This window comes from Sylvia atricapilla, chromosome 30 (assembly GCF_009819655.1).
Source record: "Sylvia atricapilla isolate bSylAtr1 chromosome 30, bSylAtr1.pri, whole genome shotgun sequence".
Classification (NCBI taxonomy): domain Eukaryota; kingdom Metazoa; phylum Chordata; class Aves; order Passeriformes; family Sylviidae; genus Sylvia; species Sylvia atricapilla.
The window spans coordinates 1286540-1339800 of NC_089169.1; the positions used below are offsets into that span (position 1 = coordinate 1286540).

At 56.7% G+C, this 53261-nt stretch overlaps 2 protein-coding genes, 1 long non-coding RNA gene and 1 other non-coding gene across 6 annotated transcripts; 1 reads left to right on the top strand and 3 right to left on the bottom strand.

Annotated features, from left to right (window-relative positions):
• Window positions 1–493: 493 nt before the first annotated feature.
• Window positions 494–1023, bottom strand: LOC136372979 (uncharacterized). Its single transcript, XR_010745557.1, has 2 exons — window positions 571–1023; window positions 494–527 (listed from the first exon to the last, which is right to left on the bottom strand). It is a non-coding gene; the product is annotated as an uncharacterized lncRNA (long non-coding RNA).
• Window positions 1024–1893: 870 nt separating this feature from the next.
• Window positions 1894–19725, top strand: LOC136372994 (induced myeloid leukemia cell differentiation protein Mcl-1 homolog). Of its 3 annotated transcripts, XR_010745564.1 has the most exons (5): window positions 1894–2495; window positions 4550–4797; window positions 5793–6028; window positions 16933–17038; window positions 19626–19725. XR_010745564.1 is itself a non-coding variant. In XM_066337908.1 (3 exons), the coding sequence occupies exons 1-3, from the start codon at window positions 1961–1963 to the stop codon at window positions 5907–5909; spliced, it is 900 nt and encodes a 299-aa protein (XP_066194005.1). In that variant the 5' UTR covers window positions 1894–1960; the 3' UTR covers window positions 5910–7310. The 3 variants fall into 3 exon arrangements, 1 of the variants encoding a protein (XP_066194005.1); XR_010745565.1 differs by lacking the exon at window positions 16933–17038; XM_066337908.1 differs by lacking the exons at window positions 16933–17038; window positions 19626–19725 and having other exon boundaries at window positions 5793–7310.
• A 1322-nt stretch (window positions 19726–21047) lies between these two features.
• GLMP (glycosylated lysosomal membrane protein) lies at window positions 21048–26036 on the bottom strand. Its single transcript, XM_066338019.1, has 6 exons — window positions 25892–26036; window positions 24713–24970; window positions 24342–24524; window positions 24016–24234; window positions 22914–23191; window positions 21048–21934 (listed from the first exon to the last, which is right to left on the bottom strand). The coding sequence occupies exons 1-6, from the start codon at window positions 25961–25963 to the stop codon at window positions 21766–21768; spliced, it is 1179 nt and encodes a 392-aa protein (XP_066194116.1). The 5' UTR covers window positions 25964–26036; the 3' UTR covers window positions 21048–21765.
• Window positions 26037–30811: 4775 nt separating this feature from the next.
• Window positions 30812–30885, bottom strand: TRNAR-UCU (transfer RNA arginine (anticodon UCU)). The gene has a single exon. It is a non-coding gene; the product is annotated as a tRNA-Arg (tRNA).
• Between the last annotated feature and the right edge of the window lie 22376 nt (window positions 30886–53261).

Sequence of the window (53261 nt, forward strand, 5' to 3'; positions counted from 1 at the left end):
AAGGGTCCCCCAGGGGGATACACATCCCTGGTTTTGCTGGATCTGGGACATGAGGGCTCCAGGGCACTGGGATGGGGCCCTGTGCTCACCACAGCCTCCTCCACTGCTCCAGACAGAGCACAGGGATGCTCAGTATGGGCACAGATTCATCAGTTGGTCCCCAAAAATGCTGACCAGGGAGGTGGCAGCTCAGCATGCCTCCTTGGAGAGAAAAGACCCCCACGGGAGGAGCTGTGCTCTCCCAACATCTGGCTTTTCATCCCCACCTCTGGGGTTCTCCCCGCTGCCTGAACCCTGAGGCACTGGGATCTCCTGTCCCCAGGATCTCACTGCTGGGAAGGGCAGGACTTTCCTGGGTCCCTTTTGGTGCTTGGGGTTCAGCACAGAGCCCACCCTGTCCTGTGGTCCCTGTCCCAGCATCTCACTCTCATCACATCCCAGTCTGGTGACACCACCAAGTCACGGGGGCTGGGGGCTGGTGTCACTTCCCATGTGATGGCCACAGCTCCACTGTGCACTTTGGTGACCTTTGGTGGCACAGAGAGGCCCCAGCACACGTCCCTGAGAAACCCTTTTGGGGTAACTGTGATTTCAGGGGCTCCAGATCTCAATTTCCAGTGTCTTGGGAGGCATCAAAAGGCATCTGTTGAGGTGCACTGGTCACTGGCTCTCGGGTAGGAATGGCCCCAGCCCTGCAGGACAGCAGAGCCTTTGTCCCCACACCACCTCTCCATCCTGGACTTCCAGGGAGGTGGGGATGGAGCAGAGCCTTGGACAGGGGTCCAACAAAGGGGTTTTGGAGACCTCCCATCCTTCCTCAGGGCAAACCCACAGCATTTCCCTGTTCTTGGAGGCTCTGATCCACCTGCACTAACCCCTGAGGCTTCTTCCCTGGCCAAATTTTGACAAAACCGGCAGATTTTGAAGGCATCTTGCTCAGTCCCAGGGGTGAAGGAGGGGCCTGTGGCCAGGGAAGATAAAAATTGATACCCAGTGCCCCAAGGGTGCTGAGAGTGACCTGGGTGACCCACCCTGGCGATGGGTGCTGCCCTGTGACCTCCCAGGGCCGGTGGGTGCAGGGGGAGTCCAGTCCTGGGCGAGATGGGGGACACCAAGGGCTGGAAGGAATGGGGCAGCTCCCCACAAACCTCCAGATAAGGGAGCCAAGGTCAGAACCGGCTTGAACCAGACGTAATCCACGTGGGATTCCTTAGAATCACGGAATAATTTGGGTTGGAAGTTTCTTTTAAAGGCCATCTACTCCAACCCCCTGCACTGAGCAGGGACATCATTACTAGATCATTACTGTCCCTCCTGACTTGGAATGTTTCAAGGCATCTCCCATCTCCCTGGGCAACCTATTCCAGCGTCTTATTACCCTCAAAATAATAATAAGAATAAAAAAATCTTCCCTTTATCCACGCACACTCACAGTCTCTATCTACCTGCTTTTAGTTTAAAACCATCACCCCTGGCGCTGCTGCAGTCTCAGGAGGCTGGATCCCACTCCCTGTTTTCCAGGCCCTTTTTGCGCTGCCCAGGGGATGCTCGGCGCCGCAGAACCGTGAGTGACCGCGGGGCCCGAGGCAGGGAGGGGACACATGTGCCATGAGGACGGTCCCCGGTGCCTGCGGGAGCTTTTCCTCGGGGGCTCCATCCCTGAGGGATGAGGGAGATGAACCCAGCACGGCACCGCCCTGGGAACAGCGGCGACACCGACAACGAGCCACCGGGCTCAGCAGGCGGGAAGGGGGCGGTCTCATTTTATATTTTTTTTTGAAAGAGCGCTTTTTTTTTTTTTTTTTTTTTTCACTCCCGAAAGAACGGAAGCGGAGGTGAAAAAAAGAGGCCTACCCGCGGCCCGCCCTTCTCCCCGCCCTCTGCGGCGTCACCGCGCCGCTTATATAACCCGGCCGCGCCGGTCCCGCCCGCACGCCGCCGGCCGCTCGTACCGGGCGCCATGTTCGCCGTGAAGCCGAAAGCCGTTATCGGCTTCAATCTGTACTGCGGCGGCTCCCCGGCGCTGAGCCCCGGCGGGCCCGGGGAGCGCCCGGAGCCCGCGGCCGCCGCCGCCTCAGAGGCGCCGCGCGAGCGCTCCGGGCCCGCCGCCGGCCGCGCCGAGCCTCCCCGCGCGCTGATTGGCTGCGGCGCGCCGCCTCGCTCGCTGATTGGCTGCGGCGCGACTCTCTGGCGCCCCGAGGAGGAGCTGGACGGCTGCGAGCCTGAGGGCGAGCGCGGCCCCGCCGCAGACTCGCTGCCGGGGACCCCCCCGGGACCCCCCGACGGCCTCCGGCAGGACTCGCTGGAGCTCATCAGCCGCTACCTGCGAGAAGTGACCGGCGAGGCAGAACCCGCTTCCAAGAAACTTTTCCCGGGGCTCCTAGGCGGTCCCGGTCGGCCCGGCTCGGCGGGAGATGCGGTGATGGAGAAAGCTTTGGAGACGCTGCGGAGAGTCGGCGACGGCGTGATGAGGAAACACGAGCTCGCTTTTCAAGGTGTGTGTGTGTTCTCAGCCGGACACTCCGGGGAGGAGGCTGCGACCCTCGTTCTCTGCCGTGGGCCGAGTTCCTGACGCCGGAGGGGTTTGGGGAGGGGGCGATGCTCCCGGGATGTGCCCTTGGCTCGGAGGGGGTTAAATAAAGCAGCTGCCAAGTGATCAAAAACGAAACTGAACTTTGTTCCATTGGGAGCAGGAAAAGGCGCTGTTGGTGTGTGCAGAGGAGATAATTTAGTTATAGATTAGCCCCGGTTCCTCCTCGTTGTCCCCCCCCTTGGCTCGGGGTGACTGTGCAAATAATCCCAAGCGGCCAAAGATTAGTTCGCTCGGGAGTTTCAAATCCTCGCCCCTAGTTTAGGTCCACGGGGATTTTTGGTGGGGGAATTCTCCTGGGCAGTGTGTTCATAGAACCGTGGAATGGTTTGGGTCTAAATAGACATTAAAATTAGTCCAATCCCATGGGCAGGGACATCTTCCACTATCTCAGGGTGTCCTAAGCCTTTTCCAACCTGCCCTTGGGATCCAGGGGCAGCCACGGCTTCCCTGGGCAATCTAGTTTAAAGTATTTTATATATTTCCTGAAGCAGCCATAGGAAGCTGACCCCCCAGTGCCTGGCCTGGTGTCCTGGGGATGAACTGAAAATGAGAAGTGACCGATTTGACCTGGTTTGGAGTGGCTCAGGCTGGTTTGGGGGCAGCTCCCAGGTCAGGATGGAGCCCAGCAGAGCAGAGCAGTGTCTGCCTTTCCTCCTGAGCTGCTGCGTGGGCAAACACCTTCCTCCTCGCAGGAGGATGTGCCAGTTTCTTTTCAGCTTGTCGGCTTTTTTTTTTTTAATTTTTTTTTTTTTTTGGCTGAGTTTCTTTTTTGCTTGTTTGTTGAACACAAAGAGCTTCGGTTTCATCCTTAGCTGTGCTGCTGGGAAAGGCCGTGGCATCAGTTCCTCTGTCCCAATTCCCGGACGTGCTTGTTGAATGACTCTTGAGAGGAATGGCCAAAGCTGAGCTGTGGAGTTTTGTTTTTTTTTTTCCTCATTCCTGAGGTTTTTTCCCCCATATTTTTCACTCTTCCGATGCCATTTTTCTCCCCTCGCGGGGTTAAAATTAACGATTGAAAATCTCCATTCCTGATTGATGTAGAGAGGGAAAAACCAGGAGTAATTAAAGAGGGAATGAGGATGAATTTTCGAGAATTTCTGGGAATGTGGTATCAGGGAAAAAAAAAAATCCCTGGGAAAATCCTGTATTCCAGCCCAGGAAAATAAATAAAAGACCGGAAATTCTACCTTTAAAAAGGCATTAGGAAAAAGGGGAGGTTTGGAGCCAGGGAAAAAAAATAGGAATAAAGAGGAAAACTCCAGGAAAAACCGGGAAAAGAGACCTGGGAATGGGGGGAAAAAAATATCCCAAAATCATGGGATTTATGGGAATTTTTGGATGCTGGGCGGAGGGGAGGATTTTGAAAATTCCCAGTGCTATCCCAGCGTTTTCCCTGGTGTTTTCTCTGGGATTCCCAGTGAGCTGTAGGGAATTGGTGATTTCTTGGTTTCTGTGGGGATGGTGATTTCCTGGCTGCTGAGGAGGAACTGCCTCGCTCAGGTTTCCTGCAAATTTGAGCAACACCAAGCAGCCAACGCCTTTCGGTTTCGCAAAGGCTTGTCTGGTTTGCTCCTGGCAGGCTCGAGCTGGGGAATTCTGCTCTTCCAGACACTGACCCTGTGTCCATGAACTGGGGACGTGTTTGAGGAGCTGCTCTTGGGCTCTGCTCAGCCCCCAGGCTGTGTTTTTGACCTGTTGGGGTTTGGAGACCTTGAGACGTGCTCAGACACCACAGCTGTCCCCCAGACAGGGGGAGGAAGGAACTAAAAGTGTGTCAGAGGCTGGGTTTTGTCTGGCCCAGGTGTGAGGAGGGCAGCAGAGCCTTCTGAGGAGGCAGGAATCTCTCTCCATCACTGACACTTTAGAGACCCCAGTGGGGTGTGGGGAGGTCACAGATCCTCTCCCTGCTCCTCGTGGGGCTGTTTGGCGCCCTGGCCCTAAACCAGAATCTTGCAGGAATGCTGCGGAAGCTGGAGATCCAGCAAGAGGAAGATCTGCAGTCGGTGGTGGAGGTGGCTGCCCACGTCTTCAGCGACGGGGTGACCAACTGGGGCCGTGTGGTGACACTCATCTCCTTCGGAGCCTTCGTGGCCAAGCACCTGAAGAGCATCAAGCAGGAGCAGAGCATCAGCTCCTTGGCCGGGATCATCACCGACGCCCTGGTCTCCTCCAAGAGGGAGTGGCTCGAGAGCCAGAGGGGCTGGGTGAGTCACTGCCCGCCCAGAATTCCTCGGCTTTTCCCAACATTCCAGCCTTTTCCTGTGTCAGTGACCCGGCCACTGTGTGTCACTGCTGACTCACTGCTTCCTGGCTGGAGTCAAGGGGGAGGGTTGTGGGGCTTCAGGGTCAACTCACCATGAGCTGCCTGGAGTGGTTTGAACAAAAAAGGAATTCCTGTCCAGCCTGGGGGTAACATTCCCAAAGCCAGGGCAATCCTGGGAGCACTGAGCTCACTTGGAGCTGCTGGGGTGGCTGAAAATGGGGCTGGGGGAGCACAGTCTGACATAGTGGGCTGAAAATGGGGCTGGGGGAGGCACAGGGGGGGTTTGAGGCTGAATTGGGGCTGGGGGAAGGAAGCACAGGGGGTGTTTGAGGCTGGGGGAAGCACAGGGGATGTTTGAGCCTAAAAATGGGGCTGGGGAAGGAAGCACAGGGGATGTTTGAGGCTGAATTGGGGCTGGGGGAGCCCAGGGGATGATGTGCAGGCTGAATTTGGGCTGGGGGAAGGAAGCACAGGGGATGATGTGCAGGATGAAATGGGGCTGGGGGAATTACAGGGGATGATGTGCAGGATGAACTGAGGATGGAGGAAGGAAGCACAGGGGATGTTTGAAGCTGAATTGGGGCTGGGGAAGGAAGCACAGGGGATGATGTTTTGGGCTGAATTGAGGCTGGGGGAGCCCATGGGATGATGTGCAGGCTGAATTTGGGCTGGGGGAATTACAGGGGATGTTTGGGGCTGAATTTGGGCTGGGGGAGCCCAGGGGATGATGTGCAGGATGAATTTGGGCTGAAGGAAGGAAGCACAGGGGATGTTTGAGGCTGAATTGGGGCTGGGGGAGCCCAGGGGATGATGTGCAGGATGAATTAAGGCTAGAGGAGCCCAGAGGATGTGCCAGGCAGGCTGTTCCCCTCCTCCCCACCAGGGATGCCTGGCAGGGCACTGACCATCCCTTCTCTCTCTCTCTCTCTCTCTCAGGAGGGCTTTGTGGACTTCTTCCGAGTGGAGGACCTGGAGGGCAGCATCCGGAACGTGCTGATGGCCTTTGCAGGAGTGGCTGGCCTGGGGGCTGGCTTGGCCTACATGATCCGGTGAGGCTGGAGCTGCCCAGGACCAGGACTTGGGGAGGAGTGACTCCTGGGCCTGCAGAGCTGCCCGTTCCCTCAGCGAGTGCTGCTGAAGCTGGACTTGAGCGACCCGAGGAGGAGATGGAGGTATCCTGGGAGCAGCTCATTCCTGAGCCACAGGAAGGTGTGAGCCGAGGTTGTGGGTGCTGATGGAGGATTTATTGCTTTGGGAACGGAGCGTGGGACAGTTGTTAACTCTGCTGCCTTGGAGAGGATGGTGCTGGGCAGCTCAAGTGGACTGGCTTCACTTTGATCCTTGGAGAGAACCATCTGGGAGCTCCAGCAGCTCCTGCCTGGACTGAGGTCTTCTCCTGGGCTGGGCGAGGCAGCTGAGCCTGGAGCAGATGTTTTTGAGGGTTGTGGTTGTGGGTTTGGTTTTTTTTTTTTTTTTTTTTTTTTTTTTTTCCTGGAAATAGCACCTTCTGCTGCCGCTGCCCTGCCTAAACTTGCAGCTCTGTTGCTGCAGCAGAAGCACTGGATGCTGGAAATGTTGTGCCACCTGTCCCCAGGTGCTGCTTGGGAGTGGCAGAGCTGGGACCTTCTGCCCTGGAGCTGGAGCCCTGCCCAGCCCCTTCCCTCCTTGTGGGGCAGCTGGGAGGGAAGTCCTGGCCCCAAACAGCCTCTCCTGGCTGCACAAAGACAGTTCAGAAATAGTGTATTTGTAAGTATGTAAAAAAAAAAAAACCTCCCCCCATTGGGCCGGGGATGATGTAGAGAACCTGTAAATGTCTATAAATCTGTAGAATATATACATTTTTACAGACCTGATGATGCAAAAAAGGAGGAATTCATTCTCAAATGTGGGTGCACTGTGCTTCATTCCTCTTGGGAAGTAGCATTTTTGTGGCAAAGCCTCTCCTCCTGCCTTGACTCCACTGGAGCCTTTCCCTCAAGTACTTGAGCAGCACAGCCAGGGAGTGTGACAAGCAGCAGTGGCCTCGTGGGCTCGGTGTGACCACGGCTGGCTGGCAACAGCTGATGTTTCTGTTTGTTTGAAGCTTTTTTGGTGGCTCTTGCCCTCCTGGTGGGGGCAGGGAGCTGTGGAAGTCGATGTGGCCACTTCCTTTTCTTCCCCTCCTCTTTGCTCCTCCAAGCCATGAGCTGGACAAAGCTGATGTTTGAATGTAAAACGTTCTGGGGCTGCCCCTGGGCTCCCCACTCGGTGGCTTTGCTGCCCAGGGGGCTCACAGGGCTGGCCCACCCCTGGCTCCGGGGGGCTGCACTGGTGGGGACCCCGCAGGGACCGTCCTTGTCCCCAGGATGTGACCTGGAGCCTGAGCCATGCCCAGCTCAGCAATGGTGCTACAGCCAGGCCCTGCTTGTGTGCAAAACAAGCTGTAGTTTGGTCAATAAATGTATTTTGTTCTCATTTCTTTTGGTACCAAACTCTCAGTTTGCCCCAAGGAGGGGCTGAGCTCTTGTGCTGCCCCTGGGGCTCCTCACAGCCCCTGGATTGTTGGAAAAGCCTCTGTGGGGTGTGGGAAAAGGGTTTGGGGTGTCTGGTGGCACCTCTGGGGCTCTCCCTGCCCTGGGTGTGGGTGGGGAGAACCCCCAAAGCATCTCCTGCACAACTTGGGCTGTGCCACCCCCCAGGGGACCTGGGGACAGGGACATTGCTGTCTTTGGAATATGCTCCTTGTCCATCCCAGGGATGGGAACGTGGGGCTTTGCTCACAGAACCCCACACTGGCCTTGGAGGGACCTTAAAGCTCCTCTTGTTTCACCTCCTGCCTACCAGGGACACCTCCCAGGTTGCTCCAAACCCCATCCAGCCTTGGCTGGAAACGCTTCCAGAGATGGGGAAGCCACATTTCTCTGGAAAAGCTGTGCCAGGGTCTCACCCAGCACTGCTGGGGGCCTCCTGCATGGGGCTGCAGTTCCCCCCACGTCTTAGGGGATGTGGGGACCTCTTTGTCTCCCTCTTTAAGGGCTCTCTGCACCTCCAGACCTCCCCTGTTTTCCCCAGATTCCCATCCCTGCAGGTTTGGGGTGGATGTGTCCCCTCTCTCAGCTCCCTCCTGCCAGGAGCAGCTCTGTTCAGCTGGAAAATCCCCTCCAAAGAGGCAAAATCCTGCCCCAAAATCCACATCAGGGCTCCTGGGGTGTCCAGGGTCACCTGTGCTGGGGGACAGCAGCAGCTTCCCGAGGTGCTGGCACCAAAAGAAAAAAAACCACCACGGAGTGACTCAGCCCTGCAGTGCTGCTGGTTGGGGCTTTTCTGCTTTTTTTGGGGGTGGTTTTATTTTGGTTTGGGTTTTTTTTTTTCCTGTTTGTTTTTTTGTTTGGGTTTTGTTGTGTTTTTTTTTAAACGCTGTCTCTATGGGGACTATTTTGGGCTTGTTTGGTTCCCCGGGGGTGCGCTGGGGTTTTAATGCAAAACTGGGGCTTTGCCATGGAAATATGCAAAGGGAGGGATGGAGGGGGGCGTTTTAGGGGCTTGTGGGTGGGATTTGGGGTGCAGGTGGGGCTCAGGGTGTGGGGATTCCCTGGGGCGTTGGTGGCTCCCAGATTTGGGTGTGGGTGCCTGGGAGGGGTTGGGGTGCAGGTGAAAGCTGGGGCGTGGGTGCCTCCCAGGGATTTGGGGCGTTGGTGGCTCCTAAATTTAGGGGTGGGTAGTTGTGGGGTGTTGTGGGTGGCTCAGAGAGGTTGGGGTGCTGCTGGAGCTCGAGCTGGATTTGGCTCTTGGGGGAATTTGGGGTGCTGATGGCACAGAGAGGTTGGGGTGCAGGTTGAGGGGTTGGCTGTGGGTACCACAGGGCAGAGGAATTGGGGTGCAGGCGCCTGGAGGAGTTTTGGGGTGCAGGGGAGGAACTGGGGTGTGGACCAATTTTGGGGTGGGGGGGCCTGGATTAGTTTTGGGATGTCTGGGGTGTTAGGGTGCTGGGTTTCTGTAGCAGATTTGGGGTGTCTGGGGGATGTTAGGGTGCTGGGCTCCTGCAGCAGTTTCGGGGCTCCTGCAGCAGTTTTGGGGTGTCTGGGGGATGTTAGGGTTCTGGGGCTCCTGCAGCAGTTTCGGGGTGCCTGAAGCAGTTTTGGGGCTCCTGCAGCAGTTTTGGGGTGTCTGGGGGATGTTAGGGTTTCGAGGCTCCTGCAGCAGTTTTGGGGTGCGGGTGCCTGCAGCAGTTTTGGGGCGCCTGCAGCAGTTTTGGGGTGTCTGGGGTATGTTAGGGTTCTGGGGTGCCTGAAGCAGTTTTGGGGCTCCTGAAGCAGTTTTGGGGTGTCTGGGGGATGGTACGGTGCTGGGTTTCTGTAGCAGATTTGGGGTGTCTGGGGTATGTTAGGGTTTTGGGGCTCCTGCAGCATTTTGGGGCTCCTGCAGCAGTTTCAGGGTGTCTGGGGGATGTTAGGGTTTTGGGGCTCCTGCAGCAGTTTCGGGGCTCCTGCAGCAGTTTCGGGGGGCTCTGGGGCTGTGTTTCCTGGAAGCCGCCTGGCGCTGCCGATAACCCCGAGCTTTCCACTTCCCGTCCCCGCCGGGGCTTTTCGCAGAAGCCGCCGCGACTTCCCCGAAGCGAGCTGTAAATAAGAGCGGGGAGGGGAACGAGGGGGGTTAAAGATTACAGATTAAAAAGCAGCTGCCGGCCCGGGGAGGGTGCAGCAGGTTGTGTCACCTCAGCGCCTGGCCCGGCTGGTTTTTTGGGGTCCCCCAAAAAACTCTGGGCTGGGGGAAGTTTTGGGGCAGCAGCTGCGCCCAGCCCCGAAAGCTCCCGAGCGGCTCATGCAAATGTACAAAATCCCCCAGATGGCCAAAATCCCCCGGTTCGGGCTCGTTTCTGCGTCGCTGCTCCCGGTCACGCCCCGGCGTTTTCCCTCGGGGGGTTCGGGGGCTGCTCCTGGGCTGCCCCTGCAGCTTGTGGGGCTGAGAGTTCCCTTTGGGGGGTCACTGCCCTCTCCCCCCATCTATGGGGCTGAGTTCCCTTTGGGGGTCACTGCCCTCTCCCCCTGTTTATGGGGCTGAGAGTTCCCTTTGGGGGTCACTGCCCTCTCCCCCATCTATGGGGCAGGGAGGGTCCTTTGGGGGGGTCACTGCCCTCTCCCCCATCTATGGGGCTGAGAGTTCCCTTTTGGGGGGGTCACTGCCCTCTCCCCCCATCTATGGGGCTGAGGGTTCCCTTTGGGGGTCACTGCCCTCTCCCCCATCTATGGGGCTGAGTTCCCTTTGGGGGTCACTGCCCTCTCCCCCATCTATGGGGCTGAGAGTTCCCTTTGGGGGTCACTGCCCTCTCCCCCATCTATGGGGCTGAGAGTTCCCTTTGGGGGTCACTGCCCTCTCCCCCGTTTATGGGGCTGAGTTCCCTTTGGGGGTCACTGCCCTCTTCCCCATCTATGGGGCTGAGAGTTCCCTTTGGGGGTCACTGCCCTCTCCCCCCATCTATGGGGCTGAGGGTTCCCTTTGGGGGTCACTGCCCTCTCCCCCATCTATGGGGCTGAGTTCCCTTTGGGGGTCACTGCCCTCTCCCCCATCTATGGGGCTGAGTGTTCCCTTTGGGGGTCACTGCCCTCTCCCCCATCTATGGGGCTGAGAGTTCCCTTTGGGGGTCACTGCCCTCTCCCCCTCTATGGGGCTGAGAGTTCCCTTGGGGGTCACTGCCCTCTCCCCCTGTTTATGGGGCTGAGAGTTCCCTTTGGGGGTCACTGCCCTCTCCCCCCATCTATGGGGCAGGGAGGGTCCTTTGGGGGGTCACTGCCCTCTCCCCCCATCTATGGGGCTGGGAGTTCCCTTTGGGGGGTCACTGCCCTCTCCCCCATCTATGGGGCTGAGTTCCCTTTGGGGGTCACTGCCCTCTCCCCCTCTATGGGGCTGAGAGTTCCCTTTGGGGGTCACTGCCCTCTCCCCCCCTCTATGGGGCAGGGAGGATCCTTTGGGGGTCACTGCCCTCTCCCCCATCTATGGGGCTGAGAGATCCTTTGGGGGGGTCACTGCCCTCTCCCCCTGTTTATGGGGCTGAGAGTTCCCTTTGGGGGTCACTGCCCTCTCCCCCATCTATGGGGCAGGGAGGGTCCTTTGGAAGTCACTGCCCTCTCCCCCCATCTATGGGGCTGAGAGTTCCCTTTGGGGGGGTCACTGCCCTCTCCCCCCATCTATGGGGCTGAGAGTTCCCTTTGGGGGTCACTGCCCTCTCCCCCCATCTATGGGGCAGGGAGGATCCTTTGGGGGGTCACTGCCCTCTCCCCCCATCTATGGGGCTGAGAGTTCCCTTTGGGGGTCACTGCCCTCTCCCCCCATCTATGGGGCAGGGAGGGTTCTTTGGGGGGTCACTGCCCTGTCCCCCATCTATGGGGCTGAGTTCCCTTTGGGGGTCACTGCCCTGTCCCCCATCTATGGGGCTGAGAGTTCCCTTTGGGGGTCACTGCCCTCTCCCCCCATCTATGGGGCTGAGAGTTCCCTTTGGGGGGTCACTGCCCTCTCCCCCATCTATGGGGCAGGGAGGATCCTTTGGGGGTCACTGCCCTCTCCCCCCATCTATGGGGCTGAGAGATCCTTTGGGGGTCACTGCCCTCTCCCCCGTTTATGGGGCTGGGAGGGTCCTTTGGGGGTCACTGCCCTCTCCCCCATCTGTGGGGCTGGGAGTTCCCTTTGGGGGTCACTGCCCTCTCCCCCCATCTATGGGGCTGAGTTCCCTTTGGGGGTCACTGCCCTCTCCCCCATCTATGGGGCTGAGTTCCCTTTGGGGGTCACTGCCCTCTCCCCCTCTATGGGGCTGAGAGTTCCCTTTGGGGGTCACTGCCCTCTCCCCCCCTCTATGGGGCAGGGAGGATCCTTTGGGGGTCACTGCCCTCTCCCCCCATCTATGGGGCTGAGAGATCCTTTGGGGGGGTCACTGCCCTCTCCCCCTGTTTATGGGGCTGAGAGTTCCCTTTGGGGGTCACTGCCCTCTCCCCCATCTATGGGGCAGGGAGGGTCCTTTGGAAGTCACTGCCCTCTCCCCCCATCTATGGGGCTGAGAGTTCCCTTTGGGGGGGTCACTGCCCTCTCCCCCGTTTATGGGGCTGAGGGTTCCCTTTGGGGGTCACTGCCCTCTCCCCCATCTATGGGGCTGAGTTCCCTTTGGGGGTCACTGCCCTCTCCCCCCATCTATGGGGCTGAGTTCCCTTTGGGGGGTCACTGCCCTGTCCCCCATCTATGGGGCTGAGAGTTCCCTTTGGGGGTCACTGCCCTCTCCCCCCATCTATGGGGCTGAGTTCCCTTTGGGGGGTCACTGCCCTGTCCCCCATCTATGGGGCTGAGAGTTCCCTTTGGGGGTCACTGCCCTGTCCCCCATCTATGGGGCTGAGAGTTCCCTTTGGGGGTCACTGCCCTCTCCCCCATCTATGGGGCTGAGAGGATCCTTTGGGGGGTCACTGCCTTCTCCCCCATCTATGGGGCAGGGAGAGTCCTTTGGGGGTCACTGCCCTCTCCCCCATCTATGGGGCAGGGAGAGTTCCCTTTGGGGGTCACTGCCCTCTCCCCCGTTTATGGGGCTGAGAGTTCCCTTTGGGGGTCACTGCCCTCTCCCCCTGTTTATGGGGCTGAGAGTTCCCTTTGGGGGTCACTGCCCTCTCCCCCCATCTATGGGGCAGGGAGGGTCCTTTGGGGGGTCACTGCCCTCTCCCCCCATCTATGGGGCTGAGAGTTCCCTTTGGGGGTCACTGCCCTCTCCCCCATCTATGGGGCTGAGAGTTCCCTTTGGGGGTCACTGCCCTCTCCCCCATCTATGGGGCTGAGAGTTCCCTTTGGGGGTCACTGCCCTCTCCCCCATCTATGGGGCTGAGAGTTCCCTTTGGGGGGTCACTGCCCTCTCCCCCCATCTATGGGGCTGAGAGTTCCCTTTGGGGGGTCACTGCCCTCTCCCCCATCTATGGGGCTGAGAGTTCCCTTTGGGGGGTCACTGCCCTCTCCCCCCATCTATGGGGCAGGGAGGTCCTTTGGGGGGTCACTGCCCTCTCCCCCCATCTATGGGGCTGAGAGTTCCCTTTGGGGGTCACTGCCCTCTCCCCCCATCTATGGGGCTGAGAGTTCCCTTTGGGGGTCACTGCCCTCTCCCCCCATCTATGGGGCTGAGAGTTCCCTTTGGGGGGTCACTGCCCTCTCCCCCCATCTATGGGGCTGAGTTCCCTTTGGGGGTCACTGTCCTCTCCCCCATCTATGGGGCTGAGAGATCCTTTGGGGGTCACTGCCCTCTCCCCCTGTTTATGGGGCTGAGAGATCCTTTGGGGGGGTCACTGCCCTCTCCCCCATCTATGGGGCTGAGAGTTCCCTTTGGGGGTCACTGCCCTCTCCCTCATCTATGGGGCTGAGAGTTCCCTTTGGGGGTCACTGCCCTCTCCCCCTGTTTATGGGGCTGAGAGATCCTTTGGGGGGGTCACTGCCCTCTCCCCCGTTTATGGGGCTGAGAGTTCCCTTTGGGGGTCACTGCCCTCTCCCCCCATCTATGGGGCTGAGAGTTCCCTTTGGGGGTCACTGCCCTCTCCCCCATCTATGGGGCTGAGAGATCCTTTGGGGGTCACTGCCCTCTCCCCCGTTTATGGGGCTGAGAGTTCCCTTTGGGGGGTCACTGCCCTCTCCCCCCATGTATGGGGCTGAGTGTTCCCTTTGGGGGGTCACTGCCCTCTCCCCCATCTATGGGGCAGGGAGGATCCTTTGGGGGGTCACTGCCCTCTCCCCCGTCACTCCCCGGGATTGTCCCTGCCGCGGAGGCGGGTGACTCACTTGGGGTGAGATGACGAATTTTGGGGACACTTGGCGCTGGGTTTGGGGCAGTGGGCGGGTGTCACCGCGCTGCTGTCATGAGCCTCAGCGCCCCTTCCCCCGGCTCCCGGTGCGGGCTGTGGGGCTGGGCTCCCCTCCTGAGCCCCCCGAGTGCCGGGCTGTGCCCTGGAGAGTTGGGGTCCCGCTGTCCCCCGCCTCTGCCCGGGTGTGGGGTGTGTGGGGTGCTCTGGGGTTGTGACCCCCAGCACAGTCCCCTCCCTAGGGACCCCGAACCCCCGTTCGCAGCCTGGCCACGGGCACTGGGCTGCTCCATGGAGGCTTCACCCTCCTTATCCTCATCCTCTTCTCTTCCTCCTCCTCTCCCGGCCCCCAGCCCGCCCTGGCCCGAGGGTTATGGGGGCTGTGGAGGATGTGGTTGGGGGGGTTTAGGGGTTATGGGGGCACAGGGGGTGCTGAGGATGTGTTTGGGGCATATTTGGGGGGTTAGGCTCTCGGGGGGCACAGGGGGTGTGGAGGATGTGTTGGGGGGATTTAGGGGTTATGGGGGCACAAGGGGTGTTGAGGATGTGTTTGGGGGGATTTAGGGGTTATGGGGGGACACCGAGGACACGGTTGGGGGGGGGTTAGGCTCTCGGGGGGCACAGGGGGTGTGGAGGATGTGTTTGGGGGGATTTAGGGATTATGGGGGGCACAGGGGGGTGTGGAGGATGTGTTGGGGGGATTTAGGGGTTATGGGGGCACAGGGGGTGCTGAGGACACGGTTTGGGGGATTTAGGGGTTATGGGGGACACCGAGGACACGGTTTGGGGGGATTTAGGGGTTATGGGGGACACCGAGGACACGGTTTGGGGGGATTTAGGGGTTATGGGGGGCACCGAGGACACTGTTTGGGGGGGGTTTAGGCTCTCGGGGGGCACGGGGGCTGTGCGGGCAGGGGTCGGTGGGTGCGGGCCCGGAGCTGCCCGGGCAGGAGGAGCGGTGACTCAGGCAGGAATGTGCTGGCAGGACACGGCGTTCCTGTCCCAGCGCCACGGCCCCGCCACCGCCCCGGGCACTGCCCCGGAGCCCGCGGGGCCGGGCTGTCCCGAGCGCCCCAGGGAGCTCCAGTGTGCCCCAGTGAGGTCCCAGTGAGTTCCTGTGGGTTCCAGTGTATCCCAGTGAGCTCCCAGTGTGCCCCAGTGTACTCCAGTGAGCTCCTAGTGAGTTCCTGTGTGCCCCAGTGAGCTTCCAGTGTATCCCAGTGTGCCCCAGTGAGCTCCAGGGCACCCCAGTGTGCCCCAGTGAGCTTCCAGGGTATCCCAGTGTATTCCAGTGAGCTCCAGTGAGCTTCCAGGGTACCCCAGTGAGGTCCCAGTGAGTTCCTGTGTGCCCCAGTGTATCCCAGTGAGCTCCTAGTGAGGTTCCAGTGTATCCCAGTGAGTTCCAGTGAGCTTCCAGTGAGCTCCCAGTGAGGTTCCAGTGTATCCCAGTGAGCTCCCAGTGAGTTCCAGTGTGCCCCAGTGTGCCCCATTGAGCTCCCAGTGTATCTCAGTGAGTTCCAGTGTGCCCCAGTGAGGTCCCAGTGTGCTCCAGTGTGCCCCAGTTCCAATATCTGAGGGCACATCCCAGTGTATCCCAGTTTCCCCAGTGTCCCAGCCAGGTCCTGGGGGTGCCCAGGAGCAGTGCAGGGAACAGGGGGGACACTGGGATGTCCCTGAGCGGGGACAGGCCATGAAATGGCACAGCTCTGCTGTGAGTGATCCGTGGCACATCCTCAGGTCCCTCTGGAAAGCGCTGGGACACCAAATCGATCTGTCCCCCGGGGTGTCCTCCAGGGTGGGAGCTAAGCCCAGACCTCGGCCAGGCTGGGGATGTGTCACTGTCACTGCCCAGGGAAACTGAGGCCACCAGCCCCCTCCCACCCTCTGCCAAGCCCCAGGGTTTGGAGATGGGGGGACACAGAGGGTGCCGAGGGTCTCTGTGGAGCTCAGACACTGCATCTCTCCTGCCTGGGTGCCTTTGGGACGTCTGGGAGCACCCTGGGGTGGGGTAATGGAATAATTTGGGATGTGTGGGGCTGGGGCCACAGGGATGGCCAGGGATGCACGGGGGACGGTGACAGGGACACCCACAGCCAAGGATGGGGACTGAGGACACCCCATGGCCACGTGTGGCCACTCGGGGGTGGTCCAGGCTGTGATGAGAGGTGTGGGGCTGCCCCAGGGTCCTGCTCTGCTGTCCCCAGCACTGTCCCCTTGGCTGGGGGGGGACACCAGCTCAAATCCAACCCCCAATCCTAACCCCCCATCCCACCCTGACCCCCCCAGCCCGGGCATTGACAAATCCCGGTTCCGCGGAACCGAGGAGCCCCCGCTCAGCCGGGTTTGTTCCTTTGTGTCATCACCACAAGCACGTCAGAGCCATTTCCTTCCCCTTCCCGCCCCCGTGTCATCCCTGGCCGCCCACGGGAACATCTCCGAGGACCCCCGGGGCTGGGACCTGACCCCCCGTTTGAGCCCCTCTTTGGGGCGTATCTGGGGTTTTTTCTGTGCCCAGAGAAATTTTCTTTCTCCGGCCAGGCGGAGGAGTTGGGGAAGATGGAACAGGAGTTGTCCCTGTCCCCAGAGCAGACTCAGAGCTTCCTCCTTGCGGTGCTCTGAGGAGGAGGAGGAGGAGGAGGAAGGAAGCTGGTCCGGTGGGAGTGGGGAGATGCTGGGGCTCTCGCCAACCTCCCAGCAGAGGAGGACTCGTGCCAGGCCAGGATCACTGCTCCCTGTGCCAGGGACACTGCAGGACACCTGTCACCCCCAGTGCTGGGGACAGTTCTGGGACTTTCATCCCCCCCAAAAATAATGGAGGGGCTGGAGCGTGTCCAGAGAAGGGAATGGAGAATTCCTGAGGGAGCTGGGGAAGGGGCTGAGCCTGGAGAAAAGGAGCTCAGGAGGGACCTTGTGGCTCTGCACAAGTCCCCAACAGGAGGGGACAGCCGGGGGTCGGGCTGTGCTCCAGGGAACAGGGACAGGACAAAGTGAGATGGCCTCAAGCTGTGCCGTGGAGGTTTAAATTGGCTATTAGGAATGATTTTTTCATGGAAAGAGTTGTCAGGCATTGGAACGGACTGCCCAGAGTCGCCATCCCCAGAGGTATTAACATTTGTGCGGATGTGGCACTTGGGGACAGGGTTTGGAGCAGCTGTGGCTGGATCCCTGGCAGTGCCAGGGCCAGGCTGGAAGGTGTCCCTGCCATGGCTGCGGTGCGATGAGATCATCTTCAAGGTCCTTTCCCCCCCAGACCATTCCTTGATCCTGTCATTCCATGATTCCAGGGGCTGGCCCAGAGCCGGAGCAGAACCTCCTCGGCAGAGCAGATTTCACCTCCTGCCCCAGAGCCACCCCGGGGCCCCTCGGCACCTCTGACATTTCCCGCTCAAGGTGAGAAATTCCCGGGGCTCATCCCTGGGAGCGGCAGGAGAGCGGCGTGGGCCGCCGGGGGCCCGGGGACACTGACCGGGGGCGGTACCGGGGGCGGTACCGGGAGTCCTGGATCACGGGCGGTACCGGGGGTCCCGAACCAGAGGCGGTACCACGGGCGGTACCGAGTGTCCTGGACCAGAGGAAGTACCACGGGCGGTGCCTTGAGTCCCGGACCACGGGCGCTACCAGGGCGGTACCAGGGGTCCGGTACCACGGGTGGTACCGGGGGTCCCGAACCAGAGGCGGTACCAGGGGCGGTACCGGGAGTCCTGGATCACGGGCGGTACCGGGGCTCTCGGATCACGGGCGGTACCGAGGCTCCTGGATCACGGGCGGTACCATGGGCGGTACCGAGGCTCCCGGATCACGGGCGGTACCACGGGCGGTACCGGGGCTCCCGGATCACGGGCGGTACCACGGGCGGTACCGAGGCTCTCGGATCACGGGCGGTACCGGGGGCGGTACCGGGGCTCCCGGATCACGGGCGGTACCGAGGCTCCGGACCGCGCCGGTCCCGCCCCCCGCACACGCACCGCCCGCAGCGCGCTGCCGCCGCCCGCTGGCCGAGGCCGGTACTGCAGCAGCCCGGGCTCCGCACATGCGCAGTGCCGCTACCGGCCCCGGGCGCTGCCGCCGCCGCCTCCCGGTGAGGAAAGGCCGCCGGTGCTGCCCGGAGCGGAGCGGAGCCCACAGCGAGGAGCGGCGGCCGCTGGTGCTGCCCCAAGCGGACCGGAGCGGAGCGGACCTGAGCCCACAGCACGGAGCGGCGGCCGCCGGTGCCGCCCCCGATCCGCGCCGCCCGCTGCTGCCGCCGCGTGGTGGGAGCGCGGTACTGCAGGGAGTGTCACTGCGGGCAGGGGACAGAGCCCCAGAGCCCAAACCTGTCCCCCCGAGGGTCGTCATCATCCCCCGGTCATCTCCACTTGGCCAGAATCAGGCTAGAATATGCTGAATGGAAAGGATCAGCCAGTCCAGCCCCTGGCCCTGCACAGACCCCAGCAATCCCACCCTGGGCAGCCCTGGCAGAGCTGTCCAAGTTCTCCTGGAGCTCTGGGGCTGTGCCCATTCCCTGGGGAGCCTGGGCAGTGCCCAGCACCTCTGGGGGAAGAGCCTTTCCCTGATATCCACCCCAAACCTCCCTGACACTGCTCCAGCCATTCCCTGGCTCCTGTTACTGTCATCACAGAGAAGAGATGGGGTCTGCTTTTGTGGACTGCAGTGAATTCCTCTCCTCTCCTCTCCTCTCCTCTCCTCTCCTCTCCTCTCCTCTCCTCTCCTCTCCTCTCCTCTCCTCTCCTCTCCTCTCCTCTCCTCTCCTCTCCTCTCCTCTCCTCTCCTCTCCTCTCCTCTCCTCTCCTCTCCTCTCCTCTCCTCTCCTCTCCTCTCTCCTCTCCTCTCCTCTCCTCTCCTCTCCTCTCCTCTCCTCTCCTCTCCTCTCCTCTCCTCTCCTCTCCTCTCCTCTCCTCTCCTCTCCTCTCCTCTCCTCTCCTCTCCTCTCCTCTCCTCTCCTCTCCTCTCCTCTCCTCTCCTCTCCTCTCCTCTCCTCTCCTCTCCTCATCCTCTCCTCTCCTCTCCTCTCCTCTCCTCTCCTCTCCTCTCCTCTCCTCTCCTCTCCTCGATGCTTCTGCTTCTTGCTCAAATTCCTTCCCCGCTGTTGAAGAACCAGTTTTTAAACCCCTCTTTCTCTGGGATCAGGTCTCAGAAGCAAAGCCGCAGTGAGGGTGTGACAACCTGTGAGGAATCGTGGTGGCCATGTGGCCGCTCTCCAGTTTCGCTGTGGGCTCCTGAGTGATGCCAGGAGGCGTTTGGGAAGGAGATCACCGGCCCCGTGTGGGTGGTGCGGGCGACAGGAGCTTGGCAAGGAGAGAGGTTTGTCATTGTCCCCACCCACGGCGGCACCGGGCGCTTTCTGTGCCGGGGGAAGGTTCTGCCACCCTCGCTCACGAGCCCACCTCCAAAACTGGGTTACATCTTCCAAAACGGGGATACCTCCTCCCAAACTGGGTACATCCTCCCAAACTGGGATACATCCTCCCAAACTGGGTATATCCTCCCAAACTAGATACATCCTCCCAAACTGGGTAACCTCCTCCCAAACTGGGTAACCTCCTCCCAAACTGGGATAGCTCCTCCCAAACTGGGATAGCTCCTCCCAAACCGGGTACCTCCTCCCAAACCGGGTACATCCTCCCAAACTGGGTACATCCAGGGAGTGTTCCCACACGGAAAGGGCCACGACTGAAAGCTGTTGCTCATCCTCACCTGCCCTGTGCTTTCCTTCCCCCAGCAGCTGTAAGAGTTCAAGGCCAGGTTGGATGGGGCTTGGAGCAGCCTGGGATAGTAAAAGGTTGTCCCTGTCATAGCAGGGGGTGGCACTGGATGATCCCAAACCAGTCTGGGACTGCTGTGATCACTTCATGTCAGCTGTGTGACAGCAGCTCAAGGGAGCAGGAAATGGGCCAGGAGGGATTTACAGCTCCCTGCACGGGCTGTGGGTGTAAAATCAGGCAGCTTCTGTGGTGGTTTTACTTTTATTTTATTACAGAATCCTCGACACAGCTCAGCCCTCCACAGACCAACCAGAAAGAACAGCAACACCTCAGTTCCTGCTCAAAAAAACACAACAAGGCTTCCCATGGAACCTCTCCTGGTGTCCCTTTGTTCCCTCCTGTGGCTGCGGCTGCAGTTAAAGAGGGGGTCCCTGCTCTGGAGGGTTGACAAGGAAGTTTGGGACTTTCTGCTGGGTTGGTTTGTTCCTCTTTCAGGACACAGACCTCACAGTGTCTGCAGTTTCCTCAGCAGGGGCAGCTCGGGTCACTGCTCCCTGTGACAGTGACAGGACCCCTGGAAACGGCTGGAGCAGTGTCAGGGAGGTTTAGGGTGGATGTCAGGGAAAGGTTCTTCCCCCAGAGGTGCTGGGCACTGCTCAGGCTCCTCAGGGAATGGGCACAGCCCCAGAGCTCCAGGAGAACTTGGACAGCTCTGCCAGGGCTGCCCAGGGTGGGATTGTTGGGGTGTCTGTGCAGGGCCAGGGGCTGGACTGGCTGATCCCTGTGGGTCCCTTCCAACTTGTTGGGGAAGATGAATCAGGGAAACCTTATCAATAGGATTGCTTAGCAAAGATTCTGAAAATACCAAACCTATAATCAGGATAGAAATGAAAGCTGACTTTGAGTTGTAGGATACTGAGTCTTAGTTACTATAGAACCTGAAAACAATGGTCTAAATAGCTGCAGGAGAATCCCTTTGGATTGAACAATCCCTTTCTGCTGGCTGAGGGATCCAAAGGTCAATGCAGCAAAACAGAAGTTTAAAGAGTAGTTTTTAGAGTTTAAAATATAACACAGTATAGTAATATAGTAGTTCTTATAGGCTGTATGTAGATTCTATAGGATTTTGTGTCTTGCATTGGTTGGTCACTGTAAATTAGAATATTCATCACAAAAGGAGATATAATGGATTGTAACAAAGACTTTGCTCTTGTACCTCTTCCTCCTCTCCTTCCTGCTGCTCTTAGCTCGCTCTCAGCCTTCCTCTTCGCTCTTGCTCTCTCCTGCTCCATTCCCCCTGCCCTTTGCTCTCTCACTCCCTTCTCTCTCAGCTCTCACCCTGCTGTTCTCTCTCCCTCTCTCTTTGGGACTCCCCTCCAGCCCAGGCTGGTGGCTGAAGGCAAGGCCCTTTTACCCACGACCCTGGCAATAAAACCACGTGTTCTGGAATACCTCAGGTGGATTCACCTACACAGCTGAGATTCCATGATTCTGCGACTCCTCCACCTCTGAGCAGGGGCACAGCCCAGGCCCTGGACTCTGTGACCCCACAGCTCAAGGGAAGCCCCTGTCCCTCTCCCAGCACCACACCTCAGTGCAGGGCCAGAGGCTCCCATGGCTCATGCTGAGCTCCAGCACCTCCCATTCCTGCCAGGAGCCGCTCTCCTCCCTCCCAGTACAACATTCCCACAGGAAACTGTGTTTAGAAATCCACTTTATTTGGTTGAAGACAAGTCGCTGATGGAGAACTTGGAGCCCAGCACGGCCCCAGGTACCTCTGAGAACCCCGAGCAGCCTCAGGCCATGCTCATCCCAGGGCTCCTGACACCTGGGATCCATCCCTGGGGGGATCCAGGAGCAGCACCCTGGCAGGACCAGCCCTCCACGGCCCACCAGGACACACCTGAGCTTGAGCAGCTGCTGTGACGTGGCACTGGCTGTCCCTCGTGTCCCAGGCCAGCACAGCAGGAACGTGGAGCAGGGAGGAGTCCGTGAGCCCTGGCTGCAGGAGCTGGTCCCCAGCCCAGGCTGGAGCCACTCAAGCATCCCTGGAAGTGGCACTGGAGCCAGTCCCTGGCCTGCAGCCAGGACAGCAGTGGTTGTATCCCTTGGGAGGAGGAGGAGGAGGAGGAGGAGGAGGAGGAGGATTCCCCTGACCAAACTCCCCCCATGTCTTCCCTTAGCTGCATGAGAAATGCAGGAGAAATCCGGGGAGGAAGTGCAACCCAGTGCAGGACATGGCAGTGGCAAGGAGCAGGACACAGGGAGACGTGGTGTGGGCAGCTGTGGGCAGCTGCAAGTGTCCCCCCGGTGTCCCCAGGGCTGGGAGGGGAGGCAGAGGAGGAGCCAATCCCGGGAACGGGGAGGATCCCGGGAACGGGGAGGATCCCGGGGCTCTCCGTGGGGCCGGGCTCCTCAGTTGATGGGCTCGTACTCCGAGTAGCGTCTCCTCTGCGCCAGCAGCACCAGGCAGCTGCCCAGCAGCAGCATGGCCAGGGGGGTGCCCAGCGCCACGGCCGTGATGGAGATCACCAGCGGGGAGAAGGTGTCCCTGGGGGGCTCCCCAAAGCCCAGCAGCACCGACCTGCGGGAGGGGACAGGTCAGGACAGGGATGGGGATGGGCTCTGACCCACGCCTGGGAGTCCCCTGGGGCTTTCCCACCTCACAGGGTCAGGCCAAGATCCCACAGAGGGCAAGATGAGGCTCCTCAAGGAAATGTGAAGCCTTTGCTACAGGATTACAGGGAAACTCAAGACTTTGGAAGGGAGACTGTTACTAAAACAGAGAAACCTTATGACCTGCCAGTCCCCCCAAACTGCCCATCGTTAGTGACCAGGAGCATCCTTTCAGACCTTTCAGACCCCTCTGCCCATCAGCAGTGACCAGGAGCATCCTTTCAGACCCCTCTGCCCATCAGCAGTGACCAGGAGCATCCTTTCAGACCCTTCAGACCCCTCTGCCCATCATTAGTGACCAGGAGCATCCTTTCAGACCCCTCTGCCCATCATTAGTGGCCAGGAGCATCCTTTCAGACCCCTCTGCCCATCAGCAGTGACCAGGAGCATCCTTTCAGACCCCTCTGCCCATCATTAGTGACCAGGAGCATCCTTTCAGACCCCTCTGCCCATCGTTAGTGACCAGGAGCATCCTTTCAGACCCCTCTGCCCATCGTTAGTGACCAGGAGCATCCTTTCAGACCCCTCTGCCCATCGTTAGTGACCAGGAGCATCCTTTCAGACCCTTCAGACCCCTCTGCCCATCATTAGTGACCAGGAGCATCCTTTCAGACCCCTCTGCACATCATTAGTGACCAGGAGCATCCTTTCAGACCCCTCTGCCCATCGTTAGTGACCAGGAGCATCCTTTCAGACCCCTCTGCCCATCATTAGTGACCAGGAGCATCCTTTCAGACCCCTCTGCCCATCGTTAGTGACCAGGAGCATCCTTTCAGACCCCTCTGCACATCATTAGTGGCCAGGAGCATCCTTTCAGACCTTTCAGACCCCTCTGCACATCATTAGTGACCAGGAGCATCCCCTCAAACCCCTGGGACCCCACTCACCAGCTGAGGTATCGTTTCTCCCGGTACACCTCTCCCTCCTCTCCCCCAAAGGACACATTGAGGGCGCTGATGGTGCAGGTGCTGCCCAAACTGTCCCCAAAGTAGGCCTGGACGATGCTGGACGTGGGCAGGCTCCAGTTGGCCGCCTGCAGCCCCTGAGCCCGGCACTGGATCCCGTCCTCACGCCGGGGGCTTGCGGAGCCGTAGGCTGTGGCTTTCCACTGCAGGAAGCCCAGCGTGGAGCTGCCGTTCTGCGGCTCAGCTACCAGGGACAGCACCTGGGGAGGGACAGGGTGAGCAGAGGGAAGGACAGCAGGGTCAACCCCAGCCCGGGGCCACCCTCGCTGTCAGAGTCTGTCCAAGGATGTGACATGCCTCATGACCGTCTCCAGTGACTGAGGACTGAGACCCCAGACTCTGAAAGGAGCCCTGGCCTGGCTGAGACGGAATGTTTGCCAAGTCCCGGAGGATTGGTCTGCATCTCCATGAGAACGGAGTGCCACAACAATGGAACTGGTCACCGTGGACTGAGCCAAGGCTACTTGCCCAAACTGGTCCATCCATACCAGAGCACGGCACGCACGGTGTGCAGCTTGTCCCTGAGCACCCAACCTCAACACAGGTGGCTCCAGTTTTGGCCCTGTGACTATCTTTATCCCAACCTCGATGCAGGTGGCTCTGGTTTTGTCCCAACCTTGACGCAGGTGGCTCCTGCTTTGGCACTGTGCCCCTTGCTTTGCCTCAACACAGGTGGCTCCTGCTTTGGCTCTGTGCCACTTGCTTTGGTCCCTGCCTTGACCAACCTATAAAACCCTGGAGACCCCTGCTCACTTTCCACACCCCACTGGAGAAGATTGCGTCTATGGACATCTCGGCCTCGAGGACTCGGCCCTCTCCGTTGGTAGCTATAATCCCCTTCCCCTCTTTTCTATCTTTCTTACTATTCTTTATTTTCTCTCCCACTATCGCATTTTGGTGGCACTAAATAAAGGTGCATTTTTGTTGTATTGAGTTGTCTCCCGCTGTGTCTTTTGCGCTCTGAGATCCCAAAACGAACCCTCAGGTTCCCCGCAGATGTTTGGGGACCCTGACACTCGCTCACCTCGAAGATGGTGGGCGTGTACTCGTCATCGATGGATCTCTCAGACTGCAGCCTCCTCACCGCCCCCGCCTCCTCCACCGTGGCCACCTCCAGCACAAAGCGGGAGCTGTTCCCTCGCGGGGCCACCCCAGCCAGCAGGAATTCCAGCTGGGAGCTGTTGGCCGTGTGCAGGAGGCTGGGCAGGTGTCCATCGCGGCCACCGGACTCGTAGGCTGTCACCTGTGAAGGACACGGGTGACACAGGCAGCGCCCAGGATGCCGAGGTGCAGCGTTCCCTGGGCAGGAGCTGCTTTGGACAGGACGTTCCCCGTGTTCCCTGCACGTACCCGGAACGCCAGGCTGCCGTTGGAGAAGCCACCACCGGGGTCGGTGGCCGGGACCCCGCGGAGCTCGGCCGTCAGCGCCGTGTGGTTCAGGGTGTGGTTGAGGCTGTCCCAGGAGAACTCAGACAGCTCATAGGTGGGGTAGAAGAGCTTTCCCAAAGGTTTGGCCTCGCTGAACTCGAACAGCTGCAGGGGAGGAAGGGGAGAGGGGCTGGGAACACCGGCGGGACAGGAGCTTGTGCTGTGATCCAGGGAACAGGGCAGAGACAGAACTCAGCCAAGCAGCTCAGCCTGGAGACAGACACTTAGATGGGAATAGTGGAGATTTCCCTGGAGCTGGGAAGCTGCCCAAGGACGCCCTTGGCCAGCAGTACCTTGGTGAAGACCACGGCCGTGGAATAGACCACGCTGTCCGGAGGGTCGATCCAGATGGCTCCAGCAGGGTTGGCTGAGAGCAGCTGTGTCCAGTTGACCCTCAGGTCACTGCTGGGGCTCTGGGTGGCCACCAGGAGCACGGCGGGGGCCCCGATGCTGCTCCACACGTAGTGCAGGCTGTCCCCGGGCCCCGCCGCCCGCACGTGCAGCAGGTTCACGGAGGAGCCGTTCCAGCCGGGGTTGTACTGCATGGACACCTGGGGACAGGGACAGCGCTGGGGACGGCTCTGAGCCCTGCAGGACAAGCCCAGCGTCCCGGGAGCATGGGACATCGGAGCTGCCCGGGCTCCCGTGACTCTGCAGCCCTGCTATTGCTCAACACGCTCGGTCAGCATTTCACAGCCGGACGTTTGGGGACAGCTTAGAGCTGCTTCCCTGCTCACAGCCTCCTCCCATCCCACAGCTCCCACTGCCCCTTCCCTGCCCACAGCCATGCTGGTCCCACGGGATTAAGACAAAGGGGAGATGAGGATCAGAGATGGGTGGCCCTGGGCCATGTCACGGCAGGACAGGGGCTGGCAGGGCAGCGCTCACCGCGGTCCCCGTGTGTCAGGGCAGAGGCAGGGATGGGCTCAGCTCCAGCCCCACGGGGAACGTGCCCCGTGTGAGGCTGCGGCTCCTTCTCCTCCCCAAACCCCGCAAGGCCGGGCCCCGGCGGGACCGAGCGCATCTCGGGGGCTCCAGCCTCCTCCAGACAGGATCCTCCGAGGCCACAACCGAAACCAGAAGTTTCTTTTCAACACGAGCAATAACCCCTTGACTTTGAGGGTGGCAGAGAGCTGGAACAGCTGCTCTGGGCGACCACGGCGTGTCCCGCTCTGGAGACATCCCAAACCCACCTGGATGTCCCTGTGTCACCCGCATTGGGTGACATTGGAGAAGCAGGGGGTTGCACTGAGTGATCCCGGTTCCAAACTGGGATTCTGAGATTCCCGGGAGGAGCGGGAGAAGACGGCGGAGGTCTCAGGCAGCACCGCACGGCGGCGGGAGCGGGACGAGCGCCGAGCAGAGGCCGGAGAGCGCGGGGGAAACTCCGCAGCCCGACTCCGGACCCCCCAGCCCCGGTAACCCCGGTAACCCCGGTAACCCCGGTCCCGGTGCCCCCGAACCCCGCTCACCTTCCGGCCCCGCTCGGCCCCGGCCGCCGCCAGCAGCGCCGCCAGCAGCGCCAGCCCCGCACCGGCGGCCATGGCGAGAGCGGCCCGACCGCGGCCCCGCCCCGGGACCGCCCCGGAACAGCACCGGAACAGCACCGGGACCGCCCCGGGACCGACCGGAGACCGCCCCGGAACAGCCTGGGGACAGCCACGGCACCGCCCCGGAACCGCCCCCGGAACCGACCGGGGACACCCACGGAACTGCCTCGGAACCGCCCGGAACAGCCCCCGAACCGACCGGGGACCGCCCCGGAACCGCCCCGGGACCGATCGGGGACCGTCCCCGGAACCGCCCGGGGATCGCCTGGGGACAGCCCCGGGACCGTCACGGAACCGCCCCCGAACCGACCGGAGACCGCCCCGGAACCGCCCCCGAACCGCCTGGGGACAGCCTCGGAACCGCCCCGGGACCGCCTCGGAACCGCCTGGGGACCGCCCCGGAACCGCCCCCGGAACAGCTTCGGAACCGCCCCGGGACCGACCGGAGACCGCCCCGGAACCGCCCGGGGACAGCCACGGCACCACCCCGGGAACCGCCCCAGGACCGCCCGGAACCGCCCCGGGACCGCCCCCGGAACCGCCCCCGAACCGCCTGGGGACAGCCACGGAACCGCCCCGGAACAGCCTCGGAACCGCCCCGGGACCGACCGGGGACACCCACGGAACCGCCCGGGACCGCCCCGCTCGCTAAGGCCGCCCTTGTGCGCTCCGGTGTGTGCGGGATGCGGATGGAGCCGGGAGCCGCTCACAGTTTTCCGTTCTGCCCCCCGCCCGTTCCGTCCCCGGGCAGCGGAGACCGCCGTGTCCCTCAGCCCACACTGCGGAGAGCCCCGCTGCACTGTCAGCGCACCGAGAGCCGCAGGATCCCCACGGCATTCCCTGGGAATTGCCGCCTGCACTGCTCCGGACCGTGCAGCGCCCCTCCTGCATCATCCATCCAGCAGAGACCCCCGTGTTCATCCCGCAGGACAAAGGGGATCCGCGTTCTCCTCTAGAGTGGAGACCCCAGAACCTCCACCTCCAGGGCAGCAGAGACCCCACCTTCACCGCCCCGTGCAGGGACCCTGCTGTCACCACCTCGCACGCTGCACAAGTCGCCTGGTTTTTGAGGAATTTAATCCTGGTCCTACTCCCCACTCACCTCCTCTCAGAGCCCCCATGGATGTGGATGACGTGAATTGCAGAGTTTCCTTCTGCCTGTGCAAAGGTTCATCAGCAGACCCCCATGTCCCTCCCCAGGGCCCTTGAGACCCCCCACGTCCATCATTCCATGGAGACCCCCCTCCTTCATCATCCCATCGAGCAGAGACCCCCAGGTCAATCCAGCAGGACAATGAGACCCCTGTTCTCCTTCAGAGAGCAGAGACCCCACTGCACCTTGTGGAGCTCCTGGGCCTTTGGGGTCTCTGAAGTCTCACCCCATGCTCCAGAGACCCCTCACTGTCACCACCCCGTACTCTGGAGACCCCCAAGGACAGCAGAGACCCCCCACAACAGAGCTCCCACCTCCATCCCCCAGGAGGGCAGTGGAGACTCTGCTCCTCCATCATCCCACAGAGGGAAAACTCCATCCCCCAGGCCCCAGAGACCCTCCCATGACCACCCCAAGCTCCACAGACTGCCCACCTTCACTGCCCTGTACTTTGGAGACCCCAAAACCCAAGAGAGACCCCACCTCCATCCTCCAGGACACCAAAGAGCCCCACCCTGCCCATGGTTTGGCTGCCCCATGCAGCTGCAGCCCGTGTCCTTGGCTTCCCTGAAGCTCCTGGCAGTGCCCAGCCAGGGGAGGTTCCACACCCTACACCTGGCACAGGAATGAAATGAACAATTGGCCAGAAATGATGTATTTATTTAGAGATAAACCTGAACCCCAAAACCCCTGGGAGCTCCTGGAGGCTCTGTGTCCAGGCTGGACCCAGGGTGGCTCTGGAAAACCATGAGGGGAGAGAGCAGAGAGGAGGATGAGGGGCACAAACTGTCCCCTCGTGTCACAGCCCTGTTTGGGGTGGGTGGTGAACAAGGGGGAAGCAGATGTGTCCAACCTGCTGGGCTTTATTTTATTATTATTATTATTAATTATTATTATTTTTATCCTGTGGGACAGGAGGAACACTCCAGAGCTCATGGGAAAGGAGATTCCAGGGGAGCATTCCATACTTTTTGTTGGTTTTAGGGATGGCAGGGGAACATTCCACAGCTTTTGTTGGTTTTAGGGATAACAGGGGAGCCTGCTGGAGGTTTTGTTGGTTCTAGGGTGGTCAAACAAGCATTCCATTGTTTTTGTTGGGTTTAGGGTTGCTAAAGACCAAGATCATTGTGCCAATTTTTGGTTCCAGGGTTGCCATGGGATCATTTCACTGTTCTGTTGGTTCTGGGGTCGCCAGGGAAATATTTCATTGTTTTTATCAGTTCTAGGGTTGGCAGGGGAGAATTCCACCATTTTGGTCAGCTCTAGGATTTCTGCTTTTGTTGGTTCTAGAGATACCAGAGAAGAATTCCACAATTTTTATCAGTTCTAGGATTTCCAGAGAATTCCACCATTTCTGTGGGTTCTAGGGTCATCGTGGGACCACTCCACCAATTTTGTTGGCTCTAGGGTTGCTGGGAGAGCATTTCACCATTTTTTAAATTCTAGGGTTGCCAGGAGAGAATCACATCATTTTATTGGTTCTAGGACTGCCATGAAAGCATTTTTGTCTGTTCTAGGGGAGAATTCTATTTTATTTATTCATTCTAGGATTTACCAGGGGAACATCCCACTGGTTTTATTTGTTTGTAGGCTTGCCACGGTACAATTCCACCATTTCTGCCAGTTCTAGAGTTGCCAGGAGGGCATCCCACCCTTTATATTGTTTCTAGGATTTCCAGGTGAGCATTCCACCACTTCTGTCAGTTCTAGGGTTGCCATGGCATCATTTCACTGTTTTTGTTGGCCCCACAGGGTAGAGTTTGGGGATCTCAGAGACAAATTCCCTGCCCCTCCAGGTGGGGATTCATTCCTGGGAGCCTGATGCCCACCTGAGGTCTGGAGGGATAAATGTAAGATTCCATGCAAGCTCCTTCTAGAGTTTAGGGCATCCCAAAGATCCTTTTTGTTGGGAGTTTGGAATGTTCTGGGGCAGAGAGCAAAGTCTTCCTGATTCTGATGGGGATAATTAGCAGGGAACTGCTTTGGAACTGTGTTTGCACACATGGTCATTGCAAAAAAACCCAGAAGGATTCCCTCACTGGGAACAACATCCTGCATCCTACAGGACAGGTGTAACTCAGTGTTTGTGTCCTGCAGGGAATGAAAGTAATTTTCCATTTTCCTCACCTTTCCCAGCACATTTGGCTGACTTTTTTTTTTCCTTACCAAATGAGAATTTCTCTTCTTGCAGGGAGAACAGGAATCCTCACATCATGAGCAGTGCTCCTGAGGGTGACCTGGTGAGATAAGAGGGGATAGAACTGATGGAAATTCCAGAAAAGCCAAAAAGAAGCTGCAGGACCTTCTGCAAAAGAAGGCAAGGGAGACCAAAAGTGCAGCTGAGAGAGACTGGAAGCTCCATGTCCTCCTCACACAGATGACATGATGAATAGATCCTGTCCCAAACAAGCAGTGACAACTCTGGTGCCTGAATTTGGGGAATCACAGGGGTCTTCTGCCCTGGCACAGGGCGTCCCTGAACCTGAGGGTGAACCTGAAGGTTGTGGCACTCTGGGCTTCCCAGACACAGCAGCAGGATAAGAACTCTTCCCAGAGGAACCACAGCTAAGCTGGAATCACAGTTTTATTGCTGCTCCTGTCCCAAAATGCAAATGAAGATATTTCATTCTCCATTTGCTGAAGGCAGAAGTGATCTCTGCAGAATCTGCCCTTTTTCCTACCAAGTTTTCCTTTGGGTGTGTCCCACTCACTGCCCACATATTTGCTCTTTTTCAGAATAATCTTCTGGCCTTTTCCCCCAGAATGTGATGGAAATGACAATTTTGCCATGATGAACATGGGGCCAAACCTCCAGCACCACCAGGGCCTGGGTTTCCAAACAGGCTGAGCTCCAGCACTTGTACTGACACCACAAGGAGAAAAACAAAAAAGCCAAGCCCAGAGATGGAGATGGGCTGGTTTTCCACTGGAGACCAGAAATCCAGTCAATGGGAGAGCATCCTGGGATTGGCAAGTGTGCAGAGAGCATGGAGTCATGGAATGGTTTGGGTTGGGAGGGACCCTAAAACCTGTCCTGTCCCACCCTGCCATGGCAGGGACACCTTCCACTATCCCAGGCTGCTCCAAGCCCCATCCAACCTGGCTTTGGACACTTCCAGGGATGGGGCATTCATGGAATAATCTGTGCCAGGGCCTCCCCACCCTCACAAGGAACAGTTTCTTCCCAGTATCCTGTCTAACCCTGCCCTCTGGCAGTTAAAACCCATTTCAGAGTACAAAGGTCCAGGTGGGGAGCACTGAGTTACCCAAATGCACCAAGGTGGACATTCACATCGGAGACCCGCATTTCTTTGGCCACACATGTGAAAAAATGACCCCATTTATCCAGGGAAATGCCACCAGAAGGTTCTGACCTGCTGCCCTCCAGCTGGGCCCTACTGGAGAGCCCAGAACCTCCCTTAGGAAGAAGGTATCACAAATGGGACAGTACTGGGGGGACACGTGGGGTTAAAACACCTGCTTGGAGGAGCTACCAAAGGGAACGAGGGACGGGGGAGATGATGGAGGAGAAATGCCTGAAGAAGGGAGCAAAGGGACGTTACATCCCTCAGCTGTGCCGGGAAAAATCATTCCCTCCCCATGCAAACCCTCGGGGGCGTTCTAAACGTAACGGATCAGGAGCTGGGAGAGAAATGGCACTAAAATAAAAGAGACACCTGCCTGGAGATCATCTCTGCCGGGACTCGAACCCGGAACCTCTGGATTAGAAGTCCAGCGCGCTCGTCCATTGCGCCACAGAGACCTCACCGTGAGGGGAGCGTCGGCTCCAGAACTGAAAAATGCACAGCGCCGCGGGGTCCGGCACCCAGCGGCACCTCCCCGGCCCGGCAGCACCTCCAGCCTCCCCTCCCTGCACAGCAATCACCCCGGGGATCATCCATCTCTTGCTTGGCAGCGGGGATGCAGCAAAAACCTGGATGCAGGCTGGTATCCGCCTCTCTGGCAACCTCTCCGCAGCATCCGCGGCGCTCGGCTGCGGGCACAGCTAAATCCTGGAGTAGAGTTCATTGCTGCATCTCCCTCAGCATCCTCCTCGCTGCAGAAGGCAAGGATAAAGATGAAAGAGGATTTAGCTCGGAGCACTGACAATGGTGAGGGAACCTGAGGTTTGAGCAGAGGAATGAAAGGGAAAGCGGCGACCGTGGGCTTCCTTTCAGCAGGCTGTCAATCAGGGGTTTAATGAAGAAACGTTGTGCCTCTTCTGTTTGGGGGAAAAAATGAAAACGATGTCAAAACAACAAGAAAGGTCCATTTACAGGCACTGACCTATTAACAATTGATCAAACTCTGTGGCAGAGTCCTCGCTGGGAGCAGCGCGTTTGGAATCCCTGAAGGGCGCAAATTTCAGGCTGTTGTTGGCTCCCAAAAACGCCCTCGATTCCCGTGAAAGGGCAGATCTCAAGTGCAATCCAAGAAGAGGAATTCCCTGACACGGGGAGCTTTTGCCTCAAGGTCAATGTGAGCTGAAGGTCACAATCTCAGGACGTGGTGAACAGCCCAGAGCAGGAATCAAACACGAGGACATTCTCCCCCACAGTGGAACCACGGACAGAACCTCAGAATTGAGGATAAACTCCCCCAAACAGCCGTGTTTAGATGATGATCACACCACGTGTGTTCTACCTGCCCAGGACAAGCTCCTGCTGCATCTCTGCTTTCCTCAGTGCCTGTCCTTCCTGCCTCAGGCTGGGGCACCGTGGCTAAAATCCCAAAGAATCAATCCTGTGCCAAATCCCTGCCTCCCTCCTGGGCTGGGATTTTGTGTGGTGTGAAATTGTGTGGTGCCGAAGAGAAGAGGCACAGCACTGACAATCTCAGCACACCTAATGCAAACCCAAAGGATTTGGTTTTCCTTTTACTCACGGAAAGCTTTACGATTGTCTGGAGAAGTAAAATCCACCTTGGAATGGTGGGAAAGAAGGCAGGGGTTGAACTCCTATCAGAAAAACCCTTCCTGCTGCAAAAGATAACTCAGTAAATTGATAATCCTTGAAATAAATCCCTCTGCGAACCAACTGTGATCACACTGGGACCTGGAGAAAATTCAAAGCCTAGAAAACACCCATGTGCAGGGTGACCAAAGGCTGTGCTTAAAAATGTCATAGAAAAAAAAAAAATCTCAGACAAAGGTATAAAGCTGTAAAGGATGAGAAAAATTTCCCACAGCTTGTGAGTGCATTTCCACAGCCTGTGACTGTGTGCTCCTCCTAGGGGATGAAGACACCAGCTTTCAATATCATTTTGGGAGGCTGCACCTCAAAAGCACCTGCTTTGAAGTCACCAGCAAGCAGAAAATCTGGAGATGATTAATGAAATAGCACAAGCTCTCTGAAGAATGACTGTGGCTTTATGGGCAGCCACATCCCTGGAATCAGAGGTTTGAAGGAACCCTCATTCCTCCTGCCTGGAGCTCCCCTCAGCCTTAATTACACCAAAGCCAGGAAAGGACCAGGAGTTGGAGCATGTCCTGATGAAAATGCCACATTTCTGTCAGGGGAAGTGTGGGGAGAAGCAGGGGCTGCAGGGATGTGCCAGAGGAGCAGCAGCACTGCCAGGAGAGCAGCAGAGCTTCATCCTCATCCTCATCTTCATCCTCATCCCAACACAGCTCTGGAGGCCTGGGGGCACCTGCAATGTGTTTTTGTACCTTCAATAACCTCATCAATCTTCCCTGAGGTCCCAACTGTCTCTCTGCTCCCTGGAGAGGTGACAAATTTGGGCAGCAGAGACTGGAGGGAGCAGCACAGGTGTCACAAGGCTGGTTTTGGTGCTGTTCAGTGCATCCCATTCTGTGGGAAGAGCATGTCCTGAGCCAGGAGACCATCCTTTTTGGGACACCAAGGGGCAAGGGACATGTCCCCAACACACAGAAATGTGAAAAAGCTGCCAACTCATCCCTGGCCACCTCCCAGCCTCAAATCATTTCCCGCAGACAGGGAGAACATGAGCCACGGGCAAGGATGCAGTGAACCCAGAGAATTTACCACCTAATAAAGAGCGGGGAAAGGCCTTTGGGAAGACAAAACTCCGAGCAATTTGATGAGTGATGGAGCCTTCAGATCCACCTCACCTAAAGCTGCTCCAGGGCAGCATCACCAGTGCTGAGAGATCCAGAAATCCTTCGCACACCGAAAGAAACAGCAACAAAAAAAATCCCTGCCAGAGCTGAGAGAGCTTTGTGGTATCCAGAGAAAGGTTTTACAGTACAGCTATAAACACAACCACAAGGCTTTATTGCTACAACCACCCAATTCCCTAAAAAAACCTCCTCAGGAGCCACCAAAGAGCCAGAGCCACCAAGCAGAGGGTAAAGCTGTATGACTTGAAGCCAAAAATTCACTAACACGTGTGAAGGTGCAGGCTCTTCCCCAAACCCTTACAATAGGTATATTCTTATTTTTTTCCAAAATTCGTAATGCCTTTTTTCTCCCTTTGCAAACCATTTCAGCGGCAGCCAAGAGGCAGCCAGGTGTTCTTGTTCTTGGTTTGACCATCATATCACACATATTTGCAAATACTCCAGTGCCTGAACCTTGCTTAGTCTATGGGACTGAGCTCACCTAAAAAACACTTATCAGGAACTCCAAAAATTGCATTTTGCTCCCCTGAAATGATCACGTGAGACACAATTTTGGGAGGTTTTACCATTAGTACCATGGGCTGGTGTTAGTGGCCGTGCCAAAACCGGCTAAGTGGCTGATTTTTCACCTTTTTACTACTTTTCTAAGCTTTCAGATAAAATACAGCATGTGCTCTTTTGAAAAGCAGCTCAGGTGCCACATACAAATGATTTGTTGGCTTTTTGCAGGACATCAATCCCCAGAGGGGATATTTCTTTTTGCATCCCAAGTTGAAGCAAAACCCACGAGGCATAAAAGGAGTGGAGAAAGGCTGATTTTCCCGGGCAGAACATTGGATCTCAGCCACAAACTGGAAAATTATAAAAAGACACAGAACTGAGGGATGGTTTGAGTGGGAAGGGAGCCAGGATCACCCATGGATGGCCAGGGACACCTTTCATTATCTCACCAAACTAACCCTGGACACTTCCAGGGATGGCACAGCCATGAAATAACCTGTTCCAGGCCCTCCCCGCCCTCACAGGGAGGATTTTTCCCCAAAAAAATCCCGCCTAAACCTCCCCCTCTGCAGTTAAAAGCCGTCCTCCTTTGTCCCACACTCCTTTGTCCCTTTCCCAAAGTCCCTCTCCAGCGCTTTGGAGCCCCTTCAGGCGCTCAAAAAAAAGTCCCTTCCGACCCCTGCCACCTTCTAACCTCAGCATTTCACCTTTGGCTTGTTTTCCTTCCAAATTTCCCCTCACTTGGGGGGTTTTTTCCTGCGCTCCGCGCTCCTTGTCCCGCGCAGGCCGCGCCTCAGCCCGAGGGCCCGCCGCTGTCCCGGCGCCTTGCCGTCCTTCCCGGGCCGCTTCCCGCTGTTCCCGCCGCTGGAAATGGGAAATCATTTATAACACCCGCTGTTGGAAATGGGAAATAATCATTTATAACACCGGTGTGTGCACGGAGCGCGGCCCCGGGCCCGGCCGTGCCCCTGTCCCGCCCCCGCCGCGCTCCTTTGTGCGGCCGCCCGGCCCTTTCCGCCCGCGGAGGGCGCGGTTCCGCGGGGAGCCGGGAGCGGGATGGGATGGGATGGGATGGGATGGGATGGGAATGGGGATTGGATGGGGAATGGGTATAGGATGGGGATGGGAATGGGGATGGGAGTGGGGATGGGGATGGGGATGGGAATGGGAATGGGAATGGGGATGGGAATGGGATGGGGATGGGGATGGGGAATTGGGATGGGAATGGGATGGGGAATGGGGATGGGGATGGGAATGGGGATGGAAATGGGATGGGGATGGGGATGGGGATGGGGATGGGGATGGGGATGGGGATGGGGATGGGGATGGGAATGGGATGGGGATGGGGATGGGAGTGGGAAAGGGGAAAGGGGGGTGGGAATGGGGATGGGAACGGGAATGGGATGGGGATGGGAATGGGGAATTGGGATGGGAATGGGAATGGGAGTGGGGATGGGAATGGGAATGGGATGGGAATGGGAATGGGAATGGGAGTGGGGATGGGGATGGGAATGGCAATGGGTATAGGGAATGGGATGGGGATGGGATGGGAATGGGGATGGGGATGGGATGGGGATGGGATGGGATGGGGATGGGAATGGGATGGGGATGGGAATGGGATGGGGATGGGATGGGGATGGGGATGGGAATGGGATGGGGATGGGGATGGGGATTGGAATGGGATGGGAATGGGGATGGGAATGGGGATGGGAATGGGGATGGGGAATGGGGAATGGGGATGGGAATGGGAATGGGAGTGGGGATGGGAATGGGATGGGAATGGGAATGGGAATGGGAATGGGAATGGGAATGGGAATGGGAATGGGAGTGGGGATGGGGATGGGAATGGCAATGGGTATAGGGAATGGGATGGGGATGGGATGGGAATGGGGATGGGGATGGGATGGGGATGGGATGGGATGGGGATGGGAATGGGGATGGAGTGAGGATGAGAATGGGGATGGGGAATTGGGATGGGGATGGGGAATGGGAATGGAGTGAGAATGGGGATGGGGATGGGAGTGGGGATGGGAATGGGGATGGGAGTTGGAAAGGGGATGGGAATGGGAGTGGGGATGGGGATGGGAATGGGGATGGGAGTAGGAATGAGGATGGGGATGGGAATGGGGAATGGGAATGGGGCTGAGGAGCGCTGGGAGCCGCGGCGGGGTTCTGGGATCCTCTGGGACATGTTGGGATCTGCTGGGATCTGCTGGGGTCCACTGTGGGGTACTGGGATCTGCTGGGAGATACGAGGATCCATGGGGAGATACTGGGACCCACCGGGAGGTGCTGGGATCCACTGGGATCTGATAGGAGCTGTTGGGATCTGCTGGGACCCCCTGGGATCTTCTGGGACATGCCAAGATCCTCTGGGGCAAGCTGGGATCTGCTGGGATCCATTGGGAGATTCTGGGATGTGCTGGGCCACACTGAGGTGCTCTGGGACCCACCGGGACCTGCTGGGATCCACTGGGGCACACTGGGCTCTGCTGGAACCCACTAGGGTCTGCTGGGATCCATTGGGAGATGCTGGTGTTTTTTGGACCCACCAGGACCTTCTGGGATCCATTGGGGGATCCACTGGGATCTACTGGGACCTGCTGGGATATTCTAGGACTCACTGGGGTGCATTGGGACACACTGGGATCTACTGAGACCTGCTGGGACCTGTTTGGGGTATTCTGAGATCAGCTGGGACCTGCTGGCATCCATTTGGGTCTCCTGGTATCTGTGGGACCTTTGGGGACAGATTGAGCCCCTGTGGGATCCCCCAGGAGCAGCCACAGCCAGTGGAATGAAAGCTGGGGATGAATAGGGAGCAAAAGGCCCAAAGAATTCCCTTGGTTACAGCCCCGGGCTGGGTCTGGGTGTTCATTGATGGGTCTTGCATCATTTCACCTGGTCCTGGGGTGGTTTGGGCTGGAAGGGACTTAAATCCCCCCCAGTGTCACCCCAGCCATGGCAGGGACACGTCCCACTGTCCCAGGCTGCTCCAGGCTCTGTCCAGCCTGGCCTGGGACACTGCCAGGGATCCAGCTTCTGTGGGAATTCCATCCCAGCCCCTCCCTGCCCTCACAGGGAACAATTCCTTCCCAATAGCCAATAAATTCCTGAGGAAGGTGCAGCAGTTTCTGCTTTGTGTGACTCACACCAGATGATGGTGAAGATGAAGAATTGTGTGGGTTTTTTTTTTTACCATAAAGAAATGGTCAAGCAGGCTTCTAGGGCCAAACTGCTTTTTGTCAGCACCTCCAGATCAGTCACATCCAAGACACTACAAACAGTGGTTCAAAAGATGTCAAAAACATGGAAGTTCCACTAATTTCCTGGGACTTTGGAAAGCAAAGCTCCCACAATATTTCAGTCACAACCCTGCCCACACCGCACCTCTCCCATGCAAATTGACTTTATAATTTCTAACTAAGTGAGAATAATTTGCATCCAGGTGTGGGTTTGTAAATGACGGTGATTAACTCCAGGTTTCTCTCTCTCTCTCTCTCTCAGCACACACAGCCCGGCTGGTGCTGAGCAGGAGCAGCAGAATCTCTTCCCCCTGTCCTCCAGGGAAGGTGGGATCCCCGGCATGGGAGTGGAATGACTTCAGGAGAAAGAAGGAGCTGCTCCAGAATGTCTCGTGGATGATTTGTAGGACCAGAGCCCGATGTGATGTCTTGAGAGGCCACCTAGAACAAAGGCTAGGCAGAGTAAAGAAATAAAGGTATTTATTAAAAAGGCCTTCAAAGGATACACCTTGGGCAGTGCAAGAGCCCAGCCGAGGCTACACCCAAGATGGATGATGGGTCATGAGTTTTCACACTTTTATAAGTTTTGGTCCATTTCCATATTGGGGTTAATTGTCCAGTCACAGCTTCAGGTTATGAAGTCCCATCCTCCCAGTTTGCTCCCCTCAATTCCTTGTATTTTACACTTTTTTGGGCCTGAAGCTTCAACAGTGTCTTTGGTTCTGGAAAGGAATTGTTTTGTCTGAACTGTGAGGAGAACTTGGTAATATATAAAATTCAGAGTTATATACCAATGCAGTACAGAATATGGAAAATATGAAAGCTAAACCCTAAGGCATCAGGTGGACAAGTGACCACAAGAGCCTGGGTGGGTGCTGGGTGTCCCCTCTGCCAGGTCCCTGCTCCTTGGGGCTCTGCAGGTGGCAGGAGTCCCTGTGAGAGGGGACAGAGGTGACAGAGGTGACACTGTGCCAGAAGAGGCTGAACTGCTCTCCCACCTCCCCTTTCCAGCTTCACCTGAGCTGTGTTGGAAGAGTCTTTGAAGATCCACACCCCAAAATCCTGTTCAGGGCTGGATTTCCACCAGTGCCAGGGGTGCCCTGACCATCGAGAGCTCTCTGGAAAGTTTTTAATGAATTCCCACATGAATTTCCTCTCCCCTCGTGCTGTGCTCTGGTTGTTCTGTCCCACTCGCCCACTCGGTGCCACTGTTGCTCTGTGGTTCTCATCCCGACCAGGCAGAGCAGGAAATGAAAGGTCTGGGGCAAGGCAAACAGAGCAAAGTTCGGGAAAATAAAATCAGGTTATCACAAGGCCCATGGGGCCAGTTTACCCAGGACCTCACTGGGCTGTTCCTTCAGCCAAAACGGAGCTGTTGGTCCAAAATGTTGTTGGAGAGTCCCCTCTGACCTGCTCAAAGTGGGGTGCGGTAAAAGCAGGGGGCTGAGCAGGCTTTGGGCTCTGGGGCTGGAATTTCGAAGGGAACATCCTGGGAGATTCAGGGGCTGAAGGAGGAGGCTCTGCTCCTCAGCCAGGGACCAGGAGCAGGCTGCTGAAGGAATGGCTCAGCCCAGGGAAAGCTGAATCCTGCCCACAGAGCTAAGCCCTGCAGTGAGAGGGGTCACAGAGAGCGTCTCTGAACCCCTTTTTGGGGCAGTTCATGGAAGATTTCCAAGTGCAGACCGGCCCAGGGACCAAGCAAAGCTCATCCACAAGAAACACGAATTTCCTGAGGTCTTGGAGGACGTGATCCTTTGGAATACCTGGGATTCCCTCGGTCCAGCAGGAGCATCCAGGGGGAATGGGAGTGTGATCTGGACTCAGTGCATCCTGCAGAGATGGCTCCACGCCCCTGTGCTGGGGACAGGCTGAGCCTGGGCTGCCAACACACACAAAGTCACACAGAGCTGCCACCATCAACACGGGCAGAAAGGCCAGCAGCACAGCCAGCCCTGCCAGGCTCCCGCTGTTCCTCCCTCCAGCCGAGCAGGATAAAACACCCCATTAGTGCAGAATAAAACAAACACACAGCTCCCTCCGGCAACTTTTCAAACAAAAGCCTAAAAGAAGCTTGAGGTCCATCACAGTTCCCTTTCTCAGACTCACCAGAGCTGCCTCACAGCAGCAAGGGAAGCTGAGCTCCAATCGTATCCTTGTCATAATTATACACTTAATATTAACGGGTGCTTTTTGTCATCTTGCCTGGCTAATGCTCACATTGGAGGAACAGAAACACCTTAATGGGATGAATAAACACGAGGCAGGGCTGCAGCACGGGGAGGAGCAGGGAGGTTTGGCTCCACAGCTGGGACTGGCGTGGGTTAGTGCAGCCAGACACCACCAAGGAGCCCAAAATCCTCGGGGGGATTGTCCTGAGCAGCAGCTCTGGCCAGGTTTTGCCAGCCCCAGTTCTGTGGGAAGGATCTTCCTACAGCTCCCCTCAACTTAGGGCTCATATTGCTCCTGTTGTGCTTGGAATGTAAGGTGATGTTACCCTGCTTCTCCTAAATTCCCTGACAGGACGAGGAGGAGTGGGTTCAGACTGACAAAAAGCAGGTTTAGACTTGGTATTGGGATAAAATTCTTCACTCAGAAGGTGGGCCCTGGCACAAGGTGCCCAGAGAAGCTGTGGCTCCCCCTGGATCCCTGGAAATGTCCAAGGGCAGGTTGGACAGGGCTTGGAGCAGCCTGGGATGGTGGAAAGTGTCCCTGTCCATGGCAGAGGCGACACTGGATGGGCTTTAAGTCCTCTTCCACCCAAACCAGTCTGGGATCCTTTAATTCTATGACTTCAACCTGTCTGAGCTTTTCCATACCTTTAATGACAGTTTTAGCATCTGCAGTCGGTGAGATTTGCGATGCCACGGCAAGGATTCCTTTCCTTTTAAAATAAATATGTATGTATATGTGTGTACATGTGTGTGTGTATAAAACTCTCGGCACTGCCAGTTCTCCCTGGCTCTGCACAGCTTTTCAGTGGTATTTGAGCTTCCTAAACAGCAACCCATATTTCAGAGCCTATTAATAGCCGCCGCTGTCAAATCCCCCTTCTCCTGTTTGGAAGAATCCACGGATTTTGCTTCCCTTGCAAACCTGTTGGTTCACCTGGACCACTCTCCCCTGAAGCGTGGTGACAATTTGCACAGCTGATAAATCTGGTTTTAGTGGTCCTGAGCTGGCTCTGAGTTAAGGAGATCCGTGGAGGACTGGGACAAGGTGTGACAGCTCCCAGCTGCTGAGTGTGGAGCTGTCCAACCCCACCAGTAAAGGGAATACCAGCCAGGCTGAGACCAAGCTGGTGCATTTAATAACGAGATTTTTCTAAAGGCACTGCAAACACTCCAACCTGCTGACCCCGGAGCTCTGCACCAAGCCAATATTTGCTCCTGGTCTGCAAACTCAGGGACTTTGGGGTGCTCTGGATGTGATCATCAAGCCTCGCTGACAGCTCAATTTATCACTGGGCAGGTTTCAGCGTTTTGACTGGGCACAACGTTCCCCCTCGTCGTTGCCTCTGCGTTTTACACCCGGTGAAAAATCTCCGGCGAGATTCCCGGCGACAGCTCCCTTTGCATTCCTGGCGCACACTCAGGCAGCCAAGCAAGGCTGTAAATAATTGAGCACCCATCATTCCCTTTGCAGTCCCCACCAGAACCAGTCTGCTTTGCTCTCAACGGCAAATATTTAGTGAGGTAATCAATCCAAGAAAAAAAAAAAAAATCTTAATTTGGATAAGAAAATTAAATGTTTTTTCCCCAGATCTTCTATCTGATTATCTCTGGCATCCATCCTGCTGTTCTCAGGGTAGGTGCTGTACCAGGAGATAATTATGAGGATCACAGAAGCAGTTCAATTAACTGCAGCTAATGCTTCTTATTAGCATTTTGCTGGGGCTTGTGGAGTTTTTTCAGCTGAAACAGATAAACAAGCTCAAACATTCGCATAGGAAAGCGCAGACAAAAACAGAAACAAAGGGCCAGGGAGGCTGTCAGGGAAAGCCCAGGGCAGCTCAGGAGAGCAGGGGCTGGTTGCAAACATCACGATCTCACTGCTCTCAGGGCGTGGATGCAGTGTTTGGATTTTGGAGCTTCAGCCCCTGACCAGGAGCACACGTGGGGTGTAACTGGGAGCTGCTGCCAGCTCAGAAATCCAACAGGATGGGACATCCCCAGGGGATAGCCCTCAGCTCACTCACCCCCTGCTCCAGGTCAGGAGCTCTGTCCCTGGGCTCACCTGCCTCAGGTGTGGCCACTGCCGCTCCTGGGCTCCCACAGGAGCCAGCACATTCCCCGTGGAGCTGTCTGTCCAAAGGGTCCTCCTGCATCTTCTGCTCTGGAAGATGGCACCACCTCAGTGACAGGTGGCACCTGGAGGTGCTGTCACCCTCTAAGGGACGTGCTGGCTTGTCCTGGCACATCCCTCGGGGCAGGATGGCAGGAGGACACAGCCTTTCACATCTCCTGTGAGCCCAGGGACTCACACATCTCCCTTTGCAGCCCACAGCACGCCCCAGGGCTGCCAGCCGTGACAACTCCTGGCCCACATGGCACTGCCCAGCTCAGGAGCCACCTCAGCCAAGTCCCAGCCTTTTCCTGCACAAAACCTTCTCTCTTCTGCCCTCTCCCAGCAGAAGCAGCTCCCACTCCTGTGCTCTTATAGCCCCTAAAAGCTGAGACCTACAGGAAAGAGCTGGTCTTGAAGCAGGAGCAGGAGGAGGAGATAAGGCTTCCTACTCACCTGATTCCTGAGAAGGAGGTGAAAGGAGTGGATGAGAGAGCAGAGGCTTGGGCTGCCTGTTTTAGCAGTCCTGCCCTGCCTCAGGCCCAGAGGCACCTTAGTGGAAATCATGATTTTGTGAGCAGTTCATGTCAAATGTGCACCAGCCCAGCTAATGGTAGGGCTGTGCCCTGCTTTCCTGCACTGTGGCCTCTATTTCCTGGCTCCTGCCTGGAATTCTAACTGAATCCCATTTCTCCTGGATGGGAGGCCTGAGAATTTCCAGGATATACAGACATCAGAGCAGGCAGAAGGCTCAGATCGTGGTCTGATGGCATTCCACGCAGGCACATGGCACAGACCTGTCATTCCTGTGGGTTTGTCGGTGACAAAACACTCAGGGCATCATTTCCCATTCATCCTGTGTCCCCAGGGCCAGGACAGTTCCTCACTGGGACAGATAAACCCAAACCCTGCTCCCACTGGGGCTGTTCCTGCTCAGCAGCATCTGACTGCCCAAGGCAAAGGTGCAGCTCCCTGCCAGCATCCAAATCCTCGCTCCCACATCTGCTCTCCTGGCTGCCTTCCCTCCCCTGCCACCTCCTGCCACTTCCAGTGCTCTGGAGCCAGCAGCCAGCGAGGTTTCTCCACCTTCAGGGCTTTATTCCGGGGGAGTTTTGCCCTTTGGTGCTGACAGCCCCTGAGGAGGGGATTTCAGGTGAGGTGTTTGGTGTTGAACCAGCAATGCCCCACTCCGGAGGATGGGCTGATGCTGCAAACCAAAGTTTTCCAGCTCTGCTTGAGACTCCATGAATTATCCAGTCCTTGAAACGAGGCAACTTCATGGCTTTTTACTTCCAGTTCCCTTCCGAGTTCTCTGGAATTATTTTTTCTTGGTTTCCCTGACCCGATTCACTCCGTGCCTCATTTCTCATCCTCCCTGGTGCCTGCAGAGCTGCCGTTTGTTGTCCTGGAGTTCCGGGGCTTGGCATTTCCATGTGTGGGAAACACTCACGGTCCTGTCAGTACAAACACCTGGGAATCTTCTTGGCAGCAGTTCCATCCTCTGGGACAGCCCAGCCTCACCTCTGGCCCTGGCAGCGCACCTTTGGGTGTCCTCCTGCTGCTTCCAAAGGCTCAGGAATTGCAGGAGCAGCTGCAAGGGAGAGCCCAGAGCACAGCCAGGCCCCGAGTCCCATCTGTGCCCTCCTGGGACAGCCTGAGCTGCCCTGGCGAGGGCACTGTGGCTCCCAGGGCAGAGGGCACACCCTGTGTCCTCCAGGGCTGGGGCTGTGCCAGTGCTGCATCTCCAGGACAGGCACCTCCCCGAGCTCAGACCCACAGAGCATTTCCAAATTTTTCCTGCCCTGGCAAAAGCTGAAGAGGTTTTTTTGGCCTCCTGGGAGCTTGGATGTGCCCAGGATTTGGTGGGAGGATGTCACAGAGGTTGGATGTGCCAGGGAGCGCTGTGAATTTAGGATCTGGGATTTCTGCATTCCCAACTGGGCAAATGCCACACGGGTGGGACCTCACAGGACAGGAGGGGAGCAGATGACAAAGTCCATCCCCAGCTCTGGAACGGGCTCCTGCTGTGCACAGTCCCTGCCTGGAGCACACAGCGAGCTCTGCTCTTATTAAAGATAATAACCCCCCTCAATTAACACTTGTGGGGCCTGTTCCCTGCACACCCACGACAACCCAGCACAGCAGAGATCAGGCATTCGGCAGAGCTGAGCCAAGACAGAAATAGCCTTTTCTGCCACATCCTCTCCACTCTAATCCCCCTGGGCTCAATCCACCCTGCAACCACGGAAGGTCTGGGAGGTTGTGAGACATCCCAAACCGGTGTGAGACATCCCAACCTGCAAAACCACCCAAGGGCTCAGTTAAAGCTGCCCCAGAGGCTTGAAGGGGTTGATTGCAGCTCCATCTCCAAGGGAATGAATTCCTTAGCAGGTGAAGAGCTGTCAGTGGATGATGCAGAAGCAGGCTGCCAGGCAGGGACTGCAGAGCTTTATCAGAAATGATGGGCATGGGTTTTCCAGATGGGAATTCTCTCTCGCAAACACGACTAAAAATTCCAAACAAACACGAGTCGTGCCAGGGAGGACTGAGAGTCTGTTTTGAAGGAGGAATTCTGCCGTGGAGGTCCACGGATGGCATCAGTCAGGTGGGGAGCAGAGCAGAGGAGGTGCCAGGGAGGGGCCAGCCAAAAATCCTCGCACAGATTCCATCAGCTCTGGCCAAGTGCCAGGAGTGGGAACAGCCAGAACCAGCCACCAGGGAGTGGAGAAACCCGGGATAATGGACAAATTAGCGATCGTTTGGAGCAATTAGGATCCAAGTGGCTTCAGAGGACACTGTGACAGCCCGTGGCAGCGCAGGGAGGGGTTCTCACAGGCAGAAAGGGGTGGTTTGGAGGCTGGGGAGATGCGGAGGTCAGGCACATCCTGACCTGGAAGGATCCTCCACCGGAGCCAGGACCATTTCCCAGGAGGTCGTTTCTGCCTGGGGTCACACTCGAGGGGTCTCAAGGACACAGTGACAACACCCAGCGACACCTTTAACCCCTGGGGCTGCTGTCAGCAATTCCCCCTTCCCCTTGAGGGGTGCCAAACCCAAACCCCAGACGAGTTTGCAGCACAAACAACTCTGGGGCTGCCACCTGCAGAGTTTCTCCCATCATTTATTCCCACTCCTCTTTTCCAGAGCTCGTTTTCTTCCCTTTCTCCAAGGCGTAGTCACAGAGGTGCCGCCACCACGGGCTCTGCTCTGGCACCAGCTGGAATTTGTCCACGACCGGAATGGTTTCTGCCATCTTCCCACCCTGCAGCTGCCCCAGCACCCAAACCTGGCCACAGAACACCAAACACGGGGTTGGGAATCGCTCTGCAAAACCCTACAGCTTGTTTTGGACCTGTGACATGGCCCCACCATCCTGTGTCCGATACCTGCTGGGCTCTGCCTGAGGGCAGTGATTTGGGTCATTTCCCTGCATTTGTCCACCTTTCCCAGGAGTTTCTCAGAGTCCAGATGCCCCAGCTGCAGCAGCATCTGTCTAAGGCAGGAACATGCAGCTGTTTTTCCCGCAGACATTTTGGAGAGCATCTCTCTCTCTCAGCCCAGCGCTCCACAGTCAAATATCCTTGGGATGCATCGGAGCAGCGTGTCCCTTCCCCCTGCAGCTGCCAAAGCAACGGGAAGTCCCTTGAAGAGAGGTTTGATGTGGCAGCTCGGAGGTGATAAGCCATTGATTTCTTCTCCTTTTTGGGCTGGAGGAGATTGTCAGCCCAGGGACACGATAGCAAGGCACGGGCGATAACAGCCCAGGCTGCTGGAGGATCCTGGCAGGCAGCTCCTGCAGCCCAGGGTGGGATGTCCAGACAAAAAACATGCTTCAATTTCTCTTCCCAGACTGAGACATCCCAGATAAAGCCCTTATCTGGCTTTCTCTCCAATCAATGAGATGCTTCAGCCTCGCTCGGCGGCACGGCAGCAACAGCTTTATCACAGCAGGCAGGGATGGGGAATTTGTCCACCCAGAGGGGCCTCGGTGTGTCCCTGGCATGGTGGCAGTGCCTCGGTGTGTCCCTGGCACGGTGGGCAGTGCCAGGCTGTAGTTTTGGAGAGGCTGAAGGATGCCGGCCCAGCCCAACCTGGAGATGCCTCCGTGGGGAATTCATCGAGGCAAAGGTAAAAAACGCCCTGGGCTCACCTTGGCTGCCCTCAGGGATTTCACTGCAGGGTTTTCATCTCCCCCAGACACCTGAAAACCCAATTCCAGCCCTTTCCCGGCTGCTTTCCAGCAGGAGAGGGCAGCAAACCGCTCCTCTGGAAGGAGGGAAAGCAGGTCGGGAGAGCACGAGGTCTCCATTTGGGGATGTTTTTGCCGTTTGCTGTGGAAATCTTCACTCAGAATCATTTTCTGTTGCTCTCGAGGGCTTGCCGCAACCAAAATGTTTGGTTCTGTTTCCACCAAATCCTCCCCAAATCGGGCTTTTTAAAGGATGTGCTGCAGATGACGCTCAAGTTTTGGGTCCCAGACACCAGTCTCCGACCTGAACTGGTTTTTGCAGCCCTGTGCTTCCAGTAAACGCAGGAATTTCAGATATTCCTTGGCACAGGGGCTGTGTCATGCTCGGTGCTGCATCATTTGAACAGTTTTCAGCTGTGCCATGAATCCACCTCTCACACGGTTTCCAGGCACAGAGAAGGACCATTCCCAAGGGACCATTCTTGCTGGGGACATCGTGGGTTCAGTGATCCCCCACAGCTCAGCCTCCGCTCCTGAGTGAGCCCGGGGATATCTCTCTGTCAGCTGTGGTGATGCCCTTGTATTCCAGCATCTCTCTGCAGGATTCCCACTCAGGATGGAGACAATTCCAGTGTCTCCTGCAGGAGCTCAGCGGAGCCCTCGTCACCAGAGCCCACTGCGGAGAGTCATCCACCCAAATTTAGACAGCTCCAAAGTCGATGCCTCCAGTGAAATCATCGGGTTTTGGGGGTTCTTAGGTCCCTAGGAGCAGTGGTGAGGGATGGAGTGGATCCACAGGGAGGTAGGTGCTCCTCGCTCTCCAAGTTTGGATGTCGAAATTCACAGAATCAAAGAGTCCCAGAGTGGGTTGGGTTGGAAGAGGCCTCAAAGATCATCCAGTGCCATCCCCTGCCATGGGCAGGGTCACCTCTCACTGTCCCAGGCTGCTCCCAGCCCTGTCCAGCCTGGCCTTGGGCACTGCCAGGGATCCAGGGGCAGCTTCTCTGGGCACCCTGTGCCAGGGTCTCCCCACCCTCACTGGGGAGGAATTTCTTCCCAATATCCAACTAAATTTCCTCTCTTTTAATTTGAAGCTGTCCACCCTAGTCCTGTCACCCCATCTCTGGTCCAAAGCCCCTCTCCAGGTCTCTTGGAGCCCCTTCAGCCACTGGAAGGGGCTCTGAGGTTTCCCTGGAGCTTTCTCCTCTCCAGGTGAACATCCCCAGCTCTCCCAGAGCGGAGGGGCTCCAGCCCTGGGATCCACTCTGTGACCTCCTCCTCTCATTGCAACAGGTCCAGGTCCTCTGGAGTGACACCTCCTGGGATTTCTGACTGCTCCCATCCTCTCTGTGCACTCTTGGCCCTACAGACACCCCACTGACCCCACAAAGGAGGTCATTTACCCTCCATGCCCCGCTGGGATGAGCTTCCCCAATCCTACCCCTCTTATTTGCACATTTCCCTGAGACAGCCTGAAAAAAAAAAAAAAAACAAAAAACCGCTAAAAGAGAAAATAGAAAACCCCGAAAGTTCAGCTGAAAGTACTACAGAACCTTCCTGGGTGGGAGCAGCTGAAAATAGAGCTGCCTGCACACCCCCACCCCCCCGGCTCGTGCTTCCAGAGCCAGCTCCAGCTCCTGTGTTTGTATTTATAGCCCAGCAAACCTCGCTCCCCTCGCCAGGAGCTGGGGGATTGTGCCCGTCTGCTGAGCACGGGGCAGGGAGAGGCATGAACCCACCAGCCATGGAGAGCCCATCATCATCTCCCCGCTGGAATTCCTCCTGGCAGCTCTGCCCTGAGCAGCAGCAGGTCCCAGCCAGCCCCAAGGCACCGCTCAGAGCAGGGAAATGCCCTGCAAATCCAAGGAAAAGCCAGCTCGAGGCACACAGGTGGTTGGAAACTCCTTGCCAAGGCCAAGGTTCCTGTGGTTTAGGCTGGAGCCAAGCTGAGGAGCGCAGCTGATCCCTGGATGCAGATCTGGAGCTGTCCTGCCAGCTCCAGGAGGGCAGATTTGAAGATCTGCAGAGCAAAGCGGGGCTCAGAGCTGAGCCCAGGCTCAGCAGTGCCCGGGGCCTCGTAGGTAAGCGCCAGCTCTGGCAGTGTCATTGCTGTTGTCACTTTATCAGCCTGCTGCAATCTGCTTTTCGGCTATATTTGCCTGTTTATAATTAGCCCGCTGGGTTTGCTGTTCTCCCGGTTTTTCTTATCTGGTTTCCTGACAGTTTTTCGAGATGGCTCCATCTTAAATCTCTCTCCTGCACTGTAAGAAAAGGAACTCTTCTTTTTCAGCTCCCTTTGAAGCTCAGCGCTGCGGGGAGAGTGCCAGGAGACAGGAGACACAGAAAGGGACAATTAGGTGGCAGCAAACATTTAATTATCAAATGGATTGGTGCTTCTTACGCTGCCTGGAGTGAAGCAGGTGCCTCACGCGCAGGATCCTTCAAATATCAGATGCGAGGAGCCTTTGAGAGCTCACCCAAAGGAGCTGATGAACGCATTGAGGCTGTGAATGAGGCAGGAGTTTTCAGCAGGAGGCTGGGAGAGGCTTCACAAGGCGTGAACACCTGCAGGGAGCAGCTTCCAGGTCACTGCACACCTGGCCCGGGGACAGAGGGGACCTGGAAAAGGCTCCATCGATGTCGCTGACCAGGGTCCTGCTCCTTTTGGGGTCACCCAAACCCATTTCCCTTCACTGGAGTGGGCTGAAGCCATCAGAGGTGTGTTGTCCTGGTCACTGGGCAGTGGAGGAGACACTTGGGACCCCTCTGAGATATTAATTTTGAAGAATTAAGGACTTTAGTTAAACTAGATATTGCTGACGTAGACTTCCCTTTACTAACTAGACATTGTTGAGGTAAACTTCCCTTTTTTTAACATAAGCTGGATTTAAGGAACTGATAATTCAGGAGGCCTGTCAACTTAATCAATGGACTCCAAGAATACAGTGTAATCATAAATCAGAAAGTCTTGAGAAAACAGGATCCAGCTGTCACACAACACTAAAAGGTTAAGAAGTCAAAGTGAGGAAGACCCATCTTACTTCATCCTTTTGAGACCCCACCCCATAAGAAGGACCACCGACCCATTTCAAAGAACAAACTACACATGCTTAATTGCTTTTTGGCTAATTACCATACGAAGCGGGGAATGGGATGTACCAGAGGTATGAATATGCATTTGTGTTTTGGGTATTCAATACCCTTGTACATAAAAAGACTCTGTGATCATCTGTAAATTGTGGTGTGTATTTGGGAGCTATCCCACACTCTGCCCAGAGTCGTAATAAAAATACACTTTCTAACTTCAAACTGTTAGAGAGACTTTGTCCTTCATAGTTGGATATCGGTATTAGATCAATATCCACATTTTTTTAACAAATCACCTCAGCTTGTGAAGAGTCAGCCTGTGGTGTGGAGGGTGGATCAAAGCTGGGGCAGAAGGGCTGAGCAATCCCCTGCCATCCTCAGGCAGCCAGGGGGAGGTCGGGCTGGGATATTTCCCTGGATGCTGAGGGGAGAAAGCCCAGCTGTTGGGGAAGATGAATCAGGGAAACCTTATCAATATGATTGTTTAGCAAACGATTCTGAAAATATGAAACCTATAATCGGGATAGAAATGAAAGCTGACTTTGAGTTGCAGGATACTGAGTCTTAGTTACTATAGAACCTAAAAACAATGGCCTAAATAGCTGCAGGAGAATCCCTTTGGATTGAACAATCCCTTTCTGCTGGCTGAGGGATCCACAGGTCAATGTAGCAAAACAGAAGTTTAAAGAGTAAAGTTTAAAATATAACACAGTATGGTGATATAGTAGTTCTTATAGGCTGTATGTAGATTCTATAGGTTTTTGGGTCTTATATTGGTTGGTCACTGTAAATTAGAATATTCATCACAAAAGGAGATATAATGGATTGTAACAAGGACCTCGCTCTCTTACCTCTTACTCTACTCTTACCTCTCCTCTTAACTCTTACCCTTCCTCTTCCCCCTGCTCTTGCTCTCTCCTGCTCTCTCCCCCCTGCCCTTTGCTCTCTCGCTCCCTTCTCTCTCAGCTCTCACCCTGCTGTTCTCTCTCCCTCTCTCTTTGGGACTCCCCTCCAGCCCAGGCTGGTGGCTGAAGGCAAGGCCCTTTTACCGAAGACCCTGGCAATAAAACCACATTTTAGAATATACAGTCAGCAGAATTCCTTGTCCCAGCCGTCCGCGGACTCGCCTACACCCAGCCCCAGGATGGAGAGGAGGATGACACAGATCCTCCCTGTGAGTTCGAGGGACAAGGCTGATGGAAAGCTGTAAACAAAACCTGAAGTATTCCAGGAAAACAGCAGCGTGATCCACATACAACAGCAGGAGACAGAGGCACAAAACTCCCTGCAGCTCCTTTTTGTCCCAAGATGATCTTAGAGCTCTTTTCCAACCTAAAAAATCCCATGTTTCTGTCTTGAACATCCCAGCAACCAGGAAGAGGGGCCACAGCACCACCTTGCCCCTGTCCCTGCCCAGGTAACACCCCCTGAGCCTGCAATACCTGCAGGAATCTTCCTGGGACCTGCACCAAGCACCAGGCAGGAATCTTTTCCAATAAAATAAAGAGCTTCTCCAACTCTCCCCTCTCAGCTCTGCCACTCCAGACTCCCCAGCATCTGCACCAGGGCCAGCTCTGGGAAATGGGAAAGAAAAAAAAATAAGGATTGATTAAAGCAGACCGGGGGCTGTTAGAGCCACTTCCTAATGCAATTTCCCCAACATTTTGTGGTTCATCTGGGAATTTCTGTTCTTGCATCTTGCAGGGAACAGCACATCCCCAAGACAGAAGGACAGGCCTCACACTCAGCCTCAGAAATCCGTGCTGCCTGCCCGAGTCTCACCCTTCAGGAACTCCATGTCCCTTCCTGCATTTCCTTTTCCCCACTCTCAGGATGGGGATGTATTTCTGGTGCTCCAGCCCAAGCCAGTGGTCCCCTTGCTTCTCCCAAAGCTGTCCCCACGCCTGGAACCTCAGCTCTGCTGACCTGTCCTCCTCCAGTTCTGCCTCCTCCATCATTCCAGGCTCGAATCCTGTCCTCAGTGTGGGGTGTGCCATCATCCTGCTGCTCTGCTCCAGGGATGCCAAAGCTGAGGTCTCCTCCCAGCCCCAGCTCTCTGGTGCATTGGAAGGCAGCAGGTTGAACCACGTCCAGATCTGGTGTCACTTGGAGATTTGGAGGCAGAGAGAGGCTTTGGGTTTGGTTTTTTTTTTCCATTAAGTGTCAACTTGGGCTTTACAAATGCCACCAAACACTCACTGATGGAGCAGCAGGGCCGGGATGATGGGGAAGGGTCTGAGGGCACTTGGTTTGTTCAGCTGGAGAAGAGACTGAGGGGACAATCCTCGGGGACTGCAGCTTCTCCTGAGGGTTGGCTCTGCTCTGTGACCACCACAGGACCCAGGGAATGCCAGGGTGGATCTCAGGGAAAGGCTCTTCCCCCAGAGGGTTCTCCAGGGAATGGGCATAGCCCCAAAGCTGCCAGAGCTCCAGGAGTGTTTGGACAACGCTTCCTGCACAGGGTGAGTTTTTGGGGTGTTTGTGCAGGACCAGGAGTTGGACTCGATGATCCTTGTGGGTGCCTCCAGCTCAGAACATTCTGTGATTTCATTTCTTGGCCTCCCCTTCAAATTCCCAAACCTTCCCAGGCAGTTCCCTCTCCTCCACCTCTTAGGGAAGAACCCAACCACCAGCCCTGCCTTCCAGGTGCTCTCAAACCTGGTTTTTCGGCCCAAATCAAACTTCTCTGAGGCTCAAAGGCCAAAATGGGCTCCTGCTGCTGTGGTTTGCTCTCTGCTGGTTCAGACACACGCAGTTCCCAGAGAGCCAACCCCCTTGGAGACGGAGCAAGGGAGCCTTGCTCATGGCTGGAGAGTGCAGCTGAAGCAAGGCATTAATTCCACTTACAGGATGAAATTGGCAGCAGAGCAACTGAATTTTCCCGTCCAGCTCTAAAGTGCTCTCAAAGTGATCTAATTTATCACTGCGGCAGCAGCAGCAGCCATTCAAAGGCTCTCCCAGCTCCTGCCTCTGCCGTGGCGTGAGGAGATGACTTCAGCAGCAGATGGATCCAAGTTCTTTGGCTGGCTCCAGCTCCTGGGTCCTCAGCAGACCTCGGCTCTGGCAGCCTCGAGCTTTGTGCTTCAAACCTCCACAGGAGGAGGGGAAACGGCCTCAGGCTGGACATAAGCAGGAATTTCTCCATGGAAAGGGTGGTCAGGCTTTGGAAGGAGCTGCCCAGGGAGGTGTTGGAGTGCCCATCCCTGGAGGTGTCCAAAGAAGGGCTGGAGGTGGCACTCAGAGCGCTGGGCTGGGGACAAGGTGGGGACTGGATGGTCATGGAGAGCTCCTCCAACTTCAGTGGCTCCATCCTGATGCTGTGATTCTTGGAAGCCACGATGTGCTCAGAGGGGATTTCAGGTGACCAGCGTGGCTCCAGCTTTGGGCACCATCTCCGTGGGGTTGTGAGGGGTGAAATCTCTTTTCCTGCCTCTTTCCTCAACGCAGGGAAGATCCACGTGGAGAGTCTCTGTCCCTGGGAGCAGCCAGAATCCCTCCCAGCAGCGATGGGTGTCCCCAGGGTGTGTCACCAGGGGAGCAGAGCCTTGAGGTGACACAGTGGAGGTGGCTCCAGCACTGGGGTCCCTTCATGGCTTCACCTGGGGCTGGCAGGACTCAGCCTCCCCCTTCACGTGTCTGCTGGCTGACACAGGTGCTCAGAGCAGGGGAACCCATCTAAACCCTCCAAAATTCCATAAACTCACACAAATCCACACAAACCCCCACAAATCCACATAATCGCACGCAAAACCCCACAAAATCTCCCACGAAACCCTACAAAATCCCACACAAACCCGCAGAAACTGCACAGAAACTCACAGGTTGAAGGCAAGGCCCTTTTACCCACGACCCTTCCAATAAAACCACGGGTTCTGGAATATCTCGGGTCAGCAGAATTCCTTGTCCCAGCCATCTGTGGATTCACCGACAGCCAGGGATGGGAAGGGATATTGGCAAGGAATTCCTGGATGGGAGCGTGGGGAGGACCTGGAATGAGTTATCCCACGGCTGCCCCATGTTCCTGCAAGAGCCCAAGGTGTGGTTGGAACAGGCTGGGATAGGGGAAGGTGTCCCTGCCATCGACTCCATTATCTTTATGTTCCTCCCAGCCCATTCCGTGGTTCTCTGACTTCAGGAGGATGCCAGCTCCTCATTTGTGTGCTCAAGCTTCCATTTAACCTCCCTCAGACCGATGCTTTAGGATTTTAGCTTTTAGATTTTTTCAAATCCTCTATTGCATTAGTGCAGGACTCGAAATTCCATCTAAAGTGTCAGTTATTGTCTTCACATTTTGGTCAGATAAAACAATCCCTCTGGGCCTGAAATTCAAGGACGATCTGCCTCAGGCCCCTACGAGTAGAATTAAAAAGTGGGTTAGGGGGCAGCAAACTGAGGTGACTTCATTACCTGAAGCTGTAACCGGACAATAATCCCTGTTATGTAAATGTTAAATAAAAACTTATAAATGTCTGAAAAACTCCAGCTTGGATGTAACCCCTCTGAGAGTCTTCTGACTGCCCCAGGTGAGCCCATTGAAAGCCTTTTAATAAATCCCTGCTTGTTGCACTGCATTCTCCCATTCAAGCAGATGTTTTTCATATTAGGAAAAGAGTTTCAGTTTCGCTATTGAACTTAAAAGGAAGAAGAACCAGAAAGTTCTATGTTTCTCTTGCTGTGACTGGCCCAGTGCCAGCACAGAGGAACCTGTTGGACCTTTGAGCTGCTCCTCAGAAATG

Excerpts from the sequence above, each read along its gene's own strand:
- GLMP (XM_066338019.1), bottom strand. The coding sequence starts at position 25,963 with ATGGCCGCCGGTGCGGGGCTGGCGCTGCTGGCGGCGCTGCTGGCGGCG. Across the intron at positions 24,971-25,891 it reads GGGCCGAGCGGGGCCGGAAG|GTGTCCATGCAGTACAACCC; the intron begins GTGAGCGGGGTT and ends CCCTGTCCCCAG. Across the intron at positions 21,935-22,913 it reads GAGAAACGATACCTCAGCTG|GTCGGTGCTGCTGGGCTTTG; the intron begins GTGAGTGGGGTC and ends CCCCTCCCGCAG.
- LOC136372994 (XM_066337908.1), top strand. The coding sequence starts at position 1,961 with ATGTTCGCCGTGAAGCCGAAAGCCGTTATCGGCTTCAATCTGTACTGC. Across the intron at positions 2,496-4,549 it reads ACACGAGCTCGCTTTTCAAG|GAATGCTGCGGAAGCTGGAG; the intron begins GTGTGTGTGTGT and ends AGAATCTTGCAG. Across the intron at positions 4,798-5,792 it reads TCGAGAGCCAGAGGGGCTGG|GAGGGCTTTGTGGACTTCTT; the intron begins GTGAGTCACTGC and ends TCTCTCTCTCAG.